Source organism: Xiphias gladius, chromosome 4 (genome assembly GCF_016859285.1).
Source record: "Xiphias gladius isolate SHS-SW01 ecotype Sanya breed wild chromosome 4, ASM1685928v1, whole genome shotgun sequence".
Classification (NCBI taxonomy): domain Eukaryota; kingdom Metazoa; phylum Chordata; class Actinopteri; order Istiophoriformes; family Xiphiidae; genus Xiphias; species Xiphias gladius.
Genome location: NC_053403.1, coordinates 286,595 through 356,893, shown reverse-complemented (window position 1 = coordinate 356,893; position 70,299 = coordinate 286,595). Strand labels below are relative to the sequence as shown.

At 43.8% G+C, this 70,299-nt stretch overlaps 4 protein-coding genes across 11 annotated transcripts in view; 3 read left to right on the top strand and 1 right to left on the bottom strand.

Moving 5' to 3' along the window:
• Positions 1-8,684, top strand: part of LOC120788618 (inverted formin-2-like) — a 21,847-nt gene extending 13,163 nt beyond the window's left edge. For all 5 annotated transcript variants that reach the window (XM_040124525.1, XM_040124524.1, XM_040124521.1 and 2 more), the window contains exons 9-24: positions 255-854; positions 970-1,100; positions 1,286-1,347; positions 1,669-1,771; positions 2,515-2,600; positions 2,789-2,889; positions 3,192-3,262; positions 3,541-3,648; positions 3,768-3,838; positions 4,615-4,735; positions 4,983-5,147; positions 5,656-5,743; positions 6,338-6,460; positions 6,545-6,994; positions 7,628-7,690; positions 8,012-8,684. In XM_040124525.1, the coding sequence (XP_039980459.1) occupies positions 255-854; positions 970-1,100; positions 1,286-1,347; positions 1,669-1,771; positions 2,515-2,600; positions 2,789-2,889; positions 3,192-3,262; positions 3,541-3,648; positions 3,768-3,838; positions 4,615-4,735; positions 4,983-5,147; positions 5,656-5,743; positions 6,338-6,460; positions 6,545-6,994; positions 7,628-7,689 (2,342 nt within the window). In that variant the 3' untranslated portion in view covers position 7,690; positions 8,012-8,684. The remainder of the gene's footprint in view (positions 1-254; positions 855-969; positions 1,101-1,285; positions 1,348-1,668; positions 1,772-2,514; positions 2,601-2,788; positions 2,890-3,191; positions 3,263-3,540; positions 3,649-3,767; positions 3,839-4,614; positions 4,736-4,982; positions 5,148-5,655; positions 5,744-6,337; positions 6,461-6,544; positions 6,995-7,627; positions 7,691-8,011) is intronic.
• A 3,854-nt stretch (positions 8,685-12,538) lies between these two features.
• si:ch73-212j7.1 (centrosomal protein of 170 kDa protein B) lies at positions 12,539-37,015 on the top strand. The gene is made up of 20 exons (XM_040124514.1): positions 12,539-12,594; positions 15,496-15,633; positions 17,856-17,945; positions 18,511-18,589; positions 18,704-18,762; positions 19,211-19,328; positions 20,714-20,815; positions 21,789-22,301; positions 23,546-24,645; positions 25,375-25,551; positions 25,745-25,862; positions 26,415-28,139; positions 29,893-30,136; positions 30,250-30,406; positions 31,350-31,391; positions 32,752-32,889; positions 33,968-34,056; positions 34,460-34,553; positions 34,650-34,701; positions 36,819-37,015. The coding sequence occupies exons 2-20, from the start codon at positions 15,529-15,531 to the stop codon at positions 37,013-37,015; spliced, it is 5,199 nt and encodes a 1,732-aa protein (XP_039980448.1). The 5' UTR covers positions 12,539-12,594; positions 15,496-15,528.
• Positions 37,016-46,778: 9,763 nt separating this feature from the next.
• On the bottom strand, positions 46,779-50,931 carry si:dkeyp-72h1.1 (uncharacterized protein LOC799956 homolog). 3 transcript variants are annotated; one of them, XM_040124585.1, is made up of 5 exons: positions 50,870-50,931; positions 48,385-48,497; positions 48,039-48,198; positions 47,245-47,389; positions 46,779-46,800 (listed from the first exon to the last, which is right to left on the bottom strand). In XM_040124585.1, exons 2-4 carry the CDS (start codon positions 48,454-48,456, stop codon positions 47,322-47,324), a joined length of 300 nt encoding a protein of 99 aa, XP_039980519.1. In that variant the 5' UTR covers positions 48,457-48,497; positions 50,870-50,931; the 3' UTR covers positions 46,779-46,800; positions 47,245-47,321. The 3 variants fall into 3 exon arrangements, with proteins under 3 accessions (XP_039980519.1, XP_039980518.1, XP_039980521.1); XM_040124584.1 differs by lacking the exons at positions 46,779-46,800; positions 47,245-47,389 and adding an exon at positions 47,509-47,960; XM_040124587.1 differs by lacking the exons at positions 46,779-46,800; positions 47,245-47,389 and adding an exon at positions 47,509-47,945.
• Positions 50,932-54,862: 3,931 nt separating this feature from the next.
• LOC120788624 (tumor necrosis factor alpha-induced protein 2-like) lies at positions 54,863-68,461 on the top strand. 2 transcript variants are annotated; one of them, XM_040124537.1, is made up of 14 exons: positions 54,863-54,909; positions 55,561-55,671; positions 56,451-56,893; positions 57,477-57,688; positions 58,862-58,976; positions 59,276-59,398; positions 61,386-61,480; positions 61,560-61,652; positions 61,859-61,985; positions 62,131-62,256; positions 62,345-62,494; positions 62,975-63,099; positions 67,622-67,757; positions 67,988-68,461. In XM_040124537.1, exons 1-14 carry the CDS (start codon positions 54,903-54,905, stop codon positions 68,057-68,059), a joined length of 1,935 nt encoding a protein of 644 aa, XP_039980471.1. In that variant the 5' UTR covers positions 54,863-54,902; the 3' UTR covers positions 68,060-68,461. The 2 variants fall into 2 exon arrangements, with proteins under 2 accessions (XP_039980471.1, XP_039980472.1); XM_040124538.1 differs by lacking the exons at positions 67,622-67,757; positions 67,988-68,461 and adding an exon at positions 67,019-67,127.
• The last annotated feature ends 1,838 nt before the right edge of the window (positions 68,462-70,299 follow it).

Genomic DNA, 70,299 nt, shown 5'->3' with positions numbered 1-70,299 from the left:
TGATTTTTTTTTCCTGTTTTTTTACATTCAATAAACTAACAAATAAATGATTAATAAAGAAGATAATCAGATTAATTGATAATGAAAATAATGGCCAGTTGCAGCCCTGCCTCACTTTTCCAATTTCCTCACCTTGTAAAAATGTCCCCACTTGGCAAAAAATGTCCTCACATTGTTACAGTGTCCCCAGTATCACATTCAGATCAAGTTTCTAATAGGAACCTGTGGATTTAACTGTTTTTTTTTGGTTGTAGCTGATTTGGATTCTGTCGACTGTCTCCTGGAGAGGCTCCTCCCACAAAAGTCTCTCTTAGCCAATCACAGGATCCGAACCATCGACAGGGCTGTACAGACTCGACTACCAGACGGTCCCGTTGGCCAATCAGAGACGCTTATGAAAGATGCCTTGACAACGTCAGCTTCTCAAGTTCCTCCCCCACCACCTCCTCCTCCCTTACCTGATATGGGGCCTCCTCCCCCTCCCCCCTTACCAGGTTTGGGAGCTCCACCCCCTCCCCCCCCTCCCCCTCCCTTACCTGGTATGCCAGCACCACCCCCTCCCCCTCCCCTACCTGGTATGCCAAGCCCTCCCCCTCCCCCTCCCTTACCTGGTATGGGAGCTCCGCCCCCTCCCCCTCCCTTACCTGGTATGGGAGCTCCGCCCCCTCCCCCTCCCTTACCTGGTATGGGAGCCCCCCCTCCTCCTCCTCCGGGTGACATCATTGTGGCCCAGGCATTTCAGGGCCTGGGCAGGTCATATTACAGTCCCAGCCCCCTAACAAAACCCGCCCCCTGCCCCACCCTCCGTATGAAGAAACTGAACTGGCAGAAACTCCCCTCCAGAGTGGTGACAGGTCAGTGATTTAACATGTTTTTGTACCCTTGTAGTCCATCATGTGGATCAGGCCAAGGACTCTGGTCTGAATGTACTGAAAATGTATTTACGACCATCCCTCTGTATGTCTGCAGCTCATCAGTCCTTGTGGACATCGACATCTTCAGATTCGGTTGAACCGGATTACTGCAGCATCGAACAGCTCTTCAGTCTTCCTCCAACTGAAACCAAAACCAGAACCAAAGCCAAGGCCGAGCCCAAAGAGGTACAACAGTTTTCAATCAAAACCATTGCCCCTCACCCTGCAGTCAGTCACTGAAAATGCAGTGACAAGTTCTCAGCTGTTGGTCGTGTGCAAACAGCAAGATTGAAGTCCAGTCAGCAAACGCCTTCTTCGTCTCTTGGTCTCCATTCTTTGTCCATGTCAACATCTGGTTTCTCTGTCCACAGATTTCCTTCATTGATGCCAAGAAAAGCCTCAACGTCAACATCTTCCTCAAGCAGTTCAAATGGTGACAAATTCATTTTCTGAATCAAGCTTTCATCCAATAGGAGCACATCTCTGCAATGACATCACTTTCACTCCTAAAACTCCTAAGACAGGTGAAGGACAGGTGGGCTGTCTCACCTGTGCTGCACCTGTCTCACCTGTGCTGCACCTGTCCCATCTGCCCACCTGTCCTTCACGTGTGTTTTGCCTGTCCCCTGTCATTAGTTTTACTAGCTTTTGTCTAGCTATCCGTTATTGTCTCGCCTGTCCTTGACCTTCTTTGTTTCCTGCCTCACCTTTTTTTCTGTCTCACCTGTCTGTTTCCTGTCTGTGTCTCCTGCAGTTCCCATGAGGACTTTGTGTCTCTGATCCAGAGAGGAGACAGGTCCAAGTTTGATGTTGAGGTCCTGAAACAGTTGATCAAACTGCTGCCAGAGAAACACGAGGTCAGAGGACGCAGGAACCCTAAAACACCTGTCCTACACCTGTCCTTTACCCGTCTTTCACTTCCCCTTCCCCTTCCTGTATGATTTATCCCTCATATGAGCACTTGCTTCTCCTGTCTCACCTGCCCTACCTGTTACCTGTCAATTACCTGTCCTTTATTGCATCTGTTCTACCTGTCCATCACATCTCACCATGACCTGTTCTTTTGCTGCACCTAAATTTGTGCTGTCTGCTGTTTACTTTACCTTACCTGTCTTTGGCTGACCTCTTTTTGTGCCGGTTGTCCTTTTCCTGTCACACCTGATTTTTCTGCCCCTCCTTTTTTCCCTGCCTTATCTGTTCTTTTTTTCTGTCCCATCTGGCCTTCACTGTCTCACCTGTAATTTACCTGTCCTTTTGTTATTCTACCTTATTCCATCATCTGCTGTCTGTCACTTGCCTCAACTCTCTCACCTCTCCTTCACTTTTCTCACCTTACTCACCTGCTCTTAACTTTTTTCATTTGTCTGTCCCCTGTCTCACCTGTTCTGTCTGTCTCCTACTTGTTCTTCACCTGTATTTTTGGTGTCCTTTGATTCAAATTTGACCTTATCGTGTCTCACCTTTCTTACCTGTCTCACCTGTCCTTTCTGTCTCCTTTTTGTTCTCCACCTGTGATTTTGGTGTCCTTTACCTGTCCTTAATGTCTGTTGTGTAGACCTCTTAATCACCTGTCTCACCTATCTCACCTGTCCTTCCCCAGATAGAGAATCTGAAGTCTCACCAGGCAGACAGGGACAAGTTGGCATCAGTGGACCAGTTTTACCTGCAGCTGCTGGACGTCCCCAGGTACAGCAGCGCCTGCTGCTCAGATAAAACACTGTTGTCAGATAACAGAAACAGCTGCAGCTCAGACACACCTGTCTGCTACCAGATACATTTACCACTGATCAGTTATCGTCACTCATACTGAGTGTGTTTCATTGTCTATGTTTCATTGTGTTTTCTGTGTGTGTGTGTGTGTGTGTGTGTTGTAGTTATTCTCTGAGGATAGAGTGTATGTTGCTGTGTGAGGAGAGCACCTGTGTGTTGGAGACTCTGAAGCCCAAAACTGAACTGCTGGACCGAGCCTGCCAGAGTCTGTATACACAATAAATACACTCACCAAACACACACCAAACGCACACAGCTGCGACGCTATCGTGGTGACAAATTCCGTCTACAGACACACAGGACCACATTAAGCTATGATGACACACAGACTCGCACACACGCGCACACACTCACAACGTGAAAACAACATCAGCCGCACCGTCGCTGTACTTGACACCCAGAGATGAAGCTGATATTATTGAAAATCACAGTAATACTGACGCTGTCTGCTTCTGTTCATCAGCTCCTTCCGATTGTGTCTTATTGTGTTGTGTTGTGTCTGTGCAGGTGTGAGGGAGAGCACTCGGCTGCCCAGCTTCTGTAAACTCATCCTGAGTGTTGGAAACTTTCTCAACTATGTGAGAGTCTTTTTCACACATTACTTCATATTTAACAAAGAGCAGATGTGTCTGAAATCTGCTGCAGAGAAACAAGCTGAAATAATTAGAGATAAATATTGTTATGATGTCAGCCACAGAGTTGTATTAGCTGCTGTCTGATATGAACGAGTACAGTTCATATCAACAGGTTTTATTTTATGTTTGACAAAAAAAGACTCAAGAATTTGTGGACAATCTGATTTGATCTAATCTGATGTGACGCCATCAGCTGTCATGTGATGTGTTGTGTGTTTCAGGGGACTCACACGGGGAATGCTGAGGGTTTTAAGATCAGCACTCTACTCAAACTGACAGAAACTAAAGCCAACAAGTCCAGAATCACCCTTCTGCACCACATCCTGCAGGTCGTACTGGTCATACCGGGAAAGAACCGGTGCTGTGAGACCATATGATGTTTGTTAAGGCTGCACTATTCATCAGAAAGAAATGTTCTACGTACTTTTGTTGTTTGTGTGATCAACAGGAGGTGGAGGAGAACCACCCCGACCTGCTGAACCTGCCGGATGATTTGGAGATCTGTGAAAAGGCTGCTGGGTAAACTGATCACAGCTCGAACTCTGTAGCCGGTGACGGTTTGACAGTTTTTGAAAGAAAGTTTTCTCCCTGCTGACTGTAACACCCACAAAGAACCCAAAACTAAAACTACACTAAGGAAACAGTAACGGACCCTCAACAACATTAGAACAAAATGATTTTTTATTTCATAAAAACACAATGATGACGACACATCAAAGTGACGCTGCTCAGACGGGAAATCTGCTTTGAATTCATTTTCATCAGAAGGTATAAAAAGTCTTAAATGTCACGAATCAAACTGTTGCTGCTGTAGGAGGACGATCAGCAGCTTTTGAACAAAAACGTCAATGAATTTATCATTTCTCATCGGTTAACTCCATCCATCCAATTTCTGCCACTTATTCCAGGTTCAGGTCGCTTTATTTAATGATATCATGAGGAATTGTTGTAATACACAGCAGGGAAGTGCTGAAATGTGATTATAATGATAAAAAATCTCGTCAACGCTGGTTTTCCATCCACTTCCACAGTTCGGACAGTATGATCATGAAACAGGTATTAAATGTCCTTCTGTGTGGTTTTAAAAAGGTCTCAAACTTAACTTAATTAACGCGCAGAAACCATGTTAGATGATCACAAAGGTTTGTAATTTAAAAATGTGTAAAAATGATAGATTCAATGAAAATGTGGAAAAAAAAATATAAAAAAATAGTAATGACAGGGAAAAACACACTTTTCAGTTCATCATGTTTCTGCTTGTGTGGTTGTTTGAGGAAAACACGTTTTATCTGCAGGTTTAATGTGGAGTCGATTCAGTCTGAAGCAAACACTCTGATCAAGCAGCTTAGAAACGCGAAGACCAAACTTTCTTCTTCGTCTGAGGACCTGAAAGAGCAGTACCTCTCCACCATACAGGTACGACAGACCAGACTGCGCCCCCTACAGGAGGAATCATTAACTTTTATTTAACCTGTTCATCAGGAGGGTTATTTTCACTTTTTATTTTACAGCAAACAAATTAGAGAAATCTGATGGGGGGGGCGGGCTCACTAGAAGAGAAAATAACTTGTTAAGATAGAGATGTTGGGTGTATAAGTCTGGTTTTGGAGTGTTTTTTACCTGTTCGACGGTGTCGTCGTCTTCTTCTGTGGTGTATTTTCAGGAGAGCCTGCAGGCTTGTGAGCAGCTACAGGAGCTGTTGTCCTCGGTGGAGGACAGGAGGACAGATCTGTCCATCTACCTGTGTGAAGACATTAGCAGCTTCTCCCTCGACAAACTCTTCAACACCATCAAGACCTTCAGAGGACTGTTCCTCCGAGCCATCAAGGTCAGCCAATCGCAGGACAGCGGGGTCAGCAGTCAATCAGGGAGCAGAGTTATCTTCAGCATGTGGAGAGGGAAAGATCTCCTCGTGAAGTTATGAAAAAAGCTTTGAAATAAAAGTGACACTGATACTTTCCATCAAGGTCATATCCTCATGTTATATATCACAATTAATGTAGAATTAAAATTTCCCCTTGATTTAAAAACACCACGAAACGTGATTTGCATCCAAAATCACAGCTGCTTCTTTCTTTCCTCGCCCTTAAACATTTGTACTGTAGCTGCAAAGGCCAACTCGGACAAACAAAGAGAACCCGACAGAAACCAGCCATACTGGACGAAACCGGGTCGCAGTTTTTGCTGGATGATTTCTTTACATGTTTATTAAAGGGGCAACATCTACGTATTTCTAAGACTTTCTGGTAACCTGCTGCCCCCTATTGGTTTGGATTAAGAATTTGACAGTTGGCCCTTTAAATAACAACATTAACCTGATCATTTTTGGCGATCAGGAGAACGAGAGTCGCAGGGAGCAGGAGAAGAGGAGGAAGCGGCAGGAGGAGGAGAGGAAAAACAAAGGAGACACCAGCAACAAGATCAGTGAGTCCAAAATTTCAATTCCACCTTAAATCCAGTCTGCGGGGGTCCAGGTACACTGTCTTGTGACTCTGAGCGAGGTATCATTTTGGTTTCTGTTTTTAAGATCACGAAGGGACATCCAGGTGAAATATAAAACCGGTTCCGTTTAAAAACTGTATCTGGGCCAGATGCTCTGAGGGTCCCCTCAGTCCCTTCTCCCATCCTTTATCCTCAGTGTTACAGAACAGGAACTCTGGACTCTCCATCACGTTTAGGTCCTGACGCCAGTTTGAATTTTTTACACTTTGTCTCTGAGGAATCACGTGTGTTTGTCCCTTTGAGGAACAGATTTAAATACTATAATACCCAGTAGCCTCGGCCACCGTTGCCATGGAGACGCGGCAGGTCAGAAGTGTGAATCGGAGCGGTGTTGAGAACACGTCAAAACTCGCAGGGAAGTGATTTCAGCTGCAGATCCTGTTTCTAGTGTTCACAACACACGCGTTAGCAGAGCACATGACAGGAGTTTCAGCTCTGTGATTGGATGTTTCCGATCAACAACCGAAGGTCTAAAGATCACAAAAGAACCAAAAACGTCTTGATGTTGTCCTCCAGTCAGGAAGGACGTGTCCAACCAGGACAGTGGCTGCATCATCGACAACCTGCTGGCTGAGATCAGGAAGGGCTACAACCTGAAGAGGACCAGACCCCGAGCTGAGAGGGGCAGCGGAGTCCACGGTGAGGACTGTGGTGGACTTGTTTAGTCTCTGACCTTTGACTTTTTGTCCCTGAATCTGTGTTTGACTGTGTTGTTGTTGTCAGGTCAACCCGAGGTCATACAGAAGTCAATGGCTGATCCTCGTGTTTCCAGCCAACCAGAGAGGCCTGCAGACCCTACAGAGACAGACCAGGTTCCCACAGATCCACCAGCTGAAGCGAAAACAGAACCAGGGTCACCTGAGATCCAAAACCTCCCTGAACCCTCTACCTCTACTGCTGCTGCTGACACTCAGGGGGGCCAGAGCCAGACCAGAGTCCAGGACTCTGAGGTGGACTCTGGTCCTGACCCAGAGACCAGAGTCAGAGAACAAGCGGGAAGGGAGGAGGTCCAGCTCGGACCAGAGGACCCAGCAACAGACGAAGATGTAAACGTAGGAAATGTGAACGAGCGGTCTGAGGAGATCACACCGTTAGAGGCCAGAACGACCGAACACAACGATGATCCGGATTCTGGGCCAAGCAAACCAGCAAAGTCCAGGACCAGTTCAGCAGGTACAGTCTGAGGAGTGAGGTAAAGTCTGGGTTGTATCTCTGATGGTTTAAATTTCCCTCTGAAAGACAAAAATCATCAGGATGTTTGCCCCGAAGCTTGAGGACAGATTTGAGGATGAATAAATATTTGTTGGTTTGTTCTGAATTTTCATGTTTTACATCTTTTTGTTTTTACCCAAATTTCCGGGTTTGTGCTTGAATCTTTGTGTCAGGTCTCGCCCACATTTCTGTTTTGTTTTTTTTTTTTAAATATAAATCTTGACATGACTCTGACAGGAGTTTCTGCAGGTTAAAGCTGACTGTGTGAGTCACTGAGCTCGAGCTCAAACATTTACAAAGGAGACTTTTATTTTCTCGTGAATCCTGTGTTGTTCCTGTGTTGGTGAGGTAACGGCCGTCTTCTTCACTGCTGTTTTTGGCCGTCTACCGCCACCTGTGACTCACCTGTGGAATAATGTGGAGGCCTGAGAGTGTGAATCAGGCTGCGCAGTACTCATACAGTCACTGCTCCACAGCGCCACCGCTGGTCAGAGACTCAGCTACAGCTCAGACCGTTGAGCAGAGAAATGATCAGGATGATGTTTGTGTCTGTGATGTCTAACCAACCAATCAGATCTCTTCTTTGACCTCCAGGCGCAGACGTTCACATTGGATCCAAACTCTTTAAAACTGAGAGAGAATGCGTTTTACACTGAGGTGAGTTAAATGTCCCAACTGATTCTGAACCTGTCCACAAACCTCACACTTCTCTCCCTTTCTGGGTTTGCTGGGGCTGTGTTTTGCCCTGAGTTGAGTCTCTCAGGCTGCATGTGAATCCTTCCCTGTTGGTTATGGTGCAGTCAGTTTTCCAAAACATTTAACACAACCTGGGAGGCCGATTTCAGGGCAGAATAACGGTCACGGCTGTTTGACGTGAATATTTTGTTTTGTTTTACGTGACTTTCTTCCTTATTTTCCAAAGAGGACAGTTTCCATTTGTTTCCTGCTGATTATTTTCTTCGTCTGTTTCCTCCCCAGATGGACTCGTCTCCACGGTGACAGGACTGAAGCATGAAAAATAAAAAGTGATCAAACAAAAACATGAACCGATCAGAGAGAAAGAGAACAAACTGAATGTTTTTAGAAATCCGTTTTTTTCTTCTTTGTTTAAAGTTAAAGTCACTTTGACAGTTGATTGGTTGTAAATGACAGCGGTTTACCTGAGCGGACAGGTGAGGGGGTTCACTTACTGATTAAAAAAAAAGTCAGAGTTTCAGTTTTTGTTTGAGAGATAAATCACTCCAACCAAAGAACATTATTATTATAATATTATCAAATATTATCATCTGTATCCTGCGCATTTTCATTCAGTTCTCAGCTTATTCCATTCATCCTTCACACACTTTACCCGTAAACCTGCTGGTTTTCATCCAGACTGATCCGCATCCTGGACCCACAGTTGTCGATTTATTTCAGGTTTTAGTTGTTAACCAAAGTTGCGTTTTTATCTTTGCCTGGAGAACACAGGTAAAGACTCTGATGATACTCCAGATCATCATCATCATCATCATCATCATCATCATCATCATCATCATCATCATCAAAGATTAATCAATTGTCAGAAAATCCATCAGTTATTTTGAAAATGAAATAATTGTTGGTCATTTTTCAAAATAAAAATATTAAACCTTCCCCTTCCCAGATTTTAAAATGTGAATGTTTGACTCTTTTCTTTGTCACATTATAATAAACTGAGTCTCTTTGGGTTTTTGACTCAACAAAACTTAACATCTGAAGACGCCAACAAAGACGAGTGTTTTTCACTATTTTATGGAGCAAGTGATCAATAGATCAATGAAGGAAATACTCAGCAGATGAATCAATGCTGAAAAGAAAAATTAGTTGCAGCCCTGTCACCATCAGAATATCTGAGGAGGAAAGTAAAGACGTGAGCACTGAGCACAGACCAATCATCTGAGGACGACTCACGAAAACCTGCTCAGACCTGTCAAAGTAAAAGCCCTCGCCAGACCGACAGATCAAAAACACGTCAAGTGCAGATTCACTTTGTTCTTCGTTGTTGGATTCATTTCGGAACGTTTCTGAGCTTTTAAAGAGTTTTGGGAATTTGTTTTTTTTCTGTCTTCAGGTTCTGGAAGCTCAGGTAGTTTGAGCTGGATCAGTTTCCTGGACGTTCTGATTAATACTCAGATGTTTGTGTCCATGGAGCAGGACGACTAGACGACGTAATGTAGTCTGTGACGCCACAGTGAGTGTAAAACTCTGTCAGATCAGAAAGTAGGTCAAAGTACTTCCTGTAGTTCCAGTCTCACAGTAAAAGTACTTCATGTAAAGTATCGCAGTCAAAGTACTTCCTGTAGTTCCAGTCTCACAGTAAAAGTACTTCCTTTAGTTCCAGTTTCACAGTAAAAGTACCTCATCTAGTTCCAGTATCACAGTAAAAGTACTTCCTGTAGTCCCAGTATCCCAGTAAAAGTACTTCCTGTGGTTCCAATATCACAGGAAAAGTACCTCCTGTAGTCCCAGTATCCCAGTAAAAGTACTTCCTGTGGTTCCAATATCACAGTAAAAGTACCTCCTGTAGTCCCAGTATCCCAGTAAAAGTACTTCCTGTGGTTCCAATATCACAGTAAAAGTACCTCATGTAGTCACAGTATCACAGTAAAAGTACTTAATTGTGCAGGGACCTGTCTCCTGTGACTGGTCTCTGATTCTCTCTGACGTGATCAGATCATTGATCCTGAGTCACGGAGGCTTCGGCAGCGTTTTACTGGTGGAGCTGCTCCAGGTGGAGCTGCTTTTAGCTACGTCAGAGACAGGTAGATGGTTCAGTCCACTGGTTCCCAACCTGGGGGTCGGGCCCCGCCAGAGGGTCACCAGGTGAACCTGAGGGGTCGTCAGATGATTCATGGGACAGAAGAAGAAACACAGTTCTGATTCACTGATCTGGATTCAGTTTCTTGACTTTTCTCTCATCTTTGACTTTAATTAAATATTGATCCTTTGATCAGTTATTGAAATGAAACGTCAGAAGTTTAGAGGAGAAATGGAGCGAAAACAACTCAGAGTCTGAACCATGAGGAGGAGGGTCCTTTGTAAAGGGTCACAAACCAGAATGGTTTAGAAATACCGGATTACTCTTTAACAATGTTCTGTATTTTAAGAACTGATCATGTTTTAATGTAAAATCTGAAGCTGTAAAGTAGCTGCAGCTCTCGGATCAATGTAGAGCGGAAAAAGTACCGTGGCTGACCTGAGTGAAAATATAAAGAACATCAAATGAAAATACAAACTACAAGTTGTACTTATGTGTAGTAACTGAGTAAATGTACTTACTTACTGGTTTTATAGCAGCTGTGGTTCAGAGCTTCTGTCTTTAAAATGACCTACGGCCCTGGACTGAGACATGTAAGAGGCCCCGGGGCTTGGTGACCCCTCGCTGCCCCCCTGGGCCCCGGGGCCCCCTCAGTAGTCTGTCCATGTCCTCATCAAACAAACATGAATGTGACAGAATAAAATCAAACATTCTTCAGAGTGAGACAAGTGAAAATCTGCAGCCGTCAGAGGCTGAGGATTCATCTTCATCCTCCTACTCATCATCGTCCTCATCATCATCATCATCGTCCTCATCATCATCATCGTCCTCATCATCATCATCATCACCTTCATCAGCGTCACCATCATCATCATCGTCCTCATCACCAACATCATCATCATCATCGTCTTTATCAACACCATCATCATCACCATCATCAGCATCACCAACATCAACATCAACATCATCATCATCATCATCATCACCACCATCATCATCATCACCAACATCATCATCATCATCACCACCACCACCAACATCAACATCATCAGCATCATCATCATCATCAACATCATCATCATTACCGTCATCATCATCATCATCATCATCATCATCATCATCACCACCACCACCACTAACATCAACATCATCCTCATCATCATCATCATCATCATCATCATCATTACCGTCATCAGCATCACCAACATCAACATCATCATCATCAGCATCATCATCATCACAATAATAATAAATAATAATAATTATTATCATTATTATTGTTTTAACGGCGCTGACGGATTCGATGTAAACGGTGAGGTGACGTCATCCCACACCGGAGCGTCCCCTCATGAGGAGACCGACCGTCAGACCACGTGACTCCAGCAAAAGATATGAAATATTAGAATTAATAATGATAATATTGATTATAATTGATGATGAGTTTTGTGTTTGTGCGCGCGCGTTTGACGTTGAACCCGCAGCAGGTTGATGATCAGCTGAAGATCCGTTAATTTACCGTCACTCAGCCCGGAAATCAGCCCGCCTTCACAATAAGAACACAGCACACAGGAAGAAGAAAAGGACTCAGGACAAAGCAACACTGTGACCAGCTGAAGGTGATGAGAGTGTCCAACGCCCTGGTGTTGGCCGTCCGAAACATGGCGCTGGTCCTGACCTCACTGAGGTTATGGTTCATCAGCAGGACCGGAGGACTAACCGGGACCCTGGGCCCTCAGGGGCCAATGGGCTTCAGGTGCACTGTGCTGCCTGGATAAACAGAGGCTCTTCAGATTCAATTAAAACACCTAGAACCACTGAAACGACTAAATGATAATTCCCACTATTTTCAACTGCATCTGGATATGAATTCTTACAGTTAAACTGAAATAGTTGATGCTTTTTGAAATCCCACATCTGAAGGAGGACATGAGCAGTGTGGACGTAGTTCTGCATGCGAATGGACCAAACAGGAACATATTAAATGGACAGCGCCGCCTGCTGAAACCGTAAACAGATAAAGAAACAAGCTCTGTCCAATATCCAGTTGTTTCTTTAAACACGTTATTTCAATGATTTAGTGAGATTCTAAAAATTGCTCATGTTCAATCCTGTGCTCTCCCGCGTCTCATTGACTCTCAGCCAGAAACTGATGAAATGACACCGACTGTATTGATATGACACAGTTAAACGAAAAAAAAGGAAATGAGAAGTCGATCAAATCCACAACGAAACAATTACAGCAGATGTGAAGAGGAGACTTAGAGGAGGACGCTGAGTTTGTCGTCTCCTGGTTTGTCAGAACCAGAACCTTATCAATATCTCTTCTTAGACCGTGGGAGGTTGTAACCACGGCGCCTACATCTAGACCCGATCATCAGACTCGGCATTTGATCAGATGTGTGCAGTGATCCAGAAGTCTGAGACCAGTCTCCACAAAGAGCCGGGGGTTGCCTTCTCGGGCTTTTATTTTGAAGGCTTGGGGATTGCTCTTCCTGTGTCGTGGTCCTTAACGCGGTACGTCTTGACGCACTGGGTGGCAGCTGGTGCGTCAGGAGGAGACGGACAGAGAGAGATGCCATAACAGCAGCATCACCGACAGTCGGTGTCACCGGGAGGATCTGGTTTAGTCACCGCTCTGATCCGCTTCCTGTCGGTCTCAACCCGCCTGTACCGGCTCCGCTCCGCTCCGGGACGCCTCTCATGCTTGGTCCGCGTCGCAGCGCGTCAGTCCGGGTTTTAATCGGCGGAGAGCAGCGGCGGAGCGGCGGCAGCATCTGGAGCGGAGGTAAGAGCTGTGGGAGGAGGAGGGGGAGCAGGGGGAGCAAGGGGGGGGGCAGGGCGTGGAGGAGGGGATCGGGGACCGGACTGTCTGTCTGTCCGTCCGGTCTGTCTGTCTGTCTGTCTGTCTGTCTGTCTGTCTGGCTTAATTCACCGTTACCGGAGCCTCTCCTCAGCATCAGGATGGAGAGGCTCCTCCTGTCCGGCCTGCAGCCGCGGATGAGGCGCTGAGGCCCGGCGGGCTCCGGTTCACCCTGCATCCAGGGCGTGTGTGTGTGTGTGTGTGTGTGTGTGTGTTATCCTGGGTGTGGCCCGGTTCAGGTGAGCATCGCACTGATGATGATGATGATGACGATGATGTCACAGAGGTGAACAGGCTGACCCCCTCCAAGGACACTTCCTGTCAGGTCAGAGAGGCTGCAGAGTCACACAGGTCACGTGATGTGACGACTGGCGGGTTACACACACATCAGTATGATGTCAGACCTCAGTGTCGTCGTACCTGTGTGTTCACACCTGTGTGTCTCCACGGGAAACCCGCATCAAAGCAGCATTAGACTACAGCTGCAGTGATTATTTTCCTCATTCATCTCCTGATTATTAACCGGATGAACCCGTGACCGTCGAGAGAAACGCCTCTCGCAGTTCCTCGGAGCCCACGTTACTCAGATCTGACACGTCTGAGGACCTGGATCCGAGGAGGTTCGGTGTTCGTCCACTAAAATCACTTTCTGATTCACTGACTGACCGGTCGTCGCAGCTGCGGGTCGCGATCTGCACTTTTACGGTGAATTCCTGTGTTCTCCTGTCAAACATAAAAGTCCCGGTCCGGGTCCTGATCCAGATCAGACTGGATTAAAACCAGCGGGTTTATAGCAGGGCTGCAACTAACAAACATTTTCATCATCGGCTAATCAGCGACTTATTTTCTCGACGGGTCGATAAAATGTCACAAATCGGTGGAAAATGTCTGTTGCAATTTCCTAATAAACTATGATGAAAACACTCGATTCCTTTTCTGTCGATCGACTAATGGATCAGTTGTTGCAGCTCTCGAGTTAAAAGATGAACAGTCAGGTAGAGGACAGTCAGTGGCGGACAACCCCACAGACAGAGGGTGGAAGTTCTGCAGAGTCCAGACGAGTCCGATGCCTCAGCTCAGGTTTGTGTGTGTGTGTGTGTGAGAGACCGAACTCTACACCGGACCTGAGAGGAATCAGTGTGTTCTGCTCTGTGGAGTTCTTCGCGCGTGGGCGGGTTTAGTTGATTGATCAATTGGTTGATCAAGAAGAAATTCATCAGAAACAGTTTTAATAATCAAATCGTCCTTTTAAAGTAAAAAAGCCAAATATTTGCTGCTGCCAGTTTCACAGATTTTTCGTGTTTTCTCTGAGTCTCTTTTTAAAGGCGTCAGTAGTTTAGGATGAGAGAAATTTTCCATCCATCAGCTACGACGCTTATCGTCTGATGGTCGAGGGGGGGGCGAGCCAATCCCAGCTAGAGGAGAGGCGGGGTACACCTGGACAGGTCACTAGTCCATCACAGGACCGACATATAGAGACATGCAACAGGTCAAGCTCCCATTCACACCCACAGTCACTGTAGAGTCGCCAGTTGACTGGCAAGTCTTAAGACTGTGAGAGGAGGCCGGAGGAAACCCACGAGGGGACATGCAGACCCCCGTACAGAAAGGCCCCGGGCGAACCGTGAGGCGACGGCGCTGACCACTGCACCACCGAGCCGTTATTATTATCTGACATTTTACAGACAAACCAGTGAATCAGTTAATGGAGCAAATAATCCTCTGACTAATTAATGATTAGAATAATGGTTAGTCACGGATCTGGACCTGTTCTGTTTTAGGTTTAGTTATTTTCAAACTAAAGTTTAAAGTCGCCTTCCACTCAAACATGTGTTGCCTTCACCGCAAGAGCAGAATTATGTCCATGCCGCATGGATGGATCACTGACCCAGCGGACCGACCACAAAGAGACAAAATACGACCTCGAAAAGACAGAAAATGGCAGAAAACGACCACAGAGACTCAAAAGTGGTGGAAAGTAACTTAGTACATTTACTCAAGTATTGTACCTAAGCACAGTTTTGATGTACCTTCCGTGAGTGTTTCCATTTGATACTGCTTTATACTTCTACTCCACTACAGTTTAACATTGTACTTTTTACTGCTCTATGTTTATATGACAGCTGCAGTCACTCTGCAGATTCGGATTATTCAAATAAAATATAATCAACAAATAATTAAGGATGTGTTTTTCTAGATTAAACTCCAGAGTATAAAGTCATTAAAATTACCTTCACCTTCACCAGCTGGAACCTTAAAGTGATGAACACATGAATGCATCAATAATTATAATCTAATTATAGAATGTACATTATTCTGCATTATGAGTACCACTTTTGGTACTTTAAGTATAATTTGATGCTCATACTTTTTACTCAAGTAATATTGTGAGTGCAGGACTTCGACTTGTAACTGAGTATTTCTACACAGTGGTATTGGTACTCTTCTGTAAGTAAGAGACCTGAGTGCCTCTTCCACCAGGGGTAAGCTGATAATTTGTCGTGAAGTTTCATCTTTCACATTGGATCTGCCTTCAGAGAAATTTCGTCCAGGTTTTATCAGATACGTAGAACATGTTCACAAACCTTCTCACACTTTTTAATCCTTTGTTTTTATTTTTCAACAGGTGTCAAACATGAACACAACATCTAATCTATATCGATCTGTCTGTCAGACAAAATAACAGAGTTTAGATGTTTGGTGTTTCCTGGGTGAAACTTGGTTTATGTGCCTCTTCTTGTCCAACAGGTCTCTCAGCATAAAGACAAACTAAATCAGGTGTGACTGTGTTCTTCCCTCTCTTTCTGTCCGGCCTCCATTTCCCAGGATGCCCTGGGGTTTCCCAGCAGACCTGTGAAGATGAGTGTGACATCATGGTTCCTGGTAAGCAGCTCGGGCACTCGACACCGCCTCCCCAAAGAGATGATCTTTGTGGGCCGAGAGGACTGTGAGCTCATGCTACAGGTGAGACAGTCTGCAGACAGGTGAGCTACAGGTGAGATGTCTGTAGACAGGTGAGCTACAGGTGAGAGTGTCTGTAGACAGGTGAGACAGTCCGTAGACAGGTGAGCTACAGGTGAGACAGTCTGCAGAAAGGTGCGCTACAGGTGAGACGTCTGTAGACAGGCGAGACAGTCTGCAGAAAGGTGAGCTACAGGTGAGATGTCTGTAGACAGGTGAGCTACAGGTGAGATGTATGTAGACAGGTGAGCTACAGGTGAGACAGTCTGTAGACAGGTGAGCTACAGGTGCGACGTATGTAGACAGGTGAGACAGTCCGTAGACAGGTGAGCTACAGGTGAGACAGTCTGCGGAAAGGTGCGCTACAGGTGAGACGTCCGTAGACAGGCGAGACAGTCTGCAGAAAGGTGAGCTACAGGTGAGATGTCTGTAGACAGGTGAGCTACAGGTGAGACGTCTGTAGACAGGTGAGCTACAGGTGAGACATATGTAGACAGGTGAGCTACAGGTGAGACGTCTGTAGACAGGTTAGCTACAGGTGAGACAGTCTGTAGACAGGTGAGACAGTCCGTAGACAGGTGAGCTACAGGTGAGACGTCTGTAGACAGGTGAGCTACAGGTGAGACAGTCTGTAGACAGGTGAGCTACAGGTGAGACAGGCCGTAGACAGGTGAGACGTATGTAGACAGGTGAGCTACAGGTGAGACAGTGTGTAGACAGGTGAGACGTCTGTAGACAGGTGAGCTACAGGTGAGATGTCTGTAGACATGTGAGCTACAGGTGAGATGTATGTAGACAGGTGAGCTACAGGTGAGATGTATGTAGACAGGTGAGCTACAGGTGAGACAGTCTGTAGACAGGTGAGCTACAGGTGCGACGTATGTAGACAGGTGAGACAGTCCGTAGACAGGTGAGCTACAGGTGAGACAGTCTGCGGAAAGGTGAGCTACAGGTGAGATGTCTGTAGACATGTGAGCTACAGGTGAGATGTATGTAGACAGGTGAGCTACAGGTGAGACAGTCTGTAGACAGGTGAGCTACAGGTGCGACGTATGTAGACAGGTGAGACAGTCCGTAGACAGGTGAGCTACAGGTGAGACAGTCTGCGGAAAGGTGCGCTACAGGTGAGACGTCTGTAGACAGGCGAGACAGTCTGCAGAAAGGTGAGCTACAGGTGAGATGTCTGTAGACAGGTGAGCTACAGGTGAGACGTATGTAGACAGGTGAGCTACAGGTGAGACGTCTGTAGACAGGTTAGCTACAGGTGAGACGTCTGTAGACAGGTGAGACAGTCCGTAGACAGGTGAGCTACAGGTGAGACGTATGTAGACAGGTGAGCTACAGGTGAGACGTCTGTAGACAGGTGAGCTACAGGTGAGACAGTCTGTAGACAGGTGAGACAGTCCGTAGACAGGTGAGCTACAGGTGAGACGTCTGTAGACAGGTGAGCTACAGGTGAGACAGTCTGTAGACAGGTGAGACAGGCCGTAGACAGGTGAGACGTATGTAGACAGGTGAGCTACAGGTGAGACAGTCCGTAGACAGGTGAGACGTATGTAGACAGGTGAGCTACAGGTGAGACAGTCTGTAGACAGGTGAGACGTCTGTAGACAGGTGAGCTACAGGTGAGACAGTCCGTAGACAAGTGAGACGTCTGTAGACAGGTGAGACAGGCCGTAGACAGGTGAGACGTATGTAGACAGGTGAGCTACAGGTTAGACAGTCCGTAGACAGGTGAGACGTCTGTAGACAGGTGAGACAGGCCGTAGACAGGTGAGACGTATGTAGACAGGTGAGCTACAGGTGAGACAGTCAGTAGACAGGTGAGACGTCTGTAGACAGGTGAGTTCATAAATAAAGACAAAGCCATGAATGTTCTGTTGTTTGGCAGGAAAAGCAGAGAAGAGAGAGGGATGGATTTTCACATTAAGAGTCTGGAGTTGGAATGTGTGTTTCCTTTGATTGAATGGACCCTGACTGAGGAAGAAATAATCATAATTACTGTTTGATCGCATTGGATTTATCCTGATTTCTACTAACGAAAAAGGTCTTTATCAGTACTGCAGTTTTATAAGAGGCGTAAAAACGTGCCTTTTAAATTTACATATTAATATATGTTTAAAGCGACATGGTTACGATTAGTAACGTGACCGGTGCTCTGCCAGTTGTGCTGACTGCTGGTCTGGATTTAAAGATGTGAGTGTTTCTCCTCTCTGTGTTCTCAGTCCCGCAGTGTAGACAAACAACATGCCGTCATCAACTATAACCCAACCACTGATGAACACCTGGTGAAAGACCTGGGCAGCCTGAACGGGGTGAGACACGAAAATGCTACACAACAAACAAACAACACAACAAACGAAGCGACAAACAACAGCAACAATGGTCCTGATGACAGAGGTGATAAAAACAGTAAACAGTACACAAACCTTGTTCACGGACCATTAGCTCTGTCAAGATCGGCCAGAAATGACGGTCGATGAGTCCTTCACAGGTTCAAACCCGAATATCTACTTTTGCACATTATGACCATAAGAGGACAAACCAGTACAACGAGGGACAGAACTACCTGGGGGCATATTTTCCAGATGTGGCCTCAGGTTGCTGGTGCTGGAATGCTAAGCTAACTGTAGCTTTCCTAGCTTTCACACAACTTTATCTCCAGCTTCCACAGTTTCGGCGTCTACTGACCAGAATCCAGAGTGTTTCCAATCGGGGGTTTTCTAGACCGATGGGAGCTCAGATCAGTCTCTCTGCGGCCCAGTTGTTTTTCTGAGAGCAGCAACATCTCTCACGTCTGACTGTATATGAACACAGCACAATTACTGCTGATGACACGCGACGGAAATGAATTTATATCGTTTGTTTTTGCTTCTGCAGACGTTTGTGAACGACCTGAGGATTCCTGATCAGACCTACATCACTCTCAAACTGTCCGACATCATCCGCTTCGGATACGATATCCTACAGACACCATCATCAGTCACTGTGTTAGTGTGTGTGTGTGTGTGTGTGTGTGTGTGTGTGTGTGTGTGTGTGTTAGTTTTTCACTATTTTTCTTAACCTTATCCACATTCTCACGTCTACATTCTGGAGAAAAGTCAACATAAAGTCCCAGAGGAGGCTCTGAAGGTCAGTATGTGTGCGTGTGTGTGTGTGTGTGTGTGTGTGTGTGTGTGTGTGTGTGTGTGTGTGTGTGTGTGCGTGTGGCTGAATAAGACTTTTAATCTTAGAAACCGGACCGTGTTTTCCTGGTTTCCACCTGTTCTGTGCATGGATGAAGCTTTTCCCGATGAACTCATCCAGTATCAGTCTGCGGTATCAGATGTGACTGCAGGTCACTGATGCTGACCGGACACAGAGTGACCGTTAGTGGGTTAGGAAAAGGTAAAAAAAGCAGACAGCAGCTGTAAATAGAATCATTTTGGTCTGATCCGAGGTCAGTTGTTCGTTTTTCTCCGTCTTTACGTTCAAGCCGTGGTCAACGGTGATTGGCTGTGGTACCTCAGACACCATCACTTCTCTTCTGCCTCCTTTAAAAACACATGAGCAAGACTGACGATGTTGTTTGTTGTTTCAGCATGAGAAGTACAGCAGTCAGCTGCAGATGAGCCTGAAGGCTTCAGAGGGGAAGAAGACGGAGCTGGAAGATCGAACGCGAGCGGAAAAAAGTCAGAGTTCCAAGAGTCTGACGCACGGTAGGACACGAATACTGGGGAAAAGACTGCAAATAAAAGTAAATAATACTACAAATAACACAAGACTCAGTACCAGGAGTCTGACACAGGATATGTTCTACATCAATCTGAAAGGAAATACTACGCAGTTACTTCAAATAACACTGCAGATGAATAAAAGCCAAATAAAACCCGACCGTGATGCAGCAGCTTAAGTCATTTATAAGCAGTTCTCTGTATGGCAGGCAAGAACTACAGTACTGCTGCTGTATTACTGTAGTGCTATGAAGGTAAAATAGCGTAAAGCATCGACGTTGATCATTTACTCACCCATTTCTTTCACTGTGTTTGTGTAACTGTCCCTGAGTCCTTTTAAAAATACCGCATGCCGGCTGTTCACACGTTCTGGGTGCACTTTTGAAAAGAGACTCTCAGAGACGTGATCTTGTCCTAGTGACCTGAAGTTTGAAGTCTTTTCCCAGTGATGTGTTGATGTCGACTTCAGCTCTCTCTAAGATCTGGCGGTTTGCCGTCGGATGATTGTCTTATTGTTGTCTCAGCCAATCGTGTGTAATTTTGTCCTTGTTGAGAAAAACTCAAGTGCTGAAATCTGTTGACCTTCACAGAGGCTGATCTTTACACCCCTGACTCCTCTAAGATGCCTCCTATGCAGCAATATGTTTATTTATTCTTCAGCCATCAGTGTTTTGTGTTTTATTTCTGCAGCACAGTGAGGGTGCAGAAAGCAGTGAGGTTTTTAACTGTCGCCCCTTGCAGCTCAGTTTGATACCTCGTCAAAGAAAATACATTGGCACTGAATGCGATCCTAGGTTTTATTCTGAAAGGGTGACGTTTTCCTGTGTGGTGTTCAGTGTAAGAGGTTACAGTGGGACGTTTATGTTTCTTGACAAACTGCTGTGCTGGTGCAGAGCTGATCTCGAGCTTTTAAACCTTTGATGATGTTCAGCCGATTTTTATAATCTACAGTTTTAGTTTCGGCGCAGATCTGAGTCGACGCTGTGGACGCTCACTGCTGATGGGAAAGTTAAGCAAATAAATTCAAAAGAAGAGCGAGAAGTACGATGTAATATGTCAGAACCGTGTCTTAGCATCTGATGATCAGGATTTTCTCATTAGAAGATTAATTTGATATTTTCCTCTTTCTGAAATCTGGGCTTCTACAGCTTGACATGAGTGTGTAATGATAATGTAAAACTAATGTGTGATGTCATGTAGCTCTCTGCTGAATGTGAATCTGTTTTCGCATCTTGAGTAGTTTTATGTCTTAAACAGCAGTAAAATACAATACAGGTTTATAATGCAAGGTTAATAATGTACAATGTAAAAAGATAGTTCACCCATAAAATAGAATCCATAAATAACACACATGATACTGTGTGTTCCAGAGGCTCCGGTGTGTCGGCCCACTCCTCTGTACGGCCAGCCGTCCTGGTGGGGAGAGGAGGATTATGGGAGTAAAGTTCAGACCAGCGATGATCCGCATCCCGGTAAAAAAACAAAAAACATTTATCTGCTAATAAGGTCTTCTGTTCTGCTCGTTTCTGTAACGTCGGTCATGTAAAGGACAAGTTCACACGTTTCGTGTCTATTTAAATCTGACACTCACAGGTTCAGTACGTTAAAGTTCACACACATCAGGTGGGAATCTGGTTTCTGTCCCAACAGCGTTTGATGTCTTATACGTTATATGTATATGTTATATTTCAGTTCTTGTTTTGAAATGATCATTTGCTGAAAACTGTGACTGTGAAATGATCAAATTATTAGATGATGAAAACAAGCTTTACAAAACAAAATGAAATAACTTTTAATACGTCCAGATAAATGCTGGGTTTACAAAGCAGTTTTATTATTCTTATTCTTATAATTATGATTTTATTATAATTAGGCTACTGTTGTTCATCATGTCTGCTCTTTTTCGTGACTTGTTTTCAGTTGTTTACTCTGCATTCTTTGTACATTAATAAATTAATTTGAAAAGTTATAAATTATTCTTTTTCTCTTTCTAAAGTTTTATAGACCAAAATTAATTTTACATTTAGCATAACAATAATGTTATATAAATATTAATACAAGGTTCAATCAAAGCTTATGAGTGCAAATTAAAAAAATAGGAAGAAGACAAAAACAGCAACAAACATAAGAATAATGGTAGATTAAATCTAAAACTTTTTAAAAATGCAATGTGAATGCAATTTTACAGATTTTATAAAGACTTTAGCAAAAATGTGAAGGAAAAATGCAAACCTTTTTTTCTGTAACAGAAAGGTGTCAGTTGTCATGTTACTATTAAAACTGACATAACATTTGTCAGAGATTTTGTAATAAAACAGCTGTAAAAGAGAAAAAAATGTAATTTCTTGGGCCTTTGGCTTTATAGATTTCAGATGGTTTAGTTTATATTATTATTATTGTTATAAAACTTCAGTTCGTCTTTACTAATGTCTCTGTTCCCATCAGAAGTGCAGAAAGACGCTCCGTCTGTGGATCCAGATTTTCCCGGATCTCTATCAGACTCCCAACCAAAGACTGTCTTCCCTTCATACCATCGTGAACCCAGCTACTTTGAGATCCCCACCAAGGATTTCCAGCACCCCAAAACCTCGGGGGCGGAGCTCCACGAGATCCCCACCAAGGACACGGACACGCCCCCTGCTCCGACCTTACCTCCCACCCTGACCCCGCCCGTCGTTCAGAGCCACGCGTCGTTCACCATCGAGTTCGACGACTGCATGCCCGGCAAAATCAAGATCAAAGACCACGTAACCAAGTTCTCCACCCGCCAGAGGAAGCAGCAGGCTCCGCCCTCCAAGATGACCATCACAGCTGCACCCGCTGAGGTGATGTCAGCAGAGAGCAAGGTGGCTGATTGGCTGGTCCACAGTGATGTCAGCATGATGAGGAGACGTCCAACGTGTGAAGATGTTTACAGCACCAAGAGCGACCTCGCCATGAACATCAAGACCCTCAAAGGTCAGAGGCTTACCTGGTGTTGGTGTCTTACTTACTGCAGAGAGATAATCCACCGTCAGTGTTAAGTCTACTTTAGTTCTGCGTGTGTCTTCTTTGTTTTCGTCTACTTTCTTTGCTTTGCTGTTGGTGTTGGGGCCTGATGATGGTTCTGCTTGTCCGTCTCTCCATGAGTTTGGTTCTGATAGCCGACAGAGGAGACACGACATAAAACGAGGGGAGAGATGGGGGACGAAATACAACAAATGTCCCCTTCCGGATTCAAACCAGGGACATTGGAGCTCATGGTTGGCAACTTAACCCCGACTCCATCAGGGCTTGGCGACATATTTAAGCACTTCTTGGCCAGACTTCCATTAAATTTGCTGTGGATATTTATAATGAATGAATCAATGAATGCACCACTACAAGGTAAAAACATTTCCATTTTTACGAATGGAAATGTCTAAACCTGAAGGTCAGATTTCCATCAGTGTTTTTGATCTCATTCTTGCCCTCCACGAGATGAACCCTTTAGATTTGAATGACTCCATGGCCTTTCCTCTAGTGCCACCATCAGGACAAACTTATGTTTAGCTCCACACCTGATAATGGCTCTAGAGGTGTGTACAGACAGAATGCAAAATGAATTGCTGAGATGCAGCAATATTCAAGTCAATGCAAAGATGTGAGTGGATGACAGTTATGAGTTTACCCAGGGCAGAAGCATCTGCACAACCTGAAATTCTTTCAACTCAATTCATCATGGACTTTAAACTGTTTGTCTGGGTTTTTTAGGTCTGTTTTATACAGTTTTTATCAAGCCACGCTGCAGCTTGTTGTCGGGCAAAATTTTGCCACACCACAGTTTTTAATTTTAGTGGGGAGTTGACTAGTTGGAGACATGGTGTTACTGGTTACCATAGGTCGTGCAAACCTCCCAGTGATTTGCATAAAGTAACATCTGATGCTAGGCTGTTAAAGAAATGTTTTGTGCATGTCTAAAAGGTGATAAGTCAGGCGTAGCAGTTATTTGTATAAAATTCAAATAACTGTTTTATTATGCAATTTTATTTGACTGTTATAACTGTCAAATTACATTTCATGAGCCTTAAGATGCCGTTTTTAGCAGAGCTTCTTTTCTTGCATTTTATTTTTGCAAAACTCTGTCATATAAAGAAGGACTGTAAATCCTTAGTAAATATCCCTCTTTGACTTTTTATTATAATGTGCATATTTGAGGTTGATGCTTTTTTAATCCTTTTCAGATCACCATCATGAGGATGGAACCCAGAGTGACTCAGAAGACCCGGTTCTCAAAGGAAGGAGTAAATCCCACCACTCTGTCCAGTCTCACCACTCCATCCAGTCAGAGCAGTCCGAGGCATCGCAGCAGACCGTCCAATCAGGTCAGTCTATCCACTGTCAGCCACCTGCTCCAAGACAGAAGCTCCACCAGCCACTGCAGTACTCTCCGTCCAGACCAGCACCAGCCTCACCTGTGGCCCCAGAGCGACCCTTGTCCCAGAGCCCTCCTCGGGCTCCCTCTCCAACTACAGAGACACCCAAGCAGGGGCCCCCCGAGCACCTCACCCAGCAGGCCTTCATCATCGAGTTCTTCGACGAACACCCGCGCAAAAAGCGCTCACAGTCCTTCACGCACAACCCCGCCCACGCTGACTCATACTCTACCCTAAAGGCCAAGCTGGAGCGGCGGAAAGGCGGCGAGAGGCCGGCATCTGTGCACGGCCACATCCCTCCCACCCAGCAGGTTACAGTTCCTCTGAAGGGGCAGGGCCACAGCGGACCCCAAAGGTCGAGCTCTCTGAAGAGGGAGAAGACAGAGGGGGAGGCAGCCTCGTCCTGTTCCTCCTCTCGCTCGTCCTCAGGCATCGTCATCAGACCCTTTGGCAGCGTGGGGAAGAAGTCCAAGCTCGCACAGGAGTTTGCTGCTGAATTCCTGAAGGATTCGATTCAACCGTGCTCCTCCCCAACGAGGGACAAGATGTCCCCTCCACCTATGTCTGCGCCACCGGTGATGGTGTCGCCTCCTCATGCAAGGATTCCCTCCCCCGGGGAACCTCCGGCACTGTCTTCAGTTTCCTACCCCTCCTCCCCCTTACGGCCTCCAGCAATCTCAAAGTCGTCCGTCCCCACCGACGCTGGACAGACAGCCTCTCCAGTCCACTCCTGTGGACCTCACCTGTCCTCAATGCTCCCCCCGGGCATCCGTGCAGGAGACACAAAAGGTTCCCAGAGGATGATGAGGAGCGAGGAGGATGACAGTCTGAGTGACGCCGGGACCTACACCATCGAGACGGAGTCACAGGACAAAGAGGTGGAGGAGGCTCGCAACATGATCGATCAGGTGAACTCACAGTGATCATAGAGTAAGAACCTGAGTGTTTTTAGCTACACAGGTTCTTGTGTGAAGCAGCATTCATCGTTCCTGATGTTGGTGGAAAAAATACTTTCTAGAGGCCTGGACAGTGGTGGGTAGAGAAAATCTTTCCTTGTGCAAAAGTGCAACAACTTCCTGCATAATTAAAAACTGGCAGGTTGCTTTGCATTGAGAGAGAGAGATAACAGATCATTTTCCTTGTCGCAAATGATTTAGTCCCAAGTATGAGGACACCTTAGGTAAAGCTTTTGTTCTATTGTTGGGAGCATGACTCTTCGTTACTTGACCAATCTATACTGTGTTCGTATTACTGTTGCTACTAGTGGACTAACATAAGTAAAAGACGAAAACATACGTTGTATAAGAGTTTCTTTGTTGAGGGTAGCAGAGCTATAAGGCCATAGTGTTATAATATCCAAAAGATTGACCAACCTTTGTGTTGCCACCCCCACCTCCTTCTCCAAACTGGGCGGTCCACAATAACGCCAAGACAATAACACAGATTGGGTACCCTTGCGTTTCAGTGTCAAGTCTTCGACAAAACTCAGAACCGGAACTCTTCTCATATGAGACATGCTTATATAAACATTATATTTTAAATTGCTTTAGGGATGCATGAAACCTCTTGTCCTTCTTGCTCCTTCCTGTTACCATGGTCCTGCCCCCTCTCCTCATGCATGCCCTGTGCTCTGACAGGTGTTTGGTGTCCTCGACTCTCCAGAGTACAGTGGTGTGAGCACAGGAGTGTATAGACCTGTAATAAATGATGGCAAGGATGAGCAAGCTAACCTGCCTAATGATGGTAGCACTGTGGACCCGTTGCATGGCTTTATCCCAGCTGCTATCAGCGGCCCCCCAACAGGCCCCATACAGGTAAAAAACACTGGAAACCCGAATCAGAACCTGGAAAAACACCTGTGTAGCATGTTCTGATCCCAGTGCATGCGGACTGGTATTCCCTCAGTTTCTCCTGTTATATATTTCAATGTGTCAAGTCTCATGTTGGACTCTTTGGTCCCACATATCTATTGTCTTTTACTGTTGTTCATCATCTTTTGTTTTCTAGGTTCCAGCTGCTCATGCAGCAGGTCTGGAAGGACCTAAGTGGGTTTCCCGTTGGGCCAGTCTAGCAGATAGCTATGCTGAACCTGGTTCCACTCCACCTCAAGGGGATGGTCTAGAAGGTGCTAAACTTTTGTTTGAGCATTTTGTTAGAAAACAACATAAATGTGACGTGTTTAGGGCTGGGTATCAAACCTCCATACTTTTTGATCCCCGTTCCATCTGGTATTAACATGAGATCTATATCTGGATGATTACATCTGATCACAGCCTTTGCAGTTACCCCCTGGTTATATTAAGTGTTGGTGTTATCTCAGTTTTGCCTGCTTTGTGGTTGGACCACCAGATGTGGTCTGAATGATCCAATACTATAATATTCACACTGGTATAGAGAAATTTGAACAATATCCAGGCCTAGCTGAAGATAACACTTAACTTTAAAGACAAAATCTCGGCTTTCTGTGCCGCACCCTTTTCACCCCACACGGTCTCGATAGAAAGCAAATTATGTGGACTCATGATTTTATGTTTTGGGGTAAAAAGGATGCAGCATGTACTACATGTTTAAGATTGGGACCTAAAATATTTATCCTTGAAAATGCAAAACAAAAGTTATAAATAATAGAAGACACTAACATGAAAAGTTCTGATAATGTTACAAATTGTTTTTGTAGATTTGCGCTTCATGAGCCGGTCGATGGGAAGTTACAGTTACGATAACTCTGAATCAGAGTCCAGCCACAGCTCCAGGACAAGAAGGCTGCTGCCCCAGGTGCCTCCAGAAAAGCTGGATAGTGTCGCCCCGAGTATCCTGATTCGCCATGAATCTTACCAAGGCCAGGAACCTCTGGACAGAGTGTCTGGTCCTCCCCGCCCACAGGACTCCACCCAGCGCCTGTCCGTTCAGGATGACGTTGACCCAGACAGCCTGAGTGATGCCAGCCGCTCTGATGACGGACCTGTTCTGGAGAAAACAAAGAAGAATCAGGCCAGAACTGGAGCTTTGTCTCCAGGGGTCGTCGGTCCTCAGTTTAAAGGTCAGGAGAAGGTGTCTCCATCCACCAAATCCACCTCCTTCTACATCGGTTCTGAAGACCATCCTGGCAAACCTGACCAGGCCCGGAGCCCGGTACAGTCTGAGAGGACACGAGACCCCCCAGCAAAAACTCCCCCTACCACAGTCCTAATCCGACACCTGAGTGGACATGAACCCAGGAGGACAGGTGTCAAACCCAATAGCTCCGCTCCAAACCTCCAAACACAGGACAAAGATTCTGTCCCAACTAAAGACATGTCATACTTTGTCCGCCAGGAGAGCTTCACCAAAGACCAGCCCAGCGACACCGTCCAGATGAAGAAACTTCCCCACATCTCTAGCCACCCCTCCATCAGAGACATGGAGCAGAGGAGGGAGAACATCCAGGACACGCAGTCCATCCTTGAGAAGGCCGAGGAAACTTTGTCCTCTCTAGACACCAAGTTCTCCTCATCTGGTTCAGGTCGCAGCTCAAAGAAAGGGGGCTCCTCCAGCCACATGGATGACTCCCTATCTGGTGAGTCAGATGTGGACACAGCAAGTACTGTGAGCCAAGTGAGTAGCAAAAATGCTTCAATCAGCTCTGCTTCTAAAAAGCGTCCCACCATCAGCAGCCTTCAGAAGGAAAAGTCCTCTTCCAGCCCGTCCATACAAGAAAAGGGACGGCAGCTCACTGCCCGTGAACGGCTTTCTGAGAAACGTCGAAGCCAGGCAACTACTGATGCATCAGGTAAGGCAGAGGCGGCAAAACGCTTCCAGATGCGCCGCAGTGCAGGGAACCGTGGCTCTCTGGATCTGTCTGAGAGCCAGCAGGGTTCTGGTCCACACTGGACTGAAACTACATCATCTGACCATGAAACTTCCCGTCCTTCCAGCCGTAGCAAGAAACTTATTGCTCCTCTTCAGAAAGAAGACAATGGAAAGACTCTCAAGACAGCGACTCAACAGGTTCTGACACGTTCCAACAGCCTGTCAGCACCACGGCCGACCCGAGCATCCATGCTCCGTCGAGCACGACTGGGCGAAGCCTCAGACAATGAAGGTGCCGAGACTGACCGGGGATCCCAAAATTCTGACAGTATTACCGCACCGCCCAAAGTGTCCGCCGAGGGGAAGAAGCTGTCCAGGCTGGACATATTAGCAATGCCCAGGAAAAGGACCGGCTCCTTCACAGCTCCCAGCGACAACGAGACATCTTCCACAGGCCGGTCCGGTTTTTCCAACCGGAACTCCGAGTCTGTTGGCACCACCAGGAAGACATCAATTGGGGATGCCCGGCAGACGGCTAACAGAGGGGGCGGAGTTCCGGGGAAGCAACCACTGACCCGTACCCGGTCCAGTGGAGCCAAGTACCCCGGCACTGGTGAGTCCTGACAATTTGTTTCCAGTTTTGAGAAAAACATAATCTTTTTTGTCATACATTGTCTTTTTCTTCCTCTTCTTCGATATGTAGTTACCAGATTGTTTTATTGTCTGGGTATCGAGGATTTCAGCCTTAACCTCCTCAACATCTGGACCATGTAAGTCTTCATGATCTAGGATGAGGAATAGAAGTTGATTTTGCCGTTGCCTAGACTGGTTTCCAGGTCCCATTAATTACAAGTTGTTTGCTTTATTTGGCAAGTCATGTGGTCTTACTCCTTTCCTTCCTTTCAACTTCATGCAAACTAAAGTTGCATTACCAGTAGGTTTTTTACAATCTCCTGCCTCGTGGTATCATTCAATATCATTGCCGATAACATTGCTGAGTTTGGGCACAGACACCACAGTGATATTTTTTCAATACCTTATGGACATCACACACTCGCACCCATTGTATTCATCGTAAGTCCACACACCAGCAGCATTGTGGGTTTTTGTGCACCAACTCATTGGGATACGTCATTGTCCTTTTTCCCAGCATCAGCTGATGAGAAAGGCAGCATTCTTAATCAGATCCGCACTTCCCGGCTGATGTACCTTGACAACTTCTTTGCGTATTGCATGTCTGGTATTTGCTACAGCCGTCAAATGATACGACTCTATGTGACGTCACTGATGTGTATTGCTCTTTCTTTTGAGAAATGGAAAATTGCTCTTGTACAAAACGATTTTCTTCGAACAAAAGAAGCCAAAGTGGTTAAATGTTAATACAAGCAAGTCGTACGAGAACTTTGCCATAAAAAATTCAGTCTAAATCTGAAGAAATGATGATTTAAATCAGGAACTATCATATCAAAGAATAAGTTCACAAGATAACCAGTCTGACCAGCCATATAGTCAGTGCTATGGACACATTTCGATAGGTAAAAAAGCATTTTTATCCAAATTGCGATTCCCTCTGATGAACATACGTGTTTTTTGTGGTCAGTTAACTCTCAACCAGTAATAGCACAACAGCTGAGCACAATATTTAACTACTGCATTAGAGGTTCATTTAAACCAGGTTTTGTTTTAGTATTCTGTTGGAAATATCTGCCCTTTAACTATCATTGTGGATCACATCAAATTTCAGTCCCTAGTAGGTTACTGCTGTCGAGCCCATGGTGTCTGCTGCTGTTACCATAGAAACACTGCTTCACAGCATCAGTCTCCATCATCCTCAGTTATGGCTGGAATTAGGATGTGACTGTGCTTCAGTGTATAAATCCATATCCTTGCTGTAACTAAGGGCAAATAACAAAGCAGTATTATGAAGTGGTGAATTCATTGTAGTAAATTCCCTGTTGGTCTCTGAACCATCACAAACCTTAGAGTTTTATCATATTCAGAACAAAATTCAATTTCATTCTGCTCCTGAATTAACAAAAAGTAAATTGATTCAATCGTCTGAATGTATTCAACAAGTTCTTTAAAGGTCAACTTTTCAGCTGCACAGCAATAGAGTCTGAAGGTCTCTGATTGGATGTTTCTTGCAGCAAAGCTCTCTGGGGGTCGTAGTTGACTTTTCTCCTAAAGTTGTTTCGCAATGAGTCTTTGACCTTTGACTTTTTTTCAGTGAAGCTCAATTTTTCTAGCTTAGTGTCTCGCTGTGTGTCCTGATGATTCATCCAGGAGAGTTGCACTTCCATCACAGTGTAGAAATGATCCAACAGACAGACAGCAGGTGAAATTAATCTAAATTAAAATATTCACAGGTTCCCGTCGCAGACAGAAAGGCTCAGACTTCTCTTCATCCTCTGAGGAAGAATACGAAACAAGTGCTGATACTGCTAAAGCCAAACGCTCTTCCCATCCCTCGACCTCTGCCCTTACTCCCCGTGGCCACCGGACGGCCGCCACTCGATCTAAGTCTGTTTCCCTGGAGACAGAGGAGGACGAAGACCAGAACGAGGTCGACCCCTACCAGAACTGGTCCACGCACAGTGCAGAGATCGCCAAGTAAAAAAAAAAGAAATATCTACAGTACATGTACATTTAATCCAAACTGTCGGTGTTTGGTACCAGGTCACTCAAACCTCCATGTTGACCTTTTGTTTGTGTTTCTCACCCAGGCTCAGTCAGGACCTGGCCAAAGATCTGGCCATCCTGGCAAAAGAAATCCATGATGTTGCTGGGGACGGAGACTCGCCAAGCTCCGGCATGTGCACCACCACCTCACCCAGCTCACTGCCCAACACGCCGGGCTCCACCATCTCTGCCAGGGAAGAGGTGGGCCATGAACCACCTAACAAGCCCCATACCACCACAACCACCACACATACAACAGTTTCTAAAACTGGGAACACACTACATTATTTATATTCCTTTTTATAGCATGATTTGTCCATAATCAATGAAATTGGGCGACAGTCTGAACTTGTCTGTGGGATAGCACATATGGTTGGTGTTTACTTGATCTGTGCAAGGCAACTCTTATTTTAAAGACCCCCTCCAATGAAAATCAAGTTTTTAACCTTCTTAACGTCCATATGGTATTTTTTTTATGTGATACAAGACATATCATGAGCAAAACAAACAGTTAATGCCATGGCTGAATATATTTACCTTGGAACTGCAGTGAACCAACGACAGTCTGAGAAACACGGACTCCAACAGCCGGGGTTTCATACGTCACACACCTGAGGAACCAATCCCGTTAACCTACGGGCTGGGGCAAAAGAAAGCTCAATCCTCCAGCACAGACCAGACTTGTCAGTACAGAGCATTAGCATTAGCATTAGCACAAACACTAACACTGTGTCAGCCACTGCCAGCTACAAATTAACAAACTAACAAAGAACATAACCAAATAAAAGATGCTAACTATACTTACCCTTCTGATACATCTGCCAGTCGCCAATTTTGGTTCTCAACGGGGAGACCATGTTAAACAAAATATTAATGGTATTTTTACATGGGGAGGGGAACATTAAAGTTCTTCTAGTGTCTTCCCAGTTTAAATTAGAAAAATTAGTCTTTTGTAATCTTGGTCACTTTGTAGTTTTACCTATCATATCTATTGATTATGACAAGCAAAGTTTCAAAACATCAGAAGTGAGCTGAGAGGAAAAGTTATATCCTCTGCAGTTCCGTTTCAGGTTGCAGGTTGATTGAAAAGAGCCTTCATCACGCTTTGGATTCTCATGACTCATTTCTCTGTTCTGCTGCACAGACGCCATCTTATCCATACTTACGTGGGGTTCAACCATCTCAGGTGTCTAACTATGACTCATTACTCCTCCTGCACTGTGATTGGTTCTCTTCCACCACCATCCTGTCGCTCCCATCACTGATCCTAACACTCCCCTCTCTTCGGTGTTGGAAAGTTCTTAAGCACATTTGATTTTTTAATTTTGAGTTTTGTCTGATTGAGTGGTCTGGTATAGAAGATTATTAACAACTAAACTACTGACTTAGCACAAAATAAATCTAAGCTGGAATCACTCTACAGGGTTGAGGTTGTGAAGTGACAAGCAGGTGTACCAACATAAGAACCCGACCTAACCCAACTCTATCCTGCCCTTAATATTTTTATTTTAACATTTGTTGGTTTAATGACTGCTGGTCCTGTATGAAGGACAAAACTACTGAGTTTTGGACAAATGCAAGCTGGAATTAGTCTGCAAGGTTTAGGATTTGCATGCTGCTTAAAACAGGTGTACCAGTTAAAGAATCCCACCCAACCTGGCCCTACTATACTCCACCCACCCAACTCTACCCAAATCTACTTTACTCGACCCAACGCTGCCGATCCCATATCTGCCCTACGGTCCTTTACCCAAAGCTAATATATCCTGCTTTACCTGACCCAACCCTTCCTTACTATACTCAACCAAAATATACTCTTCTGTTCTATTGTACATCAATTAAATCTACCATAATTCACTAGACCAAACTCTACCTGACCCTACTTAAACCTACCCCTCTCTACTCTGCTCTACTCTAATCAGCCCAAATCTGCTCAACTTTACTCTTTCCAACCGTACTCTATCCTATATTTCCCGTCCCAACTTTTCCCCAGACTACACCTCTACCCAAACTAACTCTAACCTGCCTGCTCCAACAAACTCTACTCTTCCTGACCCAACCCTAGCCAACTCCGACGGCCACATACTTTTTGTTTTACTCTACCTGACCCAACTCTACCCAACTCTCATCTAACTCTCATCTACCTTTAATTCTGTCCCTGCTTGTTCTGAGATCTTGATTTTTAGGCTGGTTCTTGCTCAGATTTGTTTTGCTTATTTAGTAGTATTGTTGTTAATGCAATTCCATTGCCCTGCACCACTAATGAACTGGATTTACGGGTTTGGGACAGTTCATGGAGCTGTAGCTGTTGACCAGAAGGATCCTCGTGCACTCCCACTCCCACTCCCTGTTGTAGTTAATTCGCTGTATCCCAGCAGTACTAAAATTCACTGCATACCCTGTTGGCCTCCACCATCGCAGCTGCATGTTGACTTGGTGCATGCGTTCACGGAGCACCGCCATCACTGGCCGGCTGCTCGCTGGTTTGATAACCAATATTCAGAGGTTGGATCACCAGAGCTAGACTCCCTCTACTCTCTTTCCAGCTGGTCCAACATATCCCTGAAGCCAGTTTAAACTACCAGAAGGTTCCTCCAGGTTCTGCTGCCGTCTCGGACCTGGACGCAAACATGAATGAGCCAGAGCCCGGTTCTAAGCAGCGCCGTCCGTGGAACCGTGAAGAGGTCACTGTCTAATCCCACTGAGGCTACATTCACACTGCCGCTCAGTGTCCCCCAAATTTTAGTTTACTTTTTAATGTGGCAGGATGTTTTCAGTCTGTATGAACAAATTGTCAGTTAAATTTAGATCTGTACGATGTACATGGAGGCCTGCATTTACTGATGATTTTTCCAGTTGGTGAATGTATATGTTTTCAATTCAAACAAATTGCCCTATTAATATCTTACACAACAACATGTAACAAGTTCCAAAGGCTTAAAATCTTTTAAAATTGCTTGTTTAGTCTGAGAGACGGTGAAAAAGCCATGGTATTTGACTTATAGTGATACGAAACAGAACTGTTTTAAGTTTTTAAGTACGTGCTGGAAACACCAAAGGATTAATAAATTATTGAAATTTGATTTAAGAATTATTGATCAATACATTAAGGAATTCAACATCATGACTAAAACATTTTTGTAATTTATTTATTTATTTATTTTAAGTTTAATGTTATGAAATTCCAATAATCAAAATAATCACTTTAGCACTTTCATCAGCATCTTACCTGATCAGAGAGCTCACGTTTTCAGTGTTGCAATAACAAGACTCCTGTCGTGATTCAATCATGTACATGTATATGTCTTGAATAACTTATAGTCCAGCTTCCTAACTGGCATTTAGCAAGACAGCTAGATGACGTTCTGTTGTGGCTGGCTAGTGCTAGCATGTTCATGGCTAGCAAGCTTGTTGCCAGGTAGCTTGCCAGCGGCTGTATTTTGCCAACCGACTCCCGCAAGAATTTAGACACTTAACAGGTTCAGGTTCTTACCATGATTTAAACCATCCTTAGGCTGCGCTCTTCACAATGTAAACAGAACAACAACAAATAAATAATCAAAAGTTATGAAAAGAAATTCAGAGTTGTGCCTGAATACCTGCAGCGTGAATGTAGCCAAAACAGTTCCCAATGAAACGTAACATGACTGCAACTGCTGCAGTTAGTTTTGGTGTGCTGGGAAAACAGGATGTAAAGTTCTGCTCATGTCAGTGTTGATGTCGTGTTACAGACTTCCTTTATCTCTGAATTAATTCTTTCAGGTGATTCTGGACAACCTGATGCTGAATCCCGTGTCTCAGCTGTCTCAGGCCATCCGGGAGAATACAGAGCAGCTGGCTGAAAAAATGAAGTAAGGAGACTCTTGATGACACACTGTAGCAGCAATTTTTTTCACTACATTTACATTTATTGCAGCTCTGTGGTTTCGATTTATTCAGACAAATCTGAGGAATATTAGGACTTTTTAGAAACATAATTTATGCAATGTTTAAAGTGAGTCCAGAGTTGTGCATTGTCAACAATAAGTACCACACTAATTATTACAAAGTTTCAAATTTCATAATTAGGTCCAATTTTCTTTGGGTTAGTTCCTGTTTGAGTCCAGTTCCTTTGGGCTGTTTTGGGCTCAGGTTCATTTCAGTATTGAGTCGTTCCATCATAGACGCCTTTGTTTTAGGTGCAGTTTGTTTGGAGCTGTTGACATAGCTGCTTTATTCTGCCTTCGTACTAACCCTGCAGTATTTTTATCTAAGAGTTTTGTTCCAGAACAAGGCCGAGGTCTGGGAGGAGATTGAGGCAAAGATCAACGCTGAGAATGAAGTCCCCATTCTAAAAACCTCCAACAAGGTTCTTCTTTAAACTCAGTAGTTATTCTTTAGAACACTCAGGTTTTATTGTGAGAGCAGCTAGAACCTTCTGTTCTCTTTCTGTTTCATATTGCAGGAAATTACCTCCATTTTGAAAGAGCTGAGAAGAGTCCAGAGGCAGCTTGAAGGTACAAGCAGATATGGTTTTACATATTTTATCTTGTATGTGTTTACTTATCACAGCCTGACACAGGTGTGCTTTGAAAGGTATATTTTATTCATGTTTACATCTAAGTTCATTTAAACAGGACAGGTTTTCACTCATGTATAAATTTTTCTTTTACAGAACTTTGCCAGCTAAAATAGAAAAAGCACATAGAAAATAAAACACATAATTCTATTTAATTCTGCATAATATGGGGCATAAAATAAAGACAGCTATCGATTACAAACCCCAGACATTTGAACACTGAGGCCAACTTATCTTTGCTTCCTGAGAGGTAGTGACAGGTGGAAGGTCTGATCTTTTTCCAATATTGATTTTGTTCTATCAGCATTTAAATAGAATGTAAAATTAGTCTTTTTCAACAGCATTAAAGCAGGCTGAAAATGACACAAAGCTTCTGTTTTTTGTTAGATGGTGCAGAACAGTAAATAACAGTGTTATCTGCGTGAAACTTCATATTTGTATGTGGGAGAGCCAAACTAAGACTAATATAAATATAAAAAAGAAGCGTCCCCAGAACTGAACCCTGAGGTACACCCTTGGTTACATTTAGAGACTTTGATTTAAGCCTTTTGACCTGTACACAATGTTCTGCCTGACAAATACAGTTAGCTCCATAAGTATTTGGACAGTGACACAATTTCCGTAATTTTGCCTCTGTACACCACCATGATGGATTTGAAACAAACAAATCAAAATGTCATTGAAGTCCAGACTTTCAGCGTTAATTCAAAAGGTTTAACTAAAATATCAGATTAACCATTTAGGAATTACAGCCATTTTTATAAATAGTCCCTCATAGGCTCAAAAGTAATTGGACACTTGATCAATTTCATGTCCAGGTGTGGCCTGTTCCCTCGTTATTTCATGAAAAATTTAGCAGATAAAAGGTCTGGAGTTGCCTCAAAGTGTTGAATTTGGATTTGGTTGCTGTTCATGGGATCTCTTAATATGGTCCAAAGAGGTGACGATGTACATGAAGGAGGCCCACATTAGGCTGAAAAACAAAGCAAACCTATCAGACAGATGGCTGAAATTTGAGGAGAGGCCAAATCAACAATTTGGTACATTCTTAAAAAGAAGGGATGGGCTGGTGAGCTCAGCAACACCAAAAGACCTGGAAGGTCCACGGAAGACAACTAAAGTGGATGATCACGGCATCCTTTCCTTGGTGAATAAGAAACCTTTCACAACATCTAACCAGTTCAAGAACACTCTGGGGGAGGTAGGTGTATCATTGACAAGTCTACAATCAAGAGGTGCCTTCATGAATGTAAATACAGAGGGTTTACCACAAGGTGCAAACCACTGATAACACTCAAGAACAGAAAGGTCAGATTAGACTTTGCCAGAACATCTTAAAAAGCGCGCCCAGTTCTAGAACAAGATTCTTTGCAAATGGAAGTGGGTCACTGGTGTTTATTGATGAAGTGACTGCTGATAGAAGTAGCAGGATGAATTCTGAAGTGTATAGTTCTATACTATCTGCTCAGATTCAGCCAAATGATGAAAAACTGATAGGATTGTGCTTCACAGTACAGATGGATAATGACCCAAAACATTCTGCGGAAGAAACACGAGCTTCTCAAGGCAAAGAAATGGAATATTCTTCAATGGCCAAGTCAGTCACCTGATGTCAACCCATTTTGGGTTGACATCATGAAAATGAGGGACTATGTATTTAAAATGGCTAAACCCCTTGAATTAAAACTGAAAGTCTGCACTTCAGTCACATCATTATGGCTTTGTTTCAAATCCATCATGTTGGTGCAGAGGCAAAATTTCAAAAACTGTGTCACTTTCCAAATGCTTACGTAGTTAACTGTAGTTAACAAACTACAGAACAGCTTCAACAAAAAAGACCAGAACTTGAGGAGTTTGTGCATGTGTCAAAAGCATTAGACAGAGTCATGAATGGAGCTGCACAGTGGTTTCCCTCTGCTTCCAGTCTTTGTGCTAAGCTAGGCTAAACACATCTATCTATCTTATCTCTGTACTGGATTTGGGGATTTTTTGTATTATAAAATCTAAGACTCAACCAGAAGTAGATTAATCACTGTCCTCTTATGCTTGCCGTAGTAATAAACACCATCGTGGAGCCCAGTGGGAGTCTTCAGACTGCAGCTGTTGGGACATCGTCTCTCGGTCCAACTCGACCGTCCTCGAGGGAGAAGAAACCCACCTCCAAACCGCGTGGCGCCCCCCCCACCTCCAACGCAAATGAAAGCACCAAACGACCACCTCGTGGACCCGATGGGGCCCACTACATGGCCTGAGCAGGCCACCGTAGCACCTCTGTATAGTCACTGTGCATCCACACCCCCAGCAGCCACAAATCTCTGCCACTGTCCGATGATCAGTTTGACTATGATAATTGCTTTCTGTAGCACCCAGAGAGGCTTGTTTCTGCAGAGGTATTTTAGATCAGCTATACCAACTACCTTGGTATATGTAGCTCAACACTGACGTCAACTTATTGTGTAGTTAGCCGTTTGAATATGGCAAGAAAATTAATTTGAAAAAAATGTTTTTGAAGGTTCACCAGCAGGCCCCTGTAAAGACAAACTCTTGGCCTGTCCTGACTCGTCAGTTGAGGGGTCTGCAAAAGGTCTATATATAAGCTGTGTCCTGTTTTAGGTGGCCATCTCTTACAGAGTTCACATTTTGACTGGGAATTTGTCTCAACAGTTTGATAAGCCTAAAAGAAATGTGGTTAAGAAATGAGGTCCACACTTGCTTAAATTCAGAGGACTCAAGGTCCGACTATTAATTTGGAATTGTGGGAATCAAAGTGAAGTGGTGATGACGATAATTCAGTTAATTCACATTTTTGTTTTTTTTGTACGCTGTAAAATGTCTTTGTAGCGGAAACCGATTTAATCCAACATTCACAAAAAGGATGTTTTTCAGTCAAAACATAACTTTAAAAAAATTAGAAGAACAATCTGTGGGAGTTCTTCTCATTGACTTCAAGTTCCCTTCATGCACCTGTCTCTCCTTCAGGTGTGCAGAGATTTTTTTCAGAATATTTTGGAAGTCAAAACATAGCTGAAAGCTTTCGCATTTTTATGTCATTTGACAGCAACACAAACTGAATGTGTGACGCAGACAGACGAGGGAGCCCGGTAGACGTGTGTGTCGTCCTTTGCAATCAATGTGTACATGCTGCAGTTTATGGGATTGTTGAGACTCAGGATGGTTAGCTGGCTGTCTCTTAGTAAATCTAGCGATCACAAGTGCAGTAGACTGACAAAGGACCCTGAACACCTGGAACTCACCGTAGATATTTCAGTTATGTTTTAGTCTTTTTACATTTTGTAGGAAGAAAAAGTTATTAAAACTGTAAATCATTCCCCAGCTTTTTTGGCCGTATTGCCAAACCCTTCTCAACAGTGAATCCTCTGTAAACTGAAGAACCACTGGAAACTCACATATCCCACAGTATCACGGCCCCTGCCCTTACCCTAACCCATAGTTTAAATAGGCAACCCACAACATTTTCCAACTCCTCTCAGACCTTTATGTCAAGTAGCACTTGGTTTTCATTTGTAGTTTTGATCTTAGAGGTGAGCATTCATTTCCTCCACTGTCCTCGCCTGGTAAAGACTAAAATTTCTGCTCCACCACTCGATCACTGTTTTTTGTGCAACTCTTTGGCAAATCGCTATAGGAGCCTTTAGACAAAGTTTCCCTCACTTTCAACTTTCAGTCCTTCCCTTTTCTCACAGCACCGATCAGTTTTGTGTCTGCTATTCCACAAAGCTCTGAAAGACATTTTACTTGTGTCCCTCAAAAAATGAGTGGGGCTGAACTTTGGGTCTTCACCCGTAGACTGTCTGACTCGAGGAGGAGGCACAGGTTCAGCTTACTAGCCTGAAGGACCGACTTCGTATCTTTATTGACCACATCCTTTGAAGAAGACGGCCCCCAAAATGGGACACAGAGATTAGATGCAGAGATTGGCAAATACTGACGCCACATTCACGTCACATTGGTGTGACATAATTACGAGTTTCAAACTTTAAACGTTGTTCACGTCAACATGCAAGTCATGATTATGACCGGGAGTTTTTTTTAAAGCTCAGATATATCCAACTAAGGATAGCACCTAAAAACCAAACAGACGTGGACGCCTCACATCAGCCAAAATCTGGTTCAGGTGATTAATCCAGAATTAATGTATGTACTGTTATGTTGTCAAAGCACAGTATTTTTAACCCTTCTCCGACCAACTCTACAGTCATACAACTGTCTTGAGTTGTCTGTTGACATGAACACTCGTAAGTCGTAAACATGAGAATCTTCCATCTCTGCCATTCAAACCACAGACCGTGAATGTGGCATCAGACCAATGGTAACGTTCAGACGGGAGAAAGAAACAGCAGCTGATGTTTCTGTGTCTGTAGAAACCCGCTGGTGGTGTGGCTGCACTGAAACTGTCAAAACAGACCTCTCATTTGTATCCAGTGATTCAGTCAGTAAGAACAAATGCATTTTGAGTGGCAACTATATAACTATGTGAAACTGCTTCCACATCGCACAAGCTCAACAAAATTTAGTCGAAGCTACAAAAAGAAGCAGTTGCTCGCACCGCAGTAGTCCGTGGATGATCTCCAAACGTATATTGATCAACTTTGTGCTTTGATAATCTGTTGTTGCGTTGCATTTGAACAGATGATAGATTGTGTCTTTGGCGAAGGTGGTCTCAGTTTTTCTGTCTGTTTTTCATGAAGAGGAAGTTGTAGCTTTCTGCCCATCAGAAGGTCCTGTGCTGCTTCGATGCTTCGGCCGTACAGACAGGAAACAGCCGTCTCGACCCGTCTGTAAAAGTAAAAAAGATGTGATGCTATATTTCATTGAATGTGTCCGAGCTCTGCTGCCTGTCGTGTGACGCTCAGGCTCATTTTGTTTTTGCCATCTCGCTGTGATTGTGCGATAACTGTGAAACTGCTTCAGGTTTGCTGTAGCTGAATGTTGTGAGTGCTGAATGTCAGAAAGTTTTCTGTGAGGTGTCTGTTGACCTCAAGCGAATTAGCATAACCTTAAAGGGAACAGCTGATCCAACATGAGACATCCTGCTGGTCCTTAAACACATCGCCTTTCTGAATCATAATGAATGAAAAAAGAAGAAACACGACAATCTGTTCTCTGACTGATGAGATAATGAAACCAGTCAGCTGTGACATGTTGGGTTGCATTTTTTTAAAAAACTGTTCACACTGGCCCAGTCGGTCCCTGGCCCGATTAGTCGAGATGACTTTGGTAACCTGAAAACACAAAGCGCACAGCTTTTGTTTTAATTTTAGGGGCAGAAATGTTCCCACTGACATCAGTTAATGCCGTAAGATACCTTAAGACTGTTCAAATTTCAGCATTTTTCCCTTTTCCGGGCAAATTGAGGGATAGCATTCGCTAGAGAAAAAGAAATTGGCGATGTTCTCTGGTATTAATGACTTAGCATCCCAAATTTACAAGATGACGTTTTCGTACTTGTGATAAAGATCTCGTGGTGATGATGGTTTTGTCAGGATTCTGAGATGAGGATCCTGTATCCAAGTCCTGAGGTCCAAGTCATAGTTAGTTTCGGAACTCTCTACAGCTCTTGTGTTTTCTTCTCACAGGCTGTAAGAATCCAACACAAATGAAACAAAGCTGCAGTCTCTACAGATGCATCAGTTTGAAAACAACAACCATCGACTGCGCAGAGATGCAGCGGTGTACTTTTAGTGATCGACAAAGTTTACCCCGTTTTCTTTGAGTTGGAACTGGATTGTCTCCACTAGATTGAAGTAACGCTCCTTACTGTGGCATCACTGAACGTTGGTCCAGGCTGCCAACGACTGTGGACTTTTTACATGTTCACATACAAAGGTGCCCCTCATGAAGAAATATTTACCGTCAGAGCCACAAAAACCTCGGAACAGGCTTTGTGTAATATTACCTACACTCTCGATCGGCTTACTGTCTTTTTCCAGAGCTTTCAACCGCATCCCGCAGTCTTCACAGGCCATTCACATCAATGCCAGGGACCGTCTTTGAACAGAGAGAGGGGAGACCGTCTCCCCTGATACACTACCACCTGTTACGACTTTGTCATATGCAGTTGCAACCTCTGGAAAAAATTATTCAGTTTTCAGGGTCAGTAAAGAACTTCCAGGCTCATTATCTAGATTGTGTTTGACCTCCCTCTATAGATAGGCGCTTTGGAAAAGTGCTATATGAATAAACTATGTACATTTTTACCTTGTGGAAACACCACCTGCTCGGCAAAGGGTGGAAGATGAAGTGAAATACCCGTGTAGAGTGTGTGTATGTGTGTGTTTGTGTGCTGTAGTCGCAGTGTGTTGAGCTGAAGTTTGTGTTTTTCTTCCTTCGTGCGTTAAAGCAGCCGGGGCCTCAGTGTGGAGAGCGCTGTACAGATGTAAGTAGGATAACAGAAGCACAGTCAGTGAAATCCTGCCGGTGCAGGGTGTGTTTAGCCTAGCTTAGCACAAAGACCGAAAGCAGGGGCAAACTGTTAGCCTAGCTCCATCAGAGCTCCAGGTCTGTCTGATTTACATGTTATATGCTGTTTAATGGTGCATTTCATACCTCGTTTTCTTTATCGAAACAAAACTCAATGCAGAACCCACATTGAGAATCTGCTGTTTCATGTCGTCATCACTGGACCACTGAGAAGTGACCATAAAACACGCAGTGAACATGGAGTCTGATTTAATTAACTTGTGTAAACACTGAGGAGGTCTGCTCAGGTGCTTTTGAAACTGACGCCCTTAGTTTGATCTGACAGGCACAACTTTGCTATCGCCAGGTGGGTTTACATCCAGATGCCTCAGAAATTCTAATCTCCTGCACCTGTAAACAGCATGTAGCAGGTCAGTCAGAGAGACTTGGAGTTGTTGGAAGGTGTGTGTCTTCCCCTTTGACGGAGGTAGGCTAAACGTTCCCCCTGCTTCCAGTCTTTGTGCTAAGCTAGGCTAAATGGACACACGGAGACAGAAGACAGAGAACGAGAGGATTTCACTGAACCGTCGCTGTAAAATGTTTAGCAGGAGAAACAGAATCTTTTAGACTTTTATTTTGTAAAGTGCATGTTTCCTGTAGCTTGAGGCAGGTGAGAGTTTGAGGCTAGTTCACCAAATGTGCACTTTTTCATTTGACAGACAGCTTGTGGAAATGGGTGGCGCTGAGATTCTGCTTTGGTTTTATTTTTTCAGTCACGGTGTGTTCGTGCTCTGCAGCCATTGAGAATGTATTAATTTATCACCTGCCCACATCACAAACCTGATTGGCTGTTGCTGTGATGATGTAACTGCCGCTGCTACAGGTGATTGGTGGTTTGGGCTACCTGCAGTTTGTGTTTTACTTTTCTTACAGTGCATGAGAAGCTGTAGAAACAGGCTGACTAGACGAAGCAAACCAAACTGTGGTTCATATTTACTCTGTATGTTTCCTGTTATCTGAAGCCTTTTTTTATGCATTCGATCATATCAGGTCCTGTCTGACAGAATGAAACCTTCCTGAGTTATTTATTCAGTTCAAATGATTTGCAGATATCTGGACTCGTGTGTTCATCATCAACAGGATTTCTTTGTATCACCACGTCATTTGTAATAAACTGATTCCATGCACTCTGCTGTATAATTTGATAATGGCAGCACAGCATCAGTGTTTCTGACGAGAGACACCTCCGATTTGTTCACGTCGTAACCAGCGCACATAAACTCCTGATATAAGAATCTGATTGAGACAAAACATTTGGTCGTGTTCACACACATTTACCGAACATATGCTTCAGAATGCAGAATTCCCTCGGTGTTACCCTTCAGATATGCTGCTTTCAAGGGACGGTCCCCTTTTCTCCAGAGCCCAATGTCAGTGCCACTTTCTGACGTTTATCGAGGCTACATAAGCTGGAGCTGATGGATTTGTTCATGGTTAATACATCATTTACTAAAGCTTTATAGATGAGTTAGAAGGCATGAATGAGAACAATCTTTGGGTTGCCAGGTTGTGGAAAATCCTCCTCCTGCAGACACTGGAGGGAGACGTCTCTAATGGACTGTTTTACCACTGATCTTCTGACGCGGGACATCTGAACCAAACTCCATTTAAGAACCGGTTATAACCATTTACAACTGCAGGTGACCGACTGATGTCATAGCAACATTTCTAACTGCAGACCCGATGACTAATTAGAAAGTGTGAAACCTGAGTTCTTATTAATGGTTTATCAGGATTATAGCTGAATTATTACTGAACAGAAACACAACAACGATGGAAACAGCTGTGGCCTCAATGCTCCGAAAACATAGAAATTAAAAATGAGAATCCACATTCGCTGATGAAAACTAAAATGTTCTTGGGACAAAAAATCTAATGACTAAAATTTGACAAAAGACTAAAACTAAATAAGGTTCCAACAGTTTCTGAGAGAAGTCAGAGGATTTTCCACCCATTAATGAAGAGAGGAGCTTGGATTTGATTCAACAGGACACGCACATGGTCAGAAGATGTCTAAAGATGTGTTGTGACGTACCTTCACACGGCAATTTCAAAATAAAAGCTCAGTAGATGGCTATGTAAGCATTCATACAACCATTTTTACCGTATACGGAGAAAGATTCAAGATTCTTACAACTTGAACCAAACTAAAACCTCTTCCTCTAAATGTATAAATATTATCACAGCTCCACCACTGAGTTTCGTTTCATAGGGACAAACTGACAGAAGTTACGAATGAGTGAAGAGCGGAGCGATGGCGGCCACTCAGGGCTTCTGTGGATATGAAAACCGCCTCCTGCGGCCGTCGGAGCACAGACTTTATAAAGCGTTGGGGTTTCGAGAGACTCCCCTCAGACGTTTATCTGGTTCCTCGCTCCTGCTGGAAGCCTCATGGTGCTGTGGATGTACGGGAACAAAGCCTGGAAGAATGAAAAGCGAACAGATGGAAAACAGTCCTGAGACCACTCACGTGTATCATGTGCTTCTATTACATTATATATTAGTTCATTAGTGAGTCTGGCATGTAACTTTCTCTGCTAATCAGCTGATCCTTCTTCTTCTCTTGTTTGTGGCTGCAAACATCACTGATGTAAGGAACCGTTTGATGGCATCAAATTATTAATTTGTTATTAATTACTCAGTTGAGATTTGTTAGTTATCTTCTGTCAGCAGCTGTTGCTTTTTCATGGTTTGACTGTATCTTTAAAAGCCACGTGAGAAGAGATCGTTGAGGATCCAGAGGAAACTCAAGTGTTAAAGGGTCAGTCTGGTGACATCATGAATTTTTCTTCATGTTAACAAATCCCATGAAAAAACCAACACCGCCTTAAATCTGATGCACTTCAGGGCTCGATTTCAGGACCTTCTTGGTCCTAATCTACTTAAATGATGTACTTGATGTTGGTCCTCAGAAGGAACCAAGAAGCTGGAGCTGAGAGGACACAGAGGATTTGTTGGGGACTATTTTCGGCGGTGGATGAATCCATATCATAACGTGTTCTCTGCTGAGGACAACACAGAAAATATTTGAGAGCTTCTGCTCTATTATTATTATTATTATTATCTATTATCGTTTTATTTGAGCAAACCCCACCCGCCTGTCACTCACTGCTGAACTACAGCGTGCTCGGGGGTTTGGTGTAGTGTAGAGTAGATCCAGCAGGGGGCAGCGCAAGCTCAGTCAACAGGTGTGTGAGTCATGCCGGTGAACACAGCAGCGCCTCAAGAGGCGAGCTGTGCAGGTAAATCAGGTAAATGAAGAGCAGCAGGTGACCAGACAAATCAGCTCTGTGTTAAAGGAACTTTACACTGTTTTTTACTGTTTCAGTCTGTTGACTCACATTCCTGTTGAGCATTTTCCAAACCATCCATCATGTGTTTAAATGATTTCCTGTTCAGTCTGCAGCGACAGGTGTCTGCAGTGAACCTGCCTTTAGCCTGATTCCTCGAAACCAGGAAACAAATCCACCCCCCAGCTCCTCTGAAGGTCCATCCGCATGTAGATCTGGTTTGTTTCATCTGTTCACTGTGTTTTTTAAAGATATTTCTTACAAAAAAACCCAAATTATGTAACTGTCCCTTCATTTCTGCACATAATCTTTAATAAAAACATACTGAGGGTCCCTGGATGTGGGAGACACTAGACAGACCCCTGCAACATGAAATGACACAGTGTCTTTATGTTCCCTGCAGCGCCCCCCTCAGGACAAACTGTACATCTTTAGCTCCACGACTATTCAGAAATCATAAGGATGATGTTTGAAGACAGGTCAGTCTGGTCGCCACAGTGGTGCTGAAAATGAAGGATCCAAATACCAGTCAACTGATGAGACATAAAGTCAAAATACTTACAAATGAAAAATTATAATAAAAAATGATTATAATTTTTAAAAAAAGATAATATTTTGACCTATTTGACCTATTAAAATTTCGACATAAACCAAACTACTGACAGAGGGTGAGTTTCCATTCTCCTGTTTTTTTTTCACACAGTGAATAAACTCTGACGTACGTGAAGCGTGAAGAGAGGAAACCATCAGGTCTGTGAGGGGCCACGAGGAGACCGGAACCTTCCTCGCATCAACACACGGAACCGACAGAAACGTCAGGTTCCATCACGTTCTCCACACGGTTCTCCATCGTCTGAGCTCCGACTGCAGCTCATCTAACGACCTCGTCTCGCCGCGTCCTCTTCTTCTGTGGTGGTTTCACGGCAGCGGCTGGAGAACCGGCTCCACCGGCTGTTGATCTGCTCATGTTCACACAGCAGCAGCGGAGGGAAACAAGACTTCGCTCAGGTTTTCAGTGGAACATTTTCTGGAAATGTAGTCAAATTTGGCTGGAGTGCAGGACATTTGCATCTAAATGAACGTCCATTACAACAGCCGGTCCAGGCAGACCCGCCTCCCAATGGGCCAGGTTCTGTTCAAGGTTTCTACCTGTTAAAGGGGGTTTTTTCTTGTCACTGTCAACAAGTGCTAGTTCATGGGAGAATGTTGGATCTCTGTAAATACAACTATAAAGAGTCTAGACCTGCTCTACATGAAAAGTGCCCTGAAATAACCTCTGTTTTGATTTGTCACTGTACGAATAAAGTTGAATTGAACTGAATTGAATACAACGCTGATTAAGCCTGTCTGCACCAGCTAAATCTCTCAGTATTTCTCAGTAGACCGGAGTTTTAAATCTGGTGTCTGTGGCGACATTCCTGCAGCAGTAGCGATGCGTTTCATGTCATCCAGCAATGATGGGTTTGCCAGAGCTGAAGAGGGGAGCAACCTTAGTATCGGAGACGGAGGAGCCGACAGCAGCTGGGAGATTGGTGTAAAAGCCCCAGGAAGCGTCCCAGAAAAGTGCCTGATGCTCCAGACAAAAAAAGAAACTCTGCATTCAGAGGAAGGATTACAGCCTGAGAATGAAAGCTATCGACGGCGAGCACATACACAGATTACCGCTGGTGTGACAGTGTTTGTGTAATTTCTCTCACGGTGTGTCATCATTGTGACTTCATTTTTATTTTTGTGATTCTTAACAACTTTTTTTTCCCAGTCTTGTCGGGAGTGAGCTTCCATACTGCTCTGCTTTCAACAGGATCAACAACAACAACATCTGTAAATTTGACCAGAAAATAAACTAAACACTGACTGTGATGGATTTTCTCTCTGCAGCTTCACTGTCATTGAAACAAACTGACAAACTTAAGAGACAACTTAAAAACGTCAAATGAAATAAAGCATAAAAGGACCGATCACCCTTTAGTTGACAGGGTTGTTATCCACAATAAAACCTGGGCCTTTCAACTGTGAGGCAGAGTACAGTGTCCTCATGTTTTCCTCTGTGTGGGTTTACTGTGTCTCACATGAAGGCAGCTACATAATTAAAGCGACCTGTAATAAATCAGGTCTTTAATTATCTGAAATATTATGAGGTTCGTTTTCCTCAGTTTACTCCGAAGGGCCAATAAACAGCCGGTTGTCTGGTGGATTTGTTTACCTTCCAGGCCTCCTCCAGGTCTGAACTCAAGTGCTCCTTCAGGACCGGCTGCACAGCAGATAAACTCCACCCCCACAAATGGAGAGGGAGAGAGAGAGAGACAGAGAGAGAGAGAGAGAGAGTTTGTTTGATAAACCAACAGGCGCCGCTCTGGGCGGACGGGGTTAAATCAAAAAGATCAGAAGACAGAAGTTTTGTGTTTCCAGAGAGCAGACACCTGAACTCAACCAGTTTCAACCAACAACGGAACAACAGTGGTCACAGGTCTGCTCTGTTTCACCTGAAACCAGTGATGTCACGGTGTACCTCAGTACACCGTGACATCACTGCAGCCAGGTGAGATGTTAGACCACAGGAAGTCTGTTATAATTTGGCGATATATGAATAAAATTGAATTGAATTGAATGAAAACATGTTCCCTCCTCATAAAACATTTGCAAAGACAATTTCTCTGAAACTTTGAAACCGGTACGTCATGACTCGGCAACATTGCATCGTGACGTGTTACCTCCACCTGTGGATGCGTGGGAAAGGAGGACTCTGTATCACGTCACCTGAGCTGGGACTGGCAGGAGAGGAACCGGCTCATGGAGAACCAGCTGCAGCTGATGGAGGTCTAAACCTGTTTCTAAACCTCAGCAGGAAACCTTCATCTGATGTACGAGAAACAACCGAGACAAATCAGAAGGCGCCGTCCTGAGATTATAACTTTATAACAGACGCCATCTACATACTCAGACATGTGATAAAGCTGTAGCCAGAATCAAGCAGGAGCATTTTTCCTAAACACATTTTCTAAAAGAGATGATAAAATCATCCAGAGCAGCAGAGATCAGCCGGTGGCTTCAGTCCCTCATCTTTCACTTTCATCAGGTTTCACAGGTATTTTTAATATTTCCATATTTTCCGGCTGCTTGTTTTCCCACAATCCTTTTAGAGCCGTTCACCATCAGACGTCTCAACTTCTGTTGAGTTTCATGTTGGGGTTTTCTCCTCTGTTCTCTTTTAGTCGTTCAGTCTCTCCTGAAGTGACTCCAACCTCCCGGTCTGGAGGAGGAGCTACAGGTGTGTGGGCCCCGCCCCCTCCCTTCATCACAGAGATCTTCGCATTGATTGGCTGAGAATGAAGTCAGGACACAGTCAGGAGGTTTTAAATCCCGCCTATTGCATGCTGCTCTGGCTCCGCCTCCTCCACAGGTGCACCTGCACCTGGAAAGTGAAGGCCTGATGATCCTGCTCAGGTACACACTCTGCTTGATGTGGAATGTTCCTTTAATGTGTTTTTTTATGTGTTGGCCTCACCTGTCACCTGGGCATGGCCCTCTGTGACATCACTGCTGACATCATCAGGAGGCCAGCGGAGCTCTCCGCTCTCCACCTCTTCTCCATGTGTCGGCTCCACCACAATGGATGGGAGTCTCCTGGAAAGTTTTGGAAAAGGCTCCACAGAGTCTGGAAACACCTGCAGAGGAGGAGGGGACCAATCAGAAAGCTTGTTGCTGAAATCGGGTGGACTCACCTGTTGATGATACCTGAGCTCACTGTGATGACAGGTTGGTTGAAGGACGTTTTCGCTGTTTTTAGTCCAGAATTTATTAAAGGGACACAACATCAAACAACAACCAGCCGGCTTGTGTTGGAGTCTCACCTGGAGGGCCACTGTGTTCTCTCCAGAGGCTCCGCCCACCGCCGACTCACAGGTGGTCATCAGCTCTGTCATCTCAGCCAATCAGAGAGTGGAGACGGAGAGCAGGCAGGAAGCTGAGAGGCGACAAAATAAAAGCAGAAACCAAGCTGATCTAAAGCGTGACTGAGTGTTGAGTATCGCTCTGTTGGTTGGAGTCAGACCACAGCTGCTCTCGGTCTGATACCGACATTAGCATGAGAACCCTGAAACACGCTCTCATGTTGCGTGTGTTCTGTGTTACGGTGACATACGGTGACTCAGTGTAATCACGTGTACAAACAGGATTTAGCATTCGCATCGTTTGTTTTCATTTTTAAATCATAACCTTCGGCCTGACGTGAAACAATTACTCAGAACAGGAGATGCATCGACACACACACACACACACACACACACACACACACACACCTGCTGAGAAACAGGAACATGTGAGGTTGTTTGCATGTGTTGGCGTTGCGTGGGTCACCTGTCTGTCACTGTGGCAACACAGACACTGGCTCTACAGTCATTAGTAAACTGAGATCATCAATCATCAGTGACAGGACAGGGACTCGCTCGGTGCCACCAGGAATTGCGCCCTCAGCTCTGACTGTCAGGTTCAAACCCTCAGCGCTGACTCTCAGGTGTCACACTCTCAGCGCTGACTGTCAGGAATCAACGGCGTCGAGTGTCAGGTACAAATGATTCATCGTGAGATTCTGATCAGTTCAAGAGTCAAAGTGTCTGATAAAAGAATAAAACTCAACATGTTTACAGATGTTTATTTTATGTTTACACACAGAGTAACAGGTTCTGCCTTAGCTGTAGTACAAACTGTATACATTCTCAGCAGGGTTCCTGTGAGGTTCTTCTCAGGGCTAGTGTGATTCTTGATCGATTTCCACGGTTTGCTAAGAAGGTTTAGGGGTTCTTGAGACGTGTTTGAGGGAGCTCTGGAGGTTTCCTGGGATCTGACACAGAGATTCAGCTGTCCACAACAAATTTTTCTAAGAAAGATTTTCCAAGAAATCTTCAGAAGTTCTCAACAGAGCTCCAGGGGTTCTTCAGAGAGCTTCAAGCGTTCGTATGTCAGGGGTTTCAAACACAGTTTTGTGGAGGCCCTGAGAGCTCCAGGATTTTTTAAACAGACTTCTACGGGTTTACTAAGAAGGGGTCTAGGGTTCTTTACACAATTTCATAGGTTCTTGAAAGGGCTTTGAGGGTTTTTAGGAGGTTTTCAGGTATTCCCATATAAGTATTTTCTGCCAAATCTAAAAGATGTATGTGCTGCAGAGCAGATCGTGCATGTTCAGATGATCCAGAAGAGGTTCTTCACAAGGCTGTAGAGGTTTTTTGCAGGGTTTGGGTTCTCTACAGACTTTCATGGCTTTCAGAAAGTTTCAGCTCTCCTTGAGAGGGTCTTGTTTCGAAGATGGTTTCAGGAATTCTTTACAGTGTTGTAAGTTTTTGGTAGAAGTCTGGGGTTTACTAAGAAATTTGAGTAGGTTTTTCCTGCCAGAGTTTTGGAGTTTACTGATAAGATCACAGGGTTCTGGATGGAGTTGCAGAGTTTGTTAAGAATATTCCAAGGTTTCCTGAAGAGGTTTCAGGCATTTATTTACAGTGTTGCAGGGTTCATGACGGAGTTCCACGGTTTACTAGGAAAGGTTCACAGGCTCATTACAGGGTTTCAGGGCCTCATAAAAAGGGTTTCAGGGGTTCTTTACAGGTTCTTGGTAGAGTTTGTGGTCTACTAAGATGTTCTTTAGTGTTCTTTAGGGTTCGTGAAAGGGCTTTAGGAGTTATTGAGAGACCTTCTGTGGACCTAAGGAAGTTTTTAATGGATCCTTAGATTAGAGAGGTTGACATGAGATTAGCAAGGTAAAATAAACTCCTCGATTATTTAACACTACCATTAAATTCATTTTTCCATCAGAGAAAAAGAACCCGAACACATCATAGCTGATAGACAAACAGCACTGACACCATGACAACTGACATGTTATTAGAATAACTTAGGAAATTCTTTAATCCCTTTTTTCAACCACAGACATCTTCTTCACTTCATCCACAAATCAACATTTCAAACATTCGTATTCATCCAGAAACTAAAACTGAAACAGTTTAAACTCACGATAAACATACAGACCAAAGAGACCGGATGAGTCGCATGTGATCAGGACAAAACCTCTGTACACGACTGCTTTCATGTTCTGTTTACAAAGCAGTCATCTTCACTTCGGTTTAAAACAAAAATACATTTGTGAGGAAAAGGACAAACAAACCCTGGATTGTTTGAAGTGGAAACACACAGGCAGAATGATCACGTGATACACTGCAGTCAACAAGCATTTTAAAACAAAAATCAGACGAAAGCATGAATCGGCTTCAGTTAGGTCATAGTTCAAACATCCAGGAACTAACAAACCATCTAACCACTTTAAAAAAGTGAAGATGAGTGACCCACCTGATGATGATGATGATGATGATGGACAGTTACAGTGCTTGAGTTAAATCCTCAGTTTTCCAATGTGAAGCTCGTTGTTGATCATATGACTCTACAGCTGCTCTCAATTCAAATTAAGCTATCGCTTCCCGTGTGTGTGTGTGTGTGTGTGTGTGTTTTGCATGTCTTCCTGATTTGACTCAGCCTGCTGTGATTCCATGATCATTTCGTCTCAGAAACATGTTCACAGTAAACAGCTGCATTATCGCACAGTGTCACAGTCACTATAGAAAAATCATTCCGTTTTGGAATTACAACCAATTTTATACATAGTCCTTCATAGGCTCAAAAGTAATTGGACAATTGATCAGTTTCATGCCCAGGTGTGGCCTGTTCCCTTGTTCTTTCATGACAAATTTAGCAGATAAAAGGTCTAGAGTTGCCTCAAAGCGTTGAATTTGGTGAGGTGAGGTGACGATGTAAATGAAGGAGGCCAACATTAGGCTGAAAAACAAAGCAAACCTCTCAGACAGACGGCTGTAAAATATCTGATCTTACAACACACTGTCAGCTGGTGCTGAGTCCAGGTTATGAAACTGGTTTATGGTTCTGTTTAGAGTCTCATAGCTCCTGGTTCAGCTTGGAGAAAGATCCTGGTCTGGTTTAATACAGAAAAACATGACGTGATTATTAAAATTTAACGGAAACCACCACTGTCACTAACAAAGTGTTTTTGTTGTTTAAACCACAGACAGGACTCAGGATGTGACCTCTGACCTCTGACTGCTGTGTGGTTCATAAATGCGTCACTTCAGGGGCAGATTCTGTTTGTCACCACAACGAAACATATTAGTGACATAATAGTGGAAAGTGGTGGAGACAGGTGTGGTCTCCTCCAGGTCGGACTGATTAAGGCTCCCAGTGGAGCTTTTCCCTTCGTCTGTTTCTGTTCTTTCTGTGAATCACGGAGCTCTAACAAACACGTCGAACGTTTTTCCCTCCTGACTTTTCACACATTTGAAATCCAGCATTGTTTAGACTGGTGCCTTTCCCTGCGTCGCTTGCACCTGTAGCTCAGCGTGCGACGCTGTGGGCAGGAATGTGGCGTAAAGGACTTCTAGTATGGTCCAACATGCTGAAATAATCTGCTGTTTCTCATGTTTATTCTTTTCAAATCAGAAGTACTTTCTCATGATGTGAAGGAGTAAAGCTTCACAGCCACAGTGTTCCAACGACAGAAAACCAGGCTGATCAGAGAGAAAAGTTTGTCGGTGTTAAAATGTATATTGTGTATAATGTTCAGCAAGGTTGTGAGGCCTTTCTGGACCTGACAAGCAGATAATATTTCTATTGATCTTTGATTAAAATGAATTCTTCTGAAGAAATGAAGGCGATTAAAGCTCTTTCATTTGTGATTAGGACTTAATGTGACTTTAGTTAAATGTGTAGTATCACAGTATCCCTTTATCGGATATTTTCAATGAAATTAAACGTGAACAGCAACATGAATTCATTTATAACACAAGATCTTATATTTGTGGTCTGAGATTATTGGAGGATTATGAGGCCAGATTTTTCTGGTGTTGTTTTCTTTTTCTTGTTAAATCTGATGTGTTTATGGAGCCACAGTGCTCCACCCCTCTGACTGCAGGGGCTCCGCCCCCTCTCCACCTGAGCTGTGACCTGATCACATTCCTCCATCTATTATTGATCAGAGTGGCATTGATTATTAACAGCTGACGATCGATCGAGTTACAGTACAAAGCGACATCACGTGCACACAGTCTCAGCTCAGCTCACATCTGATTGGATACAAGCCAGGTGACATCGTCGGCATGTTTTACCCTAAAATGTGTCTGACAGGCAGAGGACCGGCCACACCAAACTCCACCATTCCGGCGACTTTAGGTCTCAGGTCAAGGTTAATGACTGAACCTGTCGGATCAATTCACTGATTCATTTCATCGATCTTGTTGTGACACGTCTGAATACACAGGGTTCATCAGAGAGGGAAATCGGAAAGGGTTAGGGCACTGCTTCACTTTCCTCAGCAGAGGGGTTATTCCCTTATTCTCGCTCTAAACTTCCCACTTAGATCAGATGAAATGTATGTGTGTGTGGGGGGGGGTGTTAGATGAGGGGGGGGGGTCTGAAACCGAAAGTGAAGGTTTCTCAGAGGAGGACAGAGAGAAGATGCTCTGAGACTCTCCAGGAGGCTTTAGACATCCGTTGTTTTCTGCAGCAGCAGATTCCGGGTCATCTGGTCCTCGATATTAAATCCTCTGTAGGTTTTGGCTGATCTGGATCCTGGTTCTGATGATGTGGGGCTCCCTTCTGTCCAGCAGGAGTCAGCAGAGCAGCAGAGGTGAGATCATCTTTTTTGCCACATCATGTTTCAGGGCGTTTATAGTCACAGACTGTACAGACATATTCTGAGAATCATTCACATCTGTCGGATTCACAGCTCAAGCTATGATGCTGTTGTGTGTGTGTGTGTGTGTATTATATGTGTATATATATGTGTGTGTGTGTGTGTATGTGTGTATATATATGTATGTGTGTGTGTGTGTGTGTGTGTGTGTGTGTGTGTGTGTGTGTATTATATGTGTATATATATGTACATTTATACAGTTGTGACCAGTTGTGGTAACTGAGTCAGTCTGAACAACAGTCCTGTAATAATCCTCCTCCGTGAAGGTTCTAATAATCAGGTGGAGTCAAACTGCATCAGAGACGTGAGGATTCAATTGTTTGATCACTGGTGTTTCTATTATTTTGTCCGTCCCATTCAAATCAATGAGGGTAGGCTGAATAATAGAAACACCCCTCTGTGTAATGCAACACAGTTCAACAACAGCACAAACTACATCCTCCACAGCGAACCTTCACGGAGGTGGATTTTTACAGGACTGTTGATCAGACTGATCAGCCATAATACTGTCAGGAGACCAAGAAATAAACTACAAAACTATTATGACCACCTGTCTAACACACTGCTGGTTGAGACATGGACTCTACCAGACCTCTGAAGGTCCCTGTGGTATCTGGCACCAAGACATCAGCAGCAGATCCTCAAGTCCCAGAAGTTTCAAGGTGGAGCCGATGTGGATCACACTTGTTCTTCCAGATGCTCGATCAGACTCAGATCGGGGGAATTTGGAGTTCAGGACATCACCTTGAACTCGTCATCAAGTTCCTCGCACCATTCCTGAACAATGTGTACAGAGAGGCAGGGCCATTGGGGAATACCGCTGCCATGGCGGGGTGTACCTGGTCTAAAACAAGGTTTAGGTAGGTGGCACGTGTCAAAATGAGGTCCACATGAATGCCAGGTCCCAGGGTTTCCCAGGAAAACAAGGTCCAGAGCATCACATACAGTCTTTTTCCCACAGTGCATCTTGTTGCCATCTCTTCTCAGCTGGGAAAACCACCCGAGTCATTGGACCAGGAGACCTTCTTCCATTGCTCCAAGGTCTAGTTCTGCTCCTGTGCCCAATGTGGGACCTTTGGGCAGTGGACAGGGGTCAGCGTAAGGACACTGACCAGTCTACACAGCTAATACACAGCAGGGCGGTGACTCGTTCCTCAAATAATATCATTTTCTGTGACCTGTGCCACAGTAGTCCCTCTGTTGGCCCGGACCAGACGGGATAGCCTTCGTTCCCCTCACATATCAATGAGCCTTGGTCCCCGACACTCTGTCTCTGGTTCATGGTTTGTCCCCACTGGGACCTCTGACCAGCAGCCCCCCACCCACCTTGTTGTTTCGGAGATGCTCCGACCTGGTCCTCTGACCATAACGATCTGGTCCTTCTTAGTGTGATTCAGGTCTTTACACCCGCTCCTTCGTCCCACATCCAGCATGTAGACCAGGAGAGACTGCTCACTCCGTGTGTGAGTGGTCCTTATGTTCTGGATCATTTCTGTGTCTCTGTGCTCAGCCTCCATTACAGCAAACAGCGTTCTACACGTTCAATGGCTCCTGAACACTGAAACTTGGCTCCACCCCCCCGCCCCTCCGGGCTGCTCCATCGGAGAATCAAATGACCGAGAGATGAAAGGTAGGAAGCAGCTGCCGGTCGTCGTTTTAACTTAAAAACTGCGGTTTAATGTGGGAGTTTTATTCTGAAGGAGGTTTTTTCACGTGTTGATCAGAAGCTTTTATTCACTGAGCTCTGACGAACCGGATATTTTCTCTGTGTGAACGGATTATTGATCTTTCTGAATCGTCATTAAAAGCGAGGAATTTATTCGGAAAAGTCCAAGTGGATCAACATCATGATTTAACTTTCAGATTCATTCAGATGAAACATTTCTAGGAGCAGAGAGAAGCGCTGAAGGCTCCTGCGGCTCAGTAATCAGCTGTTCTCCTGTTTGTCTCCGGGCTGAGTGTTCGGTGTTTCCACTAAATCGTGTCTGATTCTGTTTTGTCCTCCTAACGCTGAAGGTTTGAGTCAGTATGTGGACCAAACTTCCCTCAAAAACATACACATTTTAAACCCTTCCAGTGATTTATTGATAACATCAGTTTACAAATGTGATGTTGTGTCTCAGAGTCACATAGAGAACATCAGACACTGAATGTCCCAGGATGTTTTACTAGGTTCTCCACAGAACACTGGCTGCAGTGTGACAGAATATGTTCTGAGTTTATTATTCTACTGAATAAGAACATGAAGCTGTTATCGATAAAGTTGGTGTTGAATGTTCAGCAGGAGGTGGTGAGGAGGACCGAGGAGGAGAGACGAGGGGACTGCCGAAACTCAAGAACCCCGCAAAGTTCTGGAAGAACCGCAGGCAGCAGAACCAAAACTGCACCAAAGGTCAGAACCTAGTAAAACCTACAGAACCTCATCAGCTAGAACCGCCAGAACCTTTAGTAGAACTGAGAAACTACAAACTTCACGTATAACCAACACATCCCTAGCTAGAACCAACAGAACTTCACTTTGAACCAACACAACCACAGCTTCAACCCACAGAACTCAGTTAGAAATATCAGACCCTCAGCTAAAACAAAGTGAAGCTCAGCTAGAACCCAAAAATCTCCCCGCAGAACATCAGAACAGAACCTCATGTACAACAAGCTTAATCTCAGATAGAAGCATCAGAACCTCAGGGTAGGATCAGCAAAACCACTGCTAGAACAAACAGAACGTTGCATTTGAACCAATAGAGCATGAAGTGGAACTAACAGAACCTCTGGTAAAACCCAGAGAACCACCCTGTTCATCTGAATGATCGGAATCAGCCAGAATTAGCAGAACCTGAACTAGAACCAACAAAACCTCAGGTACAACCGAAAGAATTTTAGTTAGAACACACAAATAACCACAAGAACCTCAGATAGAGGCAGCAGAACTCAACTAGAACCAGCAGAACCCCAGTTAGTATATAGAATATTATATGATCCAGGATCTCTCTCACAGTGCATATTTTCGGTGAACCTCCAGGCTTTGCGGTTCTGTTTCTTCTTCCTTTCAGCATCTACTCTGGTTTCTCACAGGTTTAGGTTCTGTAAGAACTCGTTCATAAAATCATGAGAACAGTCTGTTGTCTGTGGAAATGACTGCAGTGTTGTTCAACCTGCTCTGCTTCACAGAGAATGAAGTGGACTGTGTGGAGGAGCGGCAGCAGGAGGAGAAGGAGCTGTTGGAGGAGATCAGCAGGAGGCTGATCGTCAGGGAGGAGCAGCTCTTCAGTCAGGACTCTCCCAGTAGGGAGGAGGACCAGCTGCAGGAGGACTTCGAGGCTCTGAAACTGCAGATATGGATGGCTGTCCACAACACCTTCAACGCCTCCTCCTCCTCCTCCTCAGGACAGCTGGATGCCCTGAGGAGTGCTGTGGCCTCCATCCAGCAGCAGGAGGTGCAGGACAGGCGCTGGACAGGCTGTCCCAAGGACAGATTCCCAGTGTGGCGTCCTCTGAAATGTGTCAGCACTCACAACACTCTGCTGCAGAACATAGTGGAATCCAGACTGACAAAGGCTGCAGAGGACGAGTCGAGTGGAACCGACGGACTGTCCTCACCTGTGAAGAGGGAGGTGAGTCATCAATGAGAATGACACTGAGAGACAACAAGACACTTCCAAAATATCTCAAGAGTCTCTAAAAACATCCATTTTCACTCCCTGTTTTATCTGTAAAAACATCCATTACATTCTCTAAAAGCATCACTTGTGTTATATCTATAAAAACATGGATTACAAAACACCAGTTACAGATCATTTTCTCTCTAAAAACAACAATTACAATTCCTGCTCTACCTCTAAAAACATTGATGACACTCCCCAAAAAACAACCTGAAAAACCGATGATCATTAATAATCAAAAACTTGAGCTGCAGTCGCCTGTATATCTCTAAAATCATCTAATAGACTCCATGTTTTGTCTCAACAGATATTAAAGTCATTTTCTCATTAGCACAAGTTTAGATGATTTTAGAGACAAGATGGGGAGTGTAATCGGTGTTCGTAGAGTTAAAACGGGGAGTGACATCAATGTTTTAGACGAATCGCTAATTATCCGATATAAAATGAAGAGTGTCATCAGTGTGTTGCTTTCGGATCTGGACTCACATTTGTCATGACTGAGATTTGTAGTTCAGTTGCTAACAAACGTTTGCAGGTGTGTCGTATGGGGAAGCGTGTGAAGGAGGACCTCCTGATGGTGGTGAGGACGGTGAAGGACTGTTACCCTCCACAGATGGACATCCTGAATGTCTATGCTGGACTCTACCATCAGCGGTTCTCTGCTCGGCTGACTGAACTTGCTGCTTCCGGACTAGAAATAGACGACTGCAGCTACCTGCTGTTCTGGGTCAACCACTACTATCCACAGTGAGTCACTGCTCACAGACATTAAGACTAAAACCCTAGCTCTTTGACATTTATCATAAGCAATTTGTTTCCTGAAGTCCTCAACTAGGACTGAAAACACTCCTAAAGAAGTTATTGATGAAGCACCAAACACATACTTTCAGCAGGAGGAGAGAGTGAGATGTCACTGTTTTAACAGACTCTCAGACACTAACAAGTTGCAGTTACAGTATGAAATATTAAACGGTGGAAGTATTTGTATGCAGGAAAAGGCACCGTTTTACCATGTGTTTGTTTTAGGTGTGCAGGCAATTAACTAAGTCAACGTACTGAGGTTATACAGTATATACAAAAATGTGATAACAAACTTAATTAAAATTCATAATTTTTAAAAATACGCCATTTACGCAGAAGACAGAGTAAACATTTCCGGGCCACAAACCTGGATTAAAAACTAAATGTGGCCCGCTTAAATTAACATGGGAGGAAATGGTGCTGCATTTTGCACAGGAACAAACAGAGATGATGTTGAAAACGCTTTTTATTTCTATGTCACACAGTCTTGTGAACTGCACCTTATGAACACACCTTCATTATGCAGCTGACGTCCAGTCCGGGCGACGTTGTAGTCCGGTCTCAATAAGGACCCTCGATATGTGCATTATTTTTTATGAGCGATCAAACTTGAATTTCTGATCATCGCTGTGTCACCACTGCATTTTCTCCGTGTGAGGACATCCGTTTCTGGCTTTCTAAGGAGAAAATGCTCAAACTGTTGCAGTTTTTTTGTTGTTGTTGTTCAGATTTTGACATTATATCATTATTTTAGATCACACTTTATTGGTCCCTGAGGGTAAAGTCACGTTACAGCAGCAAAGAGACAAACTGAGAGAAAGAAAACACAGTGAACTATTTGAATCAGGACTACCAATAAGAAAACAGAGCATTAAATGTGACAGAGAAAGACAGTAAGTGAGTAAGATAACACAAAACTCGGATTTCATTTGAAAAACTTGGTTGGGACAGACTGCACCGTTATTTTGTCTGCTACAGTTTTTAATGTGAATTTCTTTTAAAATCGGAGATGTGCGCAGGATTCACAGTCTGGAACCAGCCTGGGGCCACAAACGTTCAGAATATTTCAGTGGAAAACCTCAGGTGTGTGTTTGAGTCCTGTTCATGTTTCCCTCTCAGTAAAATATTAAAACATGAAGACCTGGATGGACAGATAAAGACGGTCTGCCTGGGTTCTCTGCTGCTGCAGGATGATCTGAAACGGATGGAAGAGCAGTACCTGACCCACAAAGAGGTAAAAACCAGCAGAGCACTGATCTAAATCTAATGTTATGGTGTTTTCTTTAAATAGTTTGAGAAGCCAAAGTACTTATAGATCCTATGAGAGGGTAACACATACCCTATATATTCTTTATCAGGACCCTCAAAGAGCCTTGAAACGGAAACTATCAGGCTGATACCTACCAGAGCGATATATTCAAACTCAGGACACCACAGTGTCTTTTTCATAACCGCATCATTACATCACATGGAAATATTAGTCCTGTCTCGTGTGTCAACGTTTACGTGTCGTATGCATTTTCTTTCCTTCAGGACAAAGTGACATTGTGGCTTAGCACAGCGTTAAAGAAAGAAGAGGAGAGCTGGCTCAGCGGCAAGAAACCTGAACTCATCGACAGTTATTACTTCAGCCCACTGGCTGTAGATGTCATACAGGTGAGACAGAGTCAGCGCAGGTGAAACACAGGTGAGACACAGTCAGTGCGGGAGAGATACAGGTGAGACAGAGTCAGTGCAATTGAGATACAGGTGAGACAGAGTCAGTGCAATTGAGATACAGGTGAGACAGAGTCAGCGCAGGTGAGATACAGGTGAGACAGAGTCAGTGTGGGAGAGATACAGGTGAGACAGAGTCAGTGCGGGTGAGTAACAGGTGAGACAGAGTCAGTGCAGGAAAGATACAGGTGAGACAGAGTCAGTGCAGGTGAGATACAGGTGAGACAGAGTCAGTGCAGGTGAGATACAGGTGAGACACAGTCAGTGCAGGAGAGATACAGGTGAGAAAGAGTCAGCGCAGGTGAAATACAGGTGAGACAGAGTCAGTGCAATTGAGATACATTTGAGACAGAGTCAGCGCAGGTGAGATACAGGTGAGACACAGTCAGTGCAGGAGAGATACAGGTGAGACAGAGTCAGTGCAATTGAGATACAGGTGAGACAGAGTCAGCGCAGGTGAGATACAGGTGAGACAGAGTCAGTGCAATTGAGATACAGGTGAGACAGAGTCAGCGCAGGTGAGATACAGGTGAGACAGAGTCAGTGTGGGAGAGATACAGGTGAGACAGAGTTGAGACAGAGTCAGTGCAGGAGAGATACAGGTGAGACAGAGTCAGTGCGGGTGAGATACAGGTGAGACAGAGTCAGTGCAGGTGAGATACAGGTGAGACAGAGTCAGTGCAGGTGAGATACAGGTGAGACAGAGTCAGTGCAGGTGAGATACAGGTGAGACAGAGTCAGCGCAGGTGAGATACAGGTGAGACAGAGTCAGCGCAGGTGAAATACAGGTGAGACAGAGTCAGTGCAATTGAGATACATTTGAGACAGAGTCAGCGCAGGTGAGATACAGGTGAGAAAGAGTCAGCGCAGGTGAGATACAGGTGGGACACAGTCAGCGCAGGTGAGATACATTTGAGACAGAGTCAGTGCAATTGAGATACAGGTGAGACAGAGTCAGTGTGGGAGAGATACAGGTGAGACAGAGTCAGTGCAGGTGAAATACAGGTGAGACAGAGTCAGTGCAATTGAGATACAGGTGAGACAGAGTCAGCGCAGGTGAGATACAGGTGAGACAGAGTCAGCGCAGGTGAAATACAGGTGAGACAGAGTCAGTGCAATTGAGATACATTTGAGACAGAGTCAGCGAGAGAGATACAGGTGAGAAAGAGTCAGCGCAGGTGAGATACAGGTGGGACACAGTCAGCGCAGGTGAGATACATTTGAGACAGAGTCAGTGCAATTGAGATACAGGTGAGACAGAGTCAGTGCGGGAGAGATACAGGTGAGACACAGTCAGTGCAGGAGAGATACAGGTGAGACAGAGTCAGTGCAATTGAGATACAGGTGAGACAGAGTCAGCGCAGGTGAGATACAGGTGAGACAGAGTCAGTGCAATTGAGATACATTTGAGACAGAGTCAGTGCGGGAGAGATACAGGTGAGACAGAGTCAGTGTGGGAGAGATACAGGTTAGACAGAGTCAGCGCAGGTGAGATACAGGTGAGACAGAGTCAGTGTGGGAGAGATACAGGTTAGACAGAGTCAGTGCAATTGAGATACAGGTGAGACAGAGTCAGTGCGGGAGAGATACAGGTGAGACAGTGTCAGTGTGGGAGAGATACAGGTGAGACAGAGTCAGCGCAGGTGAGATACAGGTGAGACAGAGTCAGTGTGGGTGAGATACAGGTGAGACAGAGTCAGTGCAATTGAGATACATTTGAGACAGAGTCAGTGCAGGTGAGATACAGGTCAGACAGAGTCAGGTAAGGTTGGGGGAAAAAAAAACTGTGTGTGTAGAAGTTCTGTATGAAACACCTGTAATCCAGGCAGTGATTTAAACAGGTGTTTGACAAATTTACCTGGGTTTTACTTGAACTACAGTCTTTCTGTTCAGGCTGATGGATATATCACAGCGTTTGTGTTTCCAGGTGATAGACAGCTCCCTGGTTGAGTTCAGCCATGTGATCAGAGACCAGAACAAGACTCAGAGGATCACAACTCACCTGGAGAGCTTCCTCAGCAGGTAAACCGTGTCCACCACACACAGCAAGATCCACCAGGCTGTCGATGTGTGTAAATACATGAACTGACATGTGTTACAGCTATAAGAAGAGTGTGGAGGAGTTTGTGAAGGGGAGCCACAGTAACGTGGGCTCAGTGATCAAAGCTCACCTGGTCTGTGAGGAGCAGTTCAGGTGAGATCGCCTGCTGATATCAAACTCATCTCATTACCTGCAGTTACAGATGAGTGTTTTGGTCTTTAATTAATTGAGTAAACACGGTTAATTTAAAGTGTTGTTGTTCACTTGAAGGGTAAACCTCTGAACTGCTGTTGACCTGCTTCAGGTGAGGGCTGACCTGGTTTCTCTGCAGCTGATTGGCTGTCTGTCACTCTCCACAGGGATTATGTCACTTCTTCAACAGGAAGCCTGTCTGAGAAGCAAAGACGTTGCTGTCTGGACACTCTGTCTGCCCTGAGGGATTGTGGGTGCAAGTATTTCACCTGTCCCATTCACCGCCACCTGAAGGTACTGATGTTACTGCAGTAATCTCACTGCTCACACACTGGTGACACTCAAATATGAATATAGATGAAACCCTCCCCAGACGATTTGGTTTCAGGTGTTCAGGTGTGTTACAGTCACCTGTGTGTGTGTGTGTGTGTGTGTTCAGGTGCTTTACAGTCACCTGTGGACGTCTGGCTGGTTGGACGGGTCACTTCCTGTCGTCGACTCTCTGCTGGACTCTCTGAGCCAACAGCTGATGGACCTGACTGATCTGAAACCAGCCTGCACACAGGTGAGACGGCGTCTTCGTTTTCTTTGCCTTCTTACCTGTCTGTTTCCCACCAGTCTCTCCCTGACCACGTGCCTCTTTGTCCCCATAGTCCCTGCTGTGTGTCCTACATGAGGACGTGGTACTTCAGTATGTGAAGAGGATGATGAAGACCAGGATGAAGAGCAGAGAGCAGCAGGTTGGCGGAGCTCAGCGGATGAAAGAGGACGCTCAAAAGATCAACGACTTCTTCAAAGAGGGGGTGAGACACATGCACGCTCATCATCAGGGTTGGTCAGGGGTGGAATGTAACTAAGTACAGTTACTCGATTACTGTGCTTCAGCACAGATTTCAGGTACTTATTACTGCACTACTTTTATCTGAGAGTTACACTTATTTTTACTATTCAGATTCAGATTTTACAAAAACAAAATAAACACATGATACAGTTTATGTGTGTATGAGTGTGTGTATGTGTTTTTTATTAGTAATCTCTACCCAGTCATATGTCAAGTATCTAAAACTAGCTCCACAACACATGTATTTGTTAGTTATAAAAACAGAATAATACCATAATGAATGACTTTTTATACTTAAATTGCACTTTTGCTGATTTTACTTATGTAACATTTTTAATTCAGGACTTGTACTTGTAAGGGAGTATGTTTGTACTTTAACTGAAGTAAGGGATGTGAGTACTTGTTCCTCTGGTGCTGGTATTACAGTATTTTCTTTCCTCAGGGCTGCAGCGAGTCCTTGTGGCTCGGAGAGGCTCTGTGCGGCGTCGCTGAGGTTCTCCGTCTGCAGGATCCAGGAAGTGTTCAGCTGGAGATGGTCAGTCTGGCCAGGACATTCCCTGACCTCAGGTACGCAGACGTGACAGGATCCCGCCTTTTTAAAGATGAATCTGAACTAACAGGTTGTATTGTCCAAACGTGTTCCTGCTCAGCCCTCGTAGTTGCCCCCCCCACCCCTCCTCTCCTCATGTTGTTGATCCTGGTCCATCTAAATCCAGTTTGAGTCCAGGTTTCCTCACGCCTTCCTGGATGGGGTGATGATGATGTGTCCCGGCCCGTTCCTTCACTGCAGCTTGTGTTCACAAAGATAAACAGGGAGTTTACATCCAGGCTGCGACACCTTGACAGAAACAGACTAAATTTTCACCCATCTAACGTTTTCAGTGTTTGGCAGACGTGAGGCGTCCGTGCTTGTTTGGTTTTCTGGCACTTCTGTGCTATGAATTGCCGAGTCAGATATATTGAAGCTTCCAGAATAATCAAGTTTCCCTGTTGTAATTATTTCTTGGATGTTTTGAGCTACTTGATAACATCAACATGTACAGCTGAGGCTGAGCCATTGACCTGACTCAGACTGAACACCGAGATCAGAGCTGTGGAGGAAACAGCTCCGGGCTGAAAATGTGAAACGGCTGACGAATCATTGTTCATTCATCACGCCAGCCCAGCAACAGAGCCTTCTCATTGGACGTCTGCTGTTGATGTCATCCGTTTAATATTCACATCACAGCAGCTGAAGGAAACACTGATTCGCTTTTTCTTGAGACAACTTTGTTTCCTTTTTCCCACAAATCCGTTGGAAACTGGGACCGACAACAATGAATCCTGAACAGACAACAGCACAGTGAAACGAGACGTTTTTGTCTCTGGTCATTCCTCATAGAGTTTTAATGTGTTTCATGGCTGTATGAAGTTTATTATGGGGGGGGTAAGAAAAGGGGGAGGGCACTGTAATTTTCCTCTGAAGTGTGTAGGAGAGTTTCCCCTCAAGAATTATTATATAAAAAAGGTATAAAATAGTCACATGACCAAGGCGGATGTCATGTGGAGAAGACGACAGTCCTGTCTCTGTATCAGGTCCCACACATTCACAGTTAACATGTAGAAACACAAGCATCTTTTTGGTGATGCTTTGGTTCTACACTATTAAGAAAAAAACATTCATATACATTTAAATCTACTTCCTCTTCCTATGCATGTTCAGAAATTTCAAATATTACATATATATGAGTTAAAATACGCTATATCTTAAAATCAGTCAATGTTGACAAGGCAAGTGTTTTTGAATAGCACATTTCATACACGGAGGCAATTCAGAGTGCTTTAAGTTTTGCATTAAAAACATAAAAAAGACAGAAAAACAGCATAACAATAATTATTATATTAAGTAATATAATATTAAATAAAAAAAAGAAGATTAAAAGATCACAAAGCTTTTTAAAGGAAATTAAACAGAGACATAAGCAAAGAAGAGGAGGGAGAGGTGGTTCAAAAATAATAAGATAAAAATAAAAAATTATCATCAAATTGGTGAATGTGCCTTCTATAATAATGGGAAAAGTTTAAAAAACAAAATCTTTGTAATTTTAATTCATTGACCCTTAAAATAATTTAGTTGAGAGAGATGTCTGATAAATAAAGTTGTATTGCGCTTTACTGTTTTATCGTTGACTTAATTTCTATTCTGGCATCTTTTCAAGGGAATATCAACTGTGAATAAAAATAAAAACTACGTGATGTTTTAAGCTGAAAAACTTGCAGATGAAGCATGGTTCTGTTTTCCCACCCTAAGTAGTGTCTGCAGGTCTTCCTCTCGGGCTGCACATACAGCCCCAACAACCCCCATCTACAAGCTAGGGCGGGCTGTATGTAGCCTGTAAACAAAACCCAGTACAAAAATAGACACGTTCTTCTTTATTTATTACACTGAGGGCAACTAAAGGCGGCATTTTTGTGCAGCAAGAGGAACCTTTAGTGAGGAATGTGTCATTTTGTACCAGCTAACAGCGACTCCCACCTTCAATTTAAGGCAAAAAACAAAACTAATTAAATGTGTCATATAAAGTTGACCTATAATATAATTTACTGCAAGTTCATCATCACATATTGACAGTGTTATCTACTAAAGATTGAGTGAAATTAAAGTTTGCCACACCGTAACCTAAACATCACAAGTCCGCAGACTTTTTTGTCATGTTCTTCTCTGTAATGCACTTTATGAAAAATTATATTCTCTGCAGCTACAAAAGTTTGAAATTGGTGTACACCTTCTTCACTTCTTTCCGCTTTAATATTTTGAGATACTAGCGGGAAGTTTCAGTAGTTTTAACATTAAAACACCGCGGAGGATGTTGGTTTTTAAAAAAGTGAAACATTAAAATCAGTCCCCACCTGAACTGTCTCCATATACATGTACATTTACATGTAAATCCCTTTGTGAAACTTTACATAACTCACCAGTCAGACACAGATTCAGTCTCCAGCTCACATTTCACACTGTTGGGGATTTAACGTGTTTAAATAAACTCCGTTCTCATGTCAGTTATTAATATCTGAATTCAGCACAGCTGTTTGAAATCAAACATTAACATTTTACCTTTTAGCTCCATTTACACAGAGGAGAGGCATTATTGTGTTAGTGTATTACTCAACATAGGTGTGAATGGTCTGTGTGACCAAGTCACCCTGAGTGAGGACTGTCAGGCACCAATCCCTCTAAGGTCATGGAAATTTGACAGACATTCCTGCACATGCCTTTATTTCACACACCATTCTGCCTTCTCAACCTGATTACAAGAAGAAAATGTCAGGAGGCGGAGGAGTGTACTTGAAAGCTAAAAACCAGGTGTACCCGGGCACACCCGTCCTGCTGGCAGGTGAACTTTCCATTGTTGCGTCCTTGGTTTTATGTACTGTTGTAGTCTTGTGGGTTCTGTCAGTACATGTTCTCATACATAAACACTGAACCTGTGACCTGGATCTGCTGTGTGAGAAAAATCTGGTTGCCATTGGAGAAGGCAGGTGTGGCTGGGTGGGGCTCAGGTGTCTCAGGTGTGTGAAGTGAATAAAAAAATACTGAGAGGAGTCGTGTTAATAGAAAGCCTGCAGCATCAAGTCACTGTCTGACCTCACCCATCTCTCTTCTTTCTGTTTCCTTTAACAAAAAGTGTGTTCACCTGTTTTTAAAAACCCTGGTTAGACTGTGAGGATGTCCGCTGGTCCAGGAGAATTTAGCTTCAGCAGGATCAGATCTGTGATTTCTGTTCGAGTTTAAATATTTTAACGATTTTAAAATATCCTGGCGGGTTCTTTATTTGTGATTAGAAATGTAACGTACTATTTATTTTTGTACAATCTGTAAGCGGCCTGTAACTGCCTACACAGCGACTACTACCAAAACAATACTGATCATTTATTAATTAATCACGTGTGCTGGTAGATGTACACTCATCAGTTTATTAGGAACCAACAGCTCAACCTAAGCAGTCCAGCAGTCCTTTTATTGAAATTGTTTCAGAGGTGTTGATCCGGCTGTATGATCATTATACATTAAACAGAGAGGTGTTTCTGTTATTTAAAAAATGAAATGGTAGAAACAATTGTGTGTGTAACACAATACAATTCAACAGCACCACAAACTGCAGCCTCCAACATGATTATAAAATTGAATCAATACATTTCTTTCTTTCTTAATTTCAAATACATTTTGAAGGAAACATAATGCAGACTGGATTACATTTTGAGCACCTTATTTCCTGGAAATTTTCCTCATAGTTTTCTAAAAATTATCTGGAACTTAGTTGTTAATTACAAGGATATTTCCAGGAAAGGCCAACACAATTTGGTAGTAACTTTAAACGAAATGGAGAAAGTTCACTGACAACATTTTTCATTTGTTTTTAACCAAAATATCTGATCATTTAATACAGTATCGGCTGCTAGTGACTACAGCAATATTAAACTGTTTGTTTGGTTTGATTCTGTTCAGACTCTCACAACAGTTGGTTCGGGTTCGGGAAGAGCCTGGCCTGGTCTAACACAGAAAAGGTTCACAGTGACTTCAGACACAACCTGTTTATTTACATTGAACCAAAACCACCATCTTTCCTGAACCTTAACCAAAGACGGGACTCTGGATGTGAACCTGGTCTCTGCTGTCAAAGTCTGAAACTTTGTAAGCCCAACATCCACGCCACACTCCTTCCAGTCATTGATTCAAACAAATGTTGCCTCTGAACATAATCCAGCCAGTTCTTCAGAACTGTCTGATGGTCCACAAGCTTCAGAGACGCCCTCCCCGCTCTTTCTTCACTCTGTCATTTTTCATGTGAATAACTGAGGTCAACGCAATGAATACTGTTGAAGTATAACCTGACCCTTAGCTCTGTCCAGCAGGACCACAGGATTGCACGTCTCTAGCAGTCTTACTGTTTTTAAAAAAGGCCGTGCTGATAAGTATTACATGCAGTCTTGATGGCGTTAAAGCCGTTCAGACCATTTTCAGGTACAAAAAGGACACTATGAGAAAAACAAATCAGATATTTAATCTGTCACTCTTTTTTGATCACTCCTCTGTGTCGTCTCTCCTCAGCAACGCTCACGTGTCAGCGCTGCTATCTCTGAAAACTGGCCTATCAGCTGCAGACGTTCGCTCCATCAGGCGGAGCGTGGAGGAGAACCGCCTCCTTGATGTCTCCACCAGTCACAGCCCTCCGCTCTTCTCCAAGGTCAAAGTCAAATGGATCAATAATAAGATCAATCAGATGGGGCTGTAGAGCTAAATTGTCTGAATATGTTAGCATGTTAGCCTATTAGCATTTTAGCAGAATCACTCAGTAAACAGTGTTTTTATCTGTATAATTTTGGTATTTGTCACACTGTGTTCCAGTGTTGCTGCTTTTATCACAACACCACAGTGGACATTTTAATTTTGAAAGTCATTGCTTTGTTGTTACAGGTGGCCATGCTGAAGAATAGACAGCTAAACAAACATTTAGTGGAAGGTCTCAGATCTCATATGATGTTGTAAAGATGGCCTCTGTAGCTCAGATTAAACCTGGTTTCCCTGTTCAGTCTCAGATCCATTCTGATGCGGTGTTCCCCAGAGTTCAATCCTGGGTCCCCTTTAGTTCCTTTTGCAAAAGCCTTTTCTTTGGCTGAACTATCATAAAAGTCTGTACTGATTTTACTTGTTAATTGTAGACATAGCTTTTGTGTACTCTCTCTCTTGTGTTGTGTAATCAATGAGGTACAGACCATCACTTTTTGGCTCCAACCAGACATTTATTCTGATAACAGCAGAATGAAATCAGAACTCCGACAGTCAAGTTCACGGGAACAAGCTCCAGAAAAAAATAAAAACAAGGAAAGAAATAATTTAAATAACTGCTGGTTATTGAGTTACACCACTGAGATTTTTAAAGACCCCCTCCAATGAAAATCAAGTTTTTAACCCTGTTAACGTCCATATGTTTTTTTTTTTTTTAAATGATACAAGACATATCATGAGCAAAACAAACAGTCAGCGCCATGGCTGAGTATTTCTACCTTGGAACTGCAGTGAAACAATGACAGTCTGAGAAACACGGACTCCGACAACCTGGGTTTTATATTTCACACTCCTAAGGGGACCAGGCTTATCAGTATAGAGCATTTGCATTTGCATTAGCACAACCACTAACGCTGTATGAACCACTGTCAGTTACAAGCTAATAAGATAACAAGAAGTACATAAACAAATAAAAGATGCTAACTGTACTTACCATTCTGATACCTCTGCTAGTCGCCAAATTTGGTGCACACCAGATTCCTCATCAGAGTCTGGGTCTGATTGAGGCTGATGTGGTAGTAGCCATCTTGACGCGGACTTCTCTGTCACTGGTCAACCTAGTGCAAGCAGCGGTAGTGGGTGGGGCATGAGACTTGTGATATTTGCATATTTGAATATTCATAGATCCGGGATTTATTAATGAGGAAGTAAAAGTAGATTTACTTCCAACCCCTTTTTCAGATATTTTTTTTTTTTTTTACTTTTTATGTGGGAAAACCATGTTAAACAAAATATTAATCTTAGCAAAGTATTTTTACACACTTTGAAAAACGTGTCTGGAGGGGAACTTTAATGAAGCTACAGTTAAGCTAGAAATTCGACAATAATGTGATATGCTCTACAAATTACTCACAACCAATATCATCACAAAACATTTGCTGTGGTAGATGGAAGTCCACATTTTTACCAACAAAAACAGTCTTAGTGAAGTGTTTCAATGGATCTTATTACATATGAACCTACCACAGATATACAGCAGGGTGGTAATAGAGTTTAGGGTTCACCACTCAAGTCTGTAGGGGCCCAGCAGAGGACGCTCATATTAAAGACAGCACACCAGTCCCAGTGGGAACGATTCATATAATAACAGTATAAACAGTTGTACGAGGAAAAACTGACTATAAAAAATAGCTGAGTTATTTATCATGTGATCTGAGAACTGAATCATACTAATAATCCTGTTTAGTGTTAGTGAATTGATGTTTTACAAAATGTGCATGTTGAGACTTTGTTAGTGTCCATGAGCAGCATACGTTTCCATGTGTCTGATTCTTTACAGCAGATCTGTTGTTTTTTGGCAGATCTCACACACAGTTACAAACATTACATTATTAATTAGTCAACGCTATCCATCAATCTATCTGTCTAAATAGGCGTTTTGTTGATAAGATCATTATATGGCTTATGTGTGTTTCTTTTAAGAATCCAAACAGTATGTGTTCATAAAATAAAATTAAATCAAGTGTTAAATAATCAGTAATAAACCTTTTTTATGACTCCTTTCACTGCTGAAACGTGATTTTTAGTATTTTCAGTGAAATCAAAATGGTATGCATGAGTTTAAACATCATGAGGAGTTTTTCAAATGTGACCACGTCTTCAGTCTGTTTCTTCCTTCGCAGCAGATTCCTGAACAAATATCAAACTCTCTGTAAGAGTTTCCATCTGTGAGTCTCAGTGCTGCTCTCCAAACTCCTCCTGGAAAATATTTTCAGCCGCAGATCAGTGCTCCAGATTAATCTAATCAGACTATAAATATTGATCACATCAGACACTAAAACGTCCAAAGTGATGAAATCTTGTCAGCGATGCCTGGTGTAACCACGGTGATTCCTGGAATCCTCTGAAGGACCACAGAGTCTTTTCAGTGACTTTATACAATTATTAACACAACTGAAAACATCTTTTCAAACCGAAGTTTCAGGAGCAGTGAAGTGGAA

Excerpts from the sequence above, each read along its gene's own strand:
- si:ch73-212j7.1 (XM_040124514.1), top strand. The coding sequence starts at position 15,529 with ATGAGTGTGACATCATGGTTCCTGGTAAGCAGCTCGGGCACTCGACAC. Across the intron at positions 22,302-23,545 it reads GAACATCAAGACCCTCAAAG|ATCACCATCATGAGGATGGA; the intron begins GTCAGAGGCTTA and ends AATCCTTTTCAG. Across the intron at positions 34,057-34,459 it reads CAGCTGGCTGAAAAAATGAA|AGTTTTGTTCCAGAACAAGG; the intron begins GTAAGGAGACTC and ends TTTTTATCTAAG.
- si:dkeyp-72h1.1 (XM_040124584.1), bottom strand. The coding sequence starts at position 48,456 with ATGACAGAGCTGATGACCACCTGTGAGTCGGCGGTGGGCGGAGCCTCT. Across the intron at positions 48,199-48,384 it reads AGAACACAGTGGCCCTCCAG|GTGTTTCCAGACTCTGTGGA; the intron begins GTGAGACTCCAA and ends CCTCCTCTGCAG. Across the intron at positions 47,961-48,038 it reads GGGCCATGCCCAGGTGACAG|GCCTTCACTTTCCAGGTGCA; the intron begins GTGAGGCCAACA and ends CAGGATCATCAG.
- LOC120788624 (XM_040124537.1), top strand. Across the intron at positions 58,977-59,275 it reads AGTACCTGACCCACAAAGAG|GACAAAGTGACATTGTGGCT; the intron begins GTAAAAACCAGC and ends TCTTTCCTTCAG. Across the intron at positions 61,481-61,559 it reads CTGGAGAGCTTCCTCAGCAG|CTATAAGAAGAGTGTGGAGG; the intron begins GTAAACCGTGTC and ends CATGTGTTACAG.